This window comes from Trachurus trachurus (genome assembly GCF_905171665.1).
Source record: "Trachurus trachurus genome assembly, chromosome: 1".
NCBI lineage: Eukaryota > Metazoa > Chordata > Actinopteri > Carangiformes > Carangidae > Trachurus > Trachurus trachurus.
In genome coordinates, this window is record NC_139891.1 from 33,024,563 (window position 1) to 33,084,172 (window position 59,610).

The 59,610-nt window shown below is 41.4% G+C and overlaps 2 protein-coding genes across 2 annotated transcripts; one reads left to right on the forward strand and one right to left on the reverse strand.

Moving 5' to 3' along the window:
- Positions 1–7,500: 7,500 nt before the first annotated feature.
- LOC310988262 (uncharacterized protein) lies at positions 7,501–32,746 on the reverse strand (the record flags this gene model as incomplete). Its single annotated transcript, XM_083974793.1, has 15 exons — positions 32,446–32,746; positions 18,014–18,099; positions 17,186–17,266; positions 16,645–16,701; positions 15,341–15,568; positions 14,079–14,210; positions 13,937–13,982; positions 12,477–12,709; positions 11,708–11,812; positions 10,686–10,773; positions 9,953–9,986; positions 9,723–9,797; positions 8,635–8,737; positions 8,410–8,528; positions 7,501–7,639 (listed from the first exon to the last, which is right to left on the reverse strand). Exons 1-15 carry the CDS (start codon positions 32,489–32,491, stop codon positions 7,501–7,503), a joined length of 1,572 nt encoding a protein of 523 aa, XP_083830919.1. The 5' UTR covers positions 32,492–32,746.
- Positions 32,747–37,512: 4,766 nt separating this feature from the next.
- atpv0e2 (ATPase H+ transporting V0 subunit e2) lies at positions 37,513–45,304 on the forward strand. The gene is made up of 4 exons (XM_083972799.1): positions 37,513–37,685; positions 39,561–39,608; positions 42,785–42,883; positions 45,221–45,304. The coding sequence occupies exons 1-3, from the start codon at positions 37,582–37,584 to the stop codon at positions 42,876–42,878; spliced, it is 246 nt and encodes an 81-aa protein (XP_083828925.1). The 5' UTR covers positions 37,513–37,581; the 3' UTR covers positions 42,879–42,883; positions 45,221–45,304.
- The last annotated feature ends 14,306 nt before the right edge of the window (positions 45,305–59,610 follow it).

Genomic DNA, 59,610 nt, shown 5'->3' on the forward strand with positions numbered 1-59,610 from the left:
AAAAACATTACAAATGCTGTAAATAATAATTTTCGTTATGAAAAATGCAATTTCTGCTTTCTTTCTTTCTTTCTTTCTTTGTGACAATGGACCTGCTGCAGGATGTGCACTTCAACAACTCCTCAACTCCTCACCTTGGGCTACGCAGAGCAATATTTCGATAGCTAGTATGCTACGTCGCTAATAATTAGTGTTGGGCACGTTACTTTGAAAAAGTAATTGCGTAGTTATAGTTACTTGTTACTTTCCCAAAAAAATTACTGAGTTAAAAAAAAACACACACACATCAACTTCACATGTGATTTTTCACATTTTACACATGTGCTCTACATGGTAAGACATGTGTATGTTAACCATGTTACCACATGTGGAAAATGGGTTCACATGGGAATTCACATGTGATTCACATAAAATTGGGCCAAAACCACATGTTTTCCATGTGCAAATAACATGATTCGCATGTGCAAAATTTTACACATGTGAATCACATGTGAAGTTCATGTGTTTTTTCTGTAAGGGTTTTTTTTTTACGACCAGTTGATGAACTGAAGATTATGTGTATATAACTTCCTACACTCAAACGGGTGTATGATTTTCTGATGGGACTTCTTGAGTCAAGTAACGGCGCATTTTATTGTCATAATGGCGTTGTAACGGGGGAAACAGCAACTCTTTTTAAAGTGGCGCCGTTAGTAGCACTGTTATTTTAAACGTCATTATTCCCCATCACTGCTAAGGACGCATTTGTAGGAGCCTTCAAATTGGGACAGGCCTTGCTGTTGACGTAATCGGCCTTCGAATGCGTCCTCCGAAGGATGAAGCCACTGAACTGAGACACAGCTACAATGTTCATATAGATTTATTCCCAGAAAATTCAGTTCTTTAAGTTAGGCCTCCCACGCACAGGCGCTGGGTTGGGGATGTAATGGCGCATTTGAAACTTGAGAAATTGAAACACTCAATCAGGGGATCAACCCAGAGATTTTACAATGTCTGGCAGCCGTTTTTGAACTACTTTAATCTGGAGTTCCCAGCTAGGGACACTGAGACTACTACTTAATTGACTCACAATCTCTGTAACAGGTTTAAATCTGTATGCTTTATGTTTACTTTCTGTTATTGATGTCATTATATTTATTTATTTCATTTTCTATACATTTTTCATTTTATACGTGTACGTTTATGTTGTTACTGTTGTTGTCTATTTTTCATGTATATTGTGACTGCGGTTTGCAGCCTTTTTGACTGTGTTGTATGTATTTGCAGTATAAAAAAAGCCAATAAAAATATTTGAATAATAAGAAAATTCAGTTCTTGTGCCAAATCTGTAGAAATTTAAGAATTTAAAAGCCTCCCAAACCCCTGTTTCGGGAGGTGACACCGACCTTCTACCTTCGACCTAATAAACCTGTAGAGAGTGCGCTGCATTAAACTCACACGCTGCCGCAGAGGGGAAGTCCTCGCGTCCCCTCAGGGCGCAGGAAACGCTGTCTGCAGGGTCGAAGTAGTCTGCGTAAGAGTAAGACGTTTGGTCTGGAAGCTTCTGTCCGTTCTTGAACCAGACGTAGGACGGCCGTGGAGGCAGGACACAGCTGCTGCTGCAGAGCAGGTCGGCTGGCCGGGAAAACGAACGGCTCACCTGGACCTGGAGGTCTGGATCTGACCGGAGGAGACAGGAAGTGTGTGTTCAGGCTGAACTGGAGTTGGAAAATACCGGGAATTTTCAAAGTTTATATTAAAGACCCAAACAAAAACATTTTTGAACTTGGTATATTTTAGAAATAAAGTGCGGCACCAATTTCTTTTGGAAAAAAATCATCGCAACAAATCAAGATAAGGTGGAAATGCATAACAAAAAATGGGAAAAATGTACATTTATGTAGTTACTGTTAATTTCATTTTAGTAGTTTTACATCCCTTTTTTGTTGTTGTTTTGTTTTACTTTTCTGTCTTGTTTTGGTGCTGTTTTATTATGTCGTCAGGTTTGTTCTGTTTCTGTTGGTCTGTTTTGGTCAGTGTATTGTCAGTGTATTGTGTATTCTACTGCCTGCTTCCATTAAAAAAAAAAAAAAAAAAAGGGGGTTAGGTTAGGGTTATAAGGGTTAGGGTAAAAAAAATAATCCAAAATTTACAAAATTGAGGGTTGGCCCTAACAGGAGTAGTTGAGGGAAATATATTGTAGCATAATCTTGGCTATAACAACCAGATTTAATGCAAGTACACTTGAATATCTATGCTATTCCTTAATCACACACAGACTGCTTACTGCACACAACCCCTACATGTTGAATGGGACTTTTTTGGAGGGCGGGGGTATATTTTACTCAACATTCATGTTTTTGTTGTTAGGTAAAAGAATTGATTGTTCATACAAGAATTAAAACTTGATAAAGTTCTACTCACAAATAAATCTGTTTAAATGTCATGTTTTTTAATTGTATTATTATTTTGCATGGATCTCTGCTTATGACAAAACAAAATATTTACATTTATGTTTGGATATAGTGTGTTTAAATTACCCCCAATTTCCAGTTAATTCCCATAAATTTGCATAATTCCCATGGAGTTTCCAATTTGGAATATTTCCCAAATTCCCCAGCTTAACTTCCCATGGACAGTTTCTGGAAATTTACTGGAAATTTTCCACCCCTTTGCAACCCTATAGACTGAACTAACACACACTGACACATAAAGTTGGAAGACAGATTAAGACGAAGCCTTCTAACTTTATTTAGAAATAATTTGTGTTTTAAAACAGCCGACTTGCCTTTACTCAAGAATAACATTTGTTCAAAACAGACATGGTCATGAAACAAAACAGGTGAGAAAGGGTCAAGTTATGATTCCTAGACCAAGAACTAATGCTATGAAAAAAACAGTCTCTGAGTGTTTCTGAGTGGAATAAGTTGCCCTCCTAAGTTAAGTAAAGAATGTTTTAAAAAAAACAGCTAAAAAGTTTATTCTTGGGTAAAGGCCTGAAAACTCTGTGACCTGTTTTTGCTGGTTTGGATTTTCTTTTTATGAAATTTTACCTCAGTGTTTTTGGTAACTTGTTTTATAGGCAGGTGTTGTGTGTGTGCTTGTAGTATATGTGGGTGTGAGTGTGTGAGCGTGTGTAATTCGGAAGTTAGTGTTGAAACTGTATTCATGTATGTATTCATGTAAAATATTATTGTTACTTGAATTGCATGTTTTTAACAGGGACCCCAGGAAGAGTAGCTGTTGCAGTAGTAACAGCTAATGGGGATCCAAATAAACAAATAAATGACTTGTTACCTGAGACCGATAATGAGACTCCGGGTGACCTGATGAACTTCCTGTTTGGTTTGTGTTTGAACTTGAACTTGTACTCGGCCGAGTCGCTCCGCCTCAGGTCTGAGATCCTCAGCGTGCACGTCGTCCTGTCGCAGAAATACTTAACACGGCCGTCGTACTCCGGCTCCGTCCTCAGGTCCACCGGCACCGGCGCTCCGTCCTGCTGCTGCTGCAGTTCACTGAACCACAAGGTCTGATCCACCGGGACGGAGCGTCTTCTGGTGGAGGACGGTCGTCTGTAGGAGCAGCGGATGTCCACCGTCGAGCCGCTCACAGCGCACATCCGAGCAGAGATGTAGGTCAGCCGGGCGTCACTGCGGTTCTGTAGCGCTGCAGCACAGACAGGAAACTACAGTCAGAGGTAGAACAACAGGTTTTCTACTGGGAGAACTGTCTTTATAGCCTATCACTGATGAAACTTCTTCACACTCAAACTGATCTCACTGCAAAACCTCAAAATCTTACCAAGAATATTTGTCCTATTTTTTTTTATTTTTTATTTATTTATTTATTTAGCACGAACAATATCATATAAATAAACAACATGAACAATCAACATTACTGGGATGTGCAAAGGGGAGGTATGAAACCCAAGAGGGCTTATATGAAAACCTCACCCAACATATTCAAAGATCAAATTTGTTACGGTTTAAAAACAATAAGATAGGAAAATAGTCTAGTCCAAATGTCATTTCTAGTCAAAACAAATCTCATTATACCTAAAATAAGATTCAACACATAAAAAGTAGCTTGTTTTTAGACACTTTTTTAAAACTTTTTTCAAGCATATTTATACTTGAAATAAGTAGAAAAATCTGATAGTGGAGCAAGTTTTTCTTTCTTATTACAAGCACAAAAAACTTGCTTTCACTGGCAGATTTTTCTACTTATTTCAAGTGAAAATGTGTTTGAAACAAGTGAAAATGATCTAAAAACAACTTAATTTTTTTTAAGTGATGAGTCTTTTTTTAAGTGGAAAGAGGTTAGTTTTGACTAGAAATGAGACATTTTGACAAGAAAAAGGACAAATATTCTTGGAGTTAATCTAATCTAATCTAAGTATGGATCAATAATTCCTCCAACGTCAACACCTGAAACTCCCATGAGACACACAGTCATGATGACACCACTGCCGATCCATATGACCATCAGCTGCAGGGGCATCATGCAAAAGTTTGGACACCCCAGCTGGTCAAAATGTCTGTTAATGTGAACTGTTCATGAGGTGATCTCCAAAAGGCTTAAAGTTATTGTTTATTGTTTATTTTGGATCCCCATTAGTCTTGATTGAGATGAAAATATTCTTCCTGGGGTCCATATTAAATCAACCAAGACAATAATGAGTGTTTCCCTTTTCACTCTAAAACTGTAGAAAACTAAAATAATACACCGATATTAAAATATTGGAGAGTTTCATTATTAACTTTATTTCATTTATTTTACTTTGTTTCACTATTTACTTTCATTTAATCTTCCACCTGCTGCTTAACTGTTCACATTAACAGAAACTTTGAACAGGGGTGCCCAAACTTTTGCATGATGCAACCGTATGAGTTCCCTTGGTGTGTGTGTGGGCTCCACAAAACCAATGTCCACTACCCACCTTTTGAATACTTTTACTGACACAAACAGGACATGGTTCAATTCTCTTCATAGTAACAAGGACATGGTCAATAAAAAACTACTCACCTGCCTCTTTTGCACACACCTGATGCCCCTTAGTCTTACCTACCTGCTTTTCCACAACCTTAATGCCCCACCTAGTGGTTAAACCGAAAATTACATACTGGCTCCAACAATCAATATCCATAACTAAAAGTTACCAAGTGCTGTACAGATAAAATAATTAAAGAAACATAAAACAAGAGCAGAAAACTGACAAATAACAACTAATCCAGTGAAAAGTATAAAGATATATCCTGTGGCCCATCATGGTATTTGTGATCTAAAATACGTGCAGCTGGTTTTCTAGGAAGTTAAAATGCCGTTTTTGTAAAAGTTTAAAGCTTAAAAACAACCTCATCCATTAACCCCTTACAGCCTGGATATCTAGCCTACTTCTATCAGTGGCGACATAATTTATTGATGTTTGACAGTTTATGTGTCATAGCTGCACAGGAGGCGACATCACCACACTTTTAACCTCTGTTTGGACTGATTTTAAAATCCTATTACATATTAAAATCCTACATCAAGATCAGTTCACCTGCTCAGACCAGTTCTGCTGAATCATCTGTTTCATCGCAGTTTTGTTGTTTGCTCGTATCTTTTTTTGTGAAGCACTTTGTGACCTTGTTGCGAAACATGCTTCACAAATAAAGATTATTATCCTTATTGGTTCACTGCTGTGTTTGAAATCCTCCTGGAAGCTCTTTGCAACACTGTTAAGAGAAGTTCTGTATTTTATTATTATCATTATTATTATAACCTTTATTTAACCAGGTTTGTCCAATTGAGATCCAAGATCTCTTTTGCAAGAGAGACCTCGGCCAAGAACGGCAGCACATAAAGATTCAACGCATCGTCACATTAATCATAGACAAAAGACAAAAAACAAATAGAATGCAAATAACAATTGAATTTTCATTAGTTAAAAGAATCTACAAGATAAGTCAAAAAAACAAAACAGTTGGACTCCTGAAGCCTGGATTTAATGGATTCTATATAAATAAAGTGTATTATTGTTATTTGTATTATTATTATTACATATAATAAAACTGAGAGTCTGTGGTTTTGCACAGAAGCTCTGGGTGAGGTACAGTACTGTTGCAACAGGAAGAGATTTACTGCCGGTAGCAGGAGAGTTGGAGACGCCTCAGGTTTATTCATCACACACACACACACATAAACTGGATATTTGATATTCAACGCGCTGCATTTAAAGCTACAGAAGAGACTAAATGTCTGAAGTTAATAAAGTTGTCGTACCTGACAGAGTGAGGAGGAGGAGGGCGACGACTCCAGACGCTGGTGCTGCTGTGGAAGCCATGACAGCTCGGCTCCTCTCTGCTCCTCAGTCTGCACACAACAAACAACCTGCTGAGTTAAAAGTCTGAAGGTTCGAGCGTCAGCATCGAGATTGGTGGCGAGGATGTGGTTGGCTGAAGTGTGACAAACACCCCGAAGTGGCACCGACTTCCTGTGTCTGTACGTTACTGGAAAGAGAAACTTAACTCACAATCTGAGCATCCTGAAGGTGAAGAACAAATAACCTTCTAGCCAGTTGTTCAAAAGGTGTAAATCTGGATAACAATTATCCAGATTTTGAAATCTTTTTTTTTTGCTATCCAGGATCACGTAATCCGTTTTACTTTTTATCCCAGTTGTTCAAAGCAAAGTAGGATTGGATCAGTCTGGAAAAGCAGATGTACAGTACATTATACATTAGTGACATTGTGAATATTTCCCCATGCGTTTCAAATTCAAACTTCAAATTTCATTTAATTCAGTTTGGGGAAAAGTAGTTTAAACATTAGGTGCACAATATAAATCAATAAATGTTCATATAGCACTACATTATAAATATTGTTTATTTGACCAGTTTGAATTTAATTGAAATCACATTTAGTTCCTCAATCCACCCGACCGTTTTGGATCAAAGTTTTCCCGATCCTACTAAAAAGTTTTGAACAACACAAATTGAGGGTTTGATCCAGATTAAAACCAAAATTGGATTATGTGATCCAATCCGATCTCAGAATCCGTTTTTGGTTTTGAAAGAACCCAATTTCAACATTTGATCCAATCCATTATCCAAAATCAGATCAGAACAACTAAAAATCACAACAAGGGTCAAACGTCAGTGTTTATTCATTCATTTATTTATTGTTTTGTGCAAATATTTAAAAAAAGAAAGAAAGAAAAGACTTCATTTTGAAGCAGTTCAGGGAGGAGCGAGGACACAGAGTCTGGTCTTTGGTTTGTGTCCGGATGACGGAGTTAAGAGTTAATCCCGACTCCTCACGCCACCGGTTTAACCGTCACGTGGCTTCATCGTCTCCTCTCTGAGGTCGAGTCAGTCACGACCTCTGACCCCTGACCCCTCCTCCTCTTCCTCCTCCTCCTCCTCCTCCTCCTCCTCTTCCTCCACATTCAGCCGTCAGTGTCTCCGTCCTCAGTGTTTGCCTCGAGAGGGGGGGGGGGGGGGGGGGGGGGGGGTCACAACAAGTGTCAACACAGTCAGGGTCAGGGTTGCCACGGTTTCCTGTTGCGACCTTGCTGGTCCGGTATGTGTTTGAAGCGGCACCTGTCGCCGTGGATACAGCCCGTGGTCCGCCAGTAGATGCACTCGTCTCCGTTCAGAGGCGTCCGCCGTCTGTTTGACCTGTGTGGCACAGAGAGGGGAGGAGCTCAGCTGAGTTTAACGTTAAGCCTGAGTAATTTAAAGGGATAGTTCAACATTTTTGGCAAATTCTCCTATTGCCATAATCCCTACAGTTTATCTAGGAGTAGGTTTGTTACCTTTTATTATCGGTGCATGTTGTTTTGAGATCGGCGGAGCAGAGCCGTGAGCTGCTCAGAGCTACGCTACGGAGGCTCATGGGATTTCTTGGTTTCCCTCATCAAACTCATCAAATACACAATCCAACAACCCCACAACACTCTGGTGGACAAGTTGTGACCTGCACATTCACCAGGCTATGATATAATCATGTATAATTATGTAACATTACGACACACTAAGCAAATATTCAGGACAACTTGCGCTTTTGAAATCACTCCGCCCAGCAGCCGTGTCTGGAAAGTAGTTTTGGCTGTATTTACCTCTAAAACAACTCTGTCTGGTAACGTTGTGTTATTATCTCATAGCGTGGTGAATGTGCAGGTCACAACTTGTCCACCAGAGCGTTGTGGAGTTGTTGGATTGTGTATTTGATGAGTTTGATGAGGGAAACCAAGAAATCCCATGAGCCTCCGTAGCGTAGCTCTGAGCAGCTCGCGGCTCTGCTCCACCCATCTCAAAACAACATGCACCGATAATTAAAAGTAATGAACCTACTGCTATGACTATAGGGATTACAGTGATGGGAGAATTTGCCAAAAATGTTGAACTATCCCTTTTTAAACCAGATTTAATCTTCAGTCCTCCGTTACCCTGTGGAGGCGGAGCTCTGCTGTGGTCCTGCGGCGCCGGGGCCGAGGCTGCTGTTGGTCCTGTGGATCCACTTGTCGGGATACCGCATCACCAGCCGGCTGCTGCCCAGCTCCGCCCCCTGCAGCAGCACAACGTCAGTACACACACACACACACACACACACACACACACACACACACACACACACACACACACACACCTGTCCAAATATCTGTCACTCTCACCTGCAGCTTCTCCAGGGCTTTGGCGGCCATGTTGGCGTTCTTGAAGTTTACAAAGGCACAGAAGCGCTCGTGAAGAACTCGGATGCTCTCTATCTCGCCAAACCTGTAACCATGGAAACGCATCAACAGCATGGTACAGACTTTTATAACTACTACTGGTGTGGTATATACAGTGTATATACTATATATATATATATATATATATATATATATATATACACACACATGCTGTATAGAATATAAATACAGCTCTAGGAAAAATTAAGAGACCACTCCCAAAATGATCAGTTTCTCTGGTTTTACTATTCATAGTTATGTGTTTGAGTAAAATTCAATTAAAACATTTTGGTTTTATTCTATCAACTACCGCCAACTTCTCCCAAAATTGAAAAAAAATATTGTCATTTAGAGCTTTTATTGGCTGAGAATAGTCTAAATAACAAAAAATATCAAGTCTTTTCAGACCTTGAATAATAATAATAATAATGCAAAGAAAACATGTTCATATTTATTCCTAAACAACACAGCAATAATATTTTAACTCAGGAAGAGTTTATAAATCAGTTTTTGTGGGATAATGTCAATGTTTAATTAAGGAGAATGAGTTTGTGTTTGGGTTGGTGTTTAAAAAAGAAAAGAAAAGAATGACTGTCATACATGTAGAGATGCTTTTAACAAACATTTGTGAAAGTGGTCTGGTTATTTTTTTCCAGAGCTGTATATATACTTTTTTTTTTTTTTTTTTTTTTTTTTTTACTTTATTCTATTTTATTTGTATTAATATTATTATTGCTGTTATTATAACTACTGCGCTCCCTGCATGTGCTGTCTTGTTCTGTGTAACAAATAGACGCCTAAAAAAACAGTGCTGCTGCTGCAATGACATCATCTACTGCAACCGCTAACACTTTCTCTCACTTCTCTATTGAGGTAGATGTGGTTTTATTGACTGAGCTTCACTGAGCCGTGACGCTGGATGAAGATACCGATCGGAAACTGATCAGATTTATGGTTTCAATCAATCAGGATCAATGATCACCAGAGTCTGACACATCATGAAACATTTAAATGACACACAGTGTTTTTACATCTTGAAGAGCTCCCACAGGTCACTCTCTGTAACCTCCACTGTGATGTTCCCGACCCACAGAGAGCGACAACTCCTGGAGACAGAGGAGGAGGAGGAAGGAGGAAGGAGAGGAGTGTTAATGTTTATTATTTTATATGTTGTTTCATATTAATGTTTTATACTTTTTACGCCCCCAAATAAAATGAACCATGTTGTGTGTTCTGAGGTGTTTGTGTGATTCTCACTCACCCACTCTGGTCCTGAAGGTCGATGTGTTTCAGTGCTGGAAGAGGAGACAGAGTCAGTGAGGGTTATAAATGTCTCATTACTTCATAACAGTGAGGTTTATTGTTATAACAGGGTATATACAGGAATCTTGAAGTTAATTTCAATACCTTTTTAAGACTTTTTCAAGACCTTCTCAACATTTTTTAATACCTCACCGCCGCTTCAAGCTGTAACCATTTACATCAGTGACACTTTTAACTGCACAGTTTTAGTTTTTGTGATAAAGACTATAGACCACTATCATACAACAGAATTAAAAAAAGGCTGGGATAATAAATCAAAGGCAAAGTTTATCAAAAAAAACATTGCTCAACTCTCAAAAAAACAAAAACAACAATCTTCTTTTCTTTTTCATGAACCGGTTCATCTTTGTTTTTTAATAAAACAAATAAATTCACACACTTCCGCAATGTTTTTTACAACTCAAACTCTTGGACAGCTAATTCAGAAAAAATACCTTCAATATTTAAGACTTTATAAAGTCATGAAAAGACTTTTTAATACTTTTTAAGGGTCTTAATTTTCCCCAAATTTATTTATCACCTTTTAATACTTTTCAAGGCCCGGCGGATACCCTGTATTATTAGCTTCTGATCTATTGTACATAGTGTTGATCTTGTGAGTGTGAGTGTGAGATTTGCGTCTCGGTGCTGCCTCCGTGTGGACGCCGACGGCGCTGCAGCTGCATCTTTACCTTTGGCCTCAGTGGAGGCGAGGACCGCCGGGACAGTGTTGAACCTCTGCAGCAGCACTTTGCTCTGCTCCTCTTCAAAGCCCAGCTCCTGCAGGCAGAACAAAGGAGACAGAGAAAGGTCAAAGGGAACAAGTTCCTCATGTGTTTCTACAGTAAATCAACGTCAGGACAGATACAAACTTCTGTAACTCCTCTAACTCTTCATAGTCCAGTCATTTTATGAAAAAAGGTTGAACAAATTGCAACAGAAGCAAACTCAACTGATTTTGTATCCTCAACTTGCCCTGAGTGAGGGAAAAAAGCCCCGAAGAATCCCATTAGGGGAAAAAGACCAAAATATAGCGCATTCATACGCCTATTAATTATTTTTCTCATCTCAATAGGGTAAAATTTTTAACTTATAGATATCACCATGAAAATTACTGAGTTGATTACTTACATTAAGACAAACAAAAAATGTATTACAAGTTTTTTGAAATTCTTTGTTAACATGGCGGTCATCTTGAAAAATTGCAGCCATCTTGAAATTTCAAGTGGTTTCTTGTTGAGTGACCGATGGATTCAACTCATCCCAATTTCCATGCTCGTACCACCACAGCACATTTATATATTATACAGTATATATAATGCAGTCAAAACTGTGGGATTTATGCAAATTTATGCACATTTGCTCATATTAACAAACAATTAAAAAAAAACTTGTAATACATTCTTTGTGTGTCTTAATGTAAGTAATCAACTGGGTAATTTTCATGGAGATATCTAAAGGTTAAAAATTTGACCCTATTCACATGAGAAAAATAGTTAATAGGTGTATGAATGGGATATATTTGGGTCTTTTTCGAAACTTTCCCCTAATGGGATTTTTCATTTCTTTTTTCATAAAATGGCTCAGTAACTCAGTAAAAACTCAGTAAAAAGCAAAGATAAGATGAGGACCAGTAGGAACGTGAGGTGATTTCAGCTGCTGACATGAATCATGTGTTTTTATTTCCTCGCCGTGGAGAGCGGCGGCTCCTCACCATGAGCTGCAGTGTCCGGCAGATGACCAGTTTGCTGGACGCCTCGGTGATGTCCTGGTCCAGGTTCAGCACCTGCTCCAGCTCCTTCTCTGCCTCGCTGTACCTCTGTCATGGGACACGGTTCACTTCAGTCATGATGACTTGTTGTTGTTGATATGTTTAAAAGGATAGTTCAACATTTTGGCGAATTCGCATATTGCCATAATCCCTATAGTCCCTATAGGGCAGAGATGCGAGCTGCTCACGAAACAGTACCTTCGCCTTTCCCTCAAAACTCATCAAATACACCATCCAACAATGCCCAAAATGCTCTTGTGAAGAAGTTATGACCTGCACTTTCGACACGCTATGAAATAATAATGTATATGAAGCAAATACGCGGAACTACTTGCATTTTTGAAATCCCTCCGCCCAGCAGCCGTGTCTGGGATGTAGTTCCGGCTGCATTTACCTCTAAAACAACTTGTCTCGTAATGCTACATGATTATTTCATAGCGTGGTGAATGTGCAGGTCACAACTTGTCCACCAGAGCGTTGTGGAGTTGTTGGATTGGATTGTGTATTTGATGAGTTTGATAAGGGACAGGGGACCTGTACCGTTCACTGAGCAGCTCACGTCTCTGCCCCACTGATCTCAAAACAACATGCACCGATAATTAAAGCTAATGAACCTACTGCTATGAATATAGGGGTTATGGTGAGAGGAGAACTTGCCAAAAGTGTTGAACTATCCCTTTAAGTGTGTCGCGTGTGGCCACTGGTTGCTGACCTTTAACCCCATCAGGGCGCAGCCCTTTCGGAAGTATCCCTTCGGCCAATCAGGAGCCAGCTCGATGGACCGCTGAGCGTCGGCCAGGGCGGAGGAGTAGCGCTCCAGACACCAGTAGCAGTACGAGCGGTTCCCGTAGAAACGGTGGTCCTTGGGGTCACAGTAAATGGCCTCTGTAAACATGTGCACTGCCTGGCTGTACTGGCCCTGCTGGAACATCTGGATGCCCTGCTCTGCACGGTGGACACACACACACACACACACACACACACACACACACTGTCATACTAAAGAACAGAAATGTACCAGTGGATGTGAAATTAACCTGGAGACTGTGACTCCTGAAACTGACGTGATCTGAGCTACAGAGTGAGAGATCTTCCCTCGTAGATGATCTTTGATGATCCCAGAGCAGAGCTCTGTCATGATTATTTCTGTTGTATACAAACACCTGCACTCACATCACATCTGAACACGTCTTCCTCTTCTTCTCTGGCTATCCTTAAAGGGATAGTTCAACATTTAGTCAAATTGGCCCATTGCCAAAATCCCTATAGTCATAGCAGTAGGTTCGTTACCTTTAATTGTCGGTGCAAGCTATTTTTAGAGCGGCGGAGCAGAGCTGTGAGCTGCTCAGAGCTATGCTATGGAGGCTCATGGGATTTCACAGAGTTGTTTTAGAGGTAAATTCATGCAAAACCGCTGATGCGCGTTCCTGTCGGGGGCAGTTTTTTTTTTGTAAAGGTACTTTATTTGTCACATATACAGCTAGTACAGTGAAATTCTTTCTCTGCATTTAACCCATCCCTGAGGAGCAGTGGGCAGCCACGGTGCAGCGCCCGGGGACCAACTCCAGATTATGAGCCAGTGCCTTTGGTCAGGGGCGCTGACTGGAGAATCAGGCTAGCTGGCATGTTTTTAGTGGTGGGGGAAACCGGAGGAAACCCACGCAGACACGGGGAGAACATGCAAACTCCACACAGAAAGGACCTGGGCGGCCGGGGGATTCGAACCCAGGACCTTCTTGCTGTGAGGCAACAGTGCTAACCACTGTGCCACCGTGCCGCCCTGCTTTTTCATCAAGCAGTCTCTGTATTTCCCTCTAAAACAACTCTGTCTGGTGACGTTGTGTTATTATCTCATAGCGTGGTGAATGTGCAGGTCACAACTTGTCCACCAGAGCGTTGTGGAGTTGTTGGATTGTGTATTTGATGAGTTCGATGAGGGAAACCAAGAAATCCCATGAGCCTCCGTAGCGTAGCTCTGAGCAGCTCGCGGCTCTGCTCCGCCGTTCTAAAAATAGCTTGCACCGACAATTAAAGGTAACAAACCTACTGCTATGACTATAGGGATTATGGCAATGGGCCAATTCGCCAAAATGTTGAACTATCCCTTTAAAATGTCTAGATAGGAACTCTGGGATCTGACTCTGATCATTTACATTAATAAAATGAGTTCACCTGTCAGCGTCTCCCCCCTCCTCTTCATCTCTTTGCTGCTCTCCCCCTGTAAACACATCAGAGCTGCTCAGACCTCCGGATCACAGACGACACATCATCACCGTTTCCTCCTCACACAGAATCTGTCGCTTTGTGTCGCTACCTGGCTGCTGCTCTTGGCCTCGTTGTCCTTGTTGATCCTGTTGATCTGCGACGCTCGGCTCTTCGGCCCTTTGAGTTTGATGTGACTGGCCGCGTTCGCCACAAACGCACTGCTGATGTCCCACTCTGGCTCCTGAAACACAGACCAGAGACACAGGACGTGAAACTACTGCCTGGACCTGGACCTGGGGTGTGTCTCAAATCGCACACTTCAAAGTACTGTAAGGCTCGACAGGCTAGTACCGTCTCAAATCAAACACTGCCGCTGTGCGCTTACCGGAAATGACTCGACAGCTTCTTCTTCTATTTTATAAATTCTGATTGCAGCCGGCACTGTCGCCGACACTTGACAGCGTTTTCTGCCGATCAAAACGAGCTATTAAGTTGTGCTTTATTGTGTTAGTGTTGTTGTTGTGCTGTTATGAGTGTTTTTTAAAGCTGTACAGAAAAGAAAATTGAATTTGATTCCACTCTGGTTCATAAAATTAGTGTAATAACTCATCTATCAGACGTTGTAGGCCAAACTTTGTGCAAAATTCTATTTTTGAGTAAATCCGGGATGAAAGTGTGTATTTTTTTTTCCGCATTGGATAATGCAGGCGCACGGATTATACGTCAGTCTGTACACGACTCACCAGCCACTGATATTGGATCCGTCATCCGTCATTCAAACATCTGAGACACACACACGCACACGGAGCTCTGTCTCGCCCCAAGCTTTGAATATCCCGCCCGCTCGATAACGACCAATCAAATTCGTTTTCCTCACTCGGGTAAACTCGTGTTGCAGCTCGTGGTAGCGCGACAAACAGGACAAACGGGCATTTCTGTACACCTTTAAAGACATTTATGCCGGTGTCAGCTCCGTCGCTGCTCAAAGCAACCGCTGCCGTTTGAAAAGTAGTGACGTGCTTCCGCTACGTCACTAAGATGGCGGCCTTGAGTGCGGAAAGTGTCCATCGATCCACACTCAATTTTCTGCCCGTTTGAGTGCGCTAATTGAGTGCACATATAGCGCACTACATTTTCGCACACTGCTCAGTGTGAACGCACTTATGTACTCAAAATATTAAGTGTAAGTGCAGAAGTGCGCGATTTGGGACACACCACTGGACCTGGACCTGGACCTGGACCTGGACCTGGACCTGGACCTGGACCTGGACCTGGACCTGGACCTGGACCTGGACCTGGACCTGGACCTGGACCTGGACCTGGACCTGGACCTGGACCTGGACCTGGACCTGGACCTGGACCTGGACCCACCTCCTCTGAGCTCCTGTGAAGGATCTGGTGGTTGCTCTTGCTCTCCGCGGTCTCCAGGGCAGGAAGAGACTCAGGGCTGCATCTGTTTCTGGGACGAACCTCCGTCCACTCCTGCTCCGCTCTGAACTCCTCCTCGCTGTTGCTCTCCGTCGCCGCTCCAGCTGCTTCCTCTTCTTCTTCATCCTCGTCTTCTTCTTCCTCCTCCTCCTCCTCTTCTTCTTCTTCTCCCTGTTTGCCATTACAAAATGATCCCAGAAGAAGAGAGAGTCAGATATTCTTACTGGGTCGTGTAAAGCCACTAGACATTACTCAGTATAGTAACTCCTGCTCTGTAACTCCGGTTCCTGTTTGCAGCTTAAACTTATTTGACTGTGATAGATAGATAGATAGATAGATAGATAGATAGATAGATAGATAGATAGATAGATAGATAGATAGATAGATAGATAGATAGATAGATAGATAGATAGATAGATAGATAGATAGATAGATAGATAGATAGATAGATAGATAGATAGATAGATAGATAGATAGATAGATAGATAGATAAGTTTATTGGTCACACGCAAAACCAAGGTTAAAAAACAGTGCAGCGAAGTGCAAAAAACCAAGCTTTCTTAAAAGTAACCTTGTGCCCAACAATGGTGAGAACACACTGGACTCTGGTTATAACAACTCATCGGGTATTCAGCACAGTTCTTGCATTATGGCACCATTATTTGTATTTATTTATTTATGGATATTTTAGATTCTTATTATAGATTTGTGGATTTATATTTTTATTCCTGAATACCTGGTGCTGTAGCACAATCATTTCCTATCCTGAGATGGATAAAGTATCTCTTACCTCATCTAACTTACCCTATGCTACCCTATGTTACCTGACCTTACCATAACCTGCCCTTTCTATCTCACCTTACCTTATCCTGCACTTCCTACCTTACCTTGCCTCCCTACCTCATCCTTTCCTTCCTACGTTACCCTACCTTATCTTACCTTATCTTATCCTGCCCTTCCTACCTTACCCTACCTTACCTTATCCTGCCCTTTCTACCTTACCTTATCCTGTCCTTGCCTACCCTACCTTACCTTATCCTACCCTACATTACCTTTTCCTACCTCGCCTTACCTTATCCTACCCTTCCTACTGTACCTTACCTTATCCTGCCCTTACCCTACCCTAACCTACCTTACCCTACCTTACCTTATCTTAGTGAAATTAGTGGAAATAAGCAGGACAAACATAAACACATAACCTCCTCCAGACTTCATGAAGACATAAGAGCAGGTGTTGTTCTTCTCACCTGCTCTACGTCTTCAATCCTCTCCCCTCGCTCCAGTTTCCTTCGTTCTTTCTGCCTCTGAAAGGAGAGCGTGGACACTGTGGTGGCTGTGGGATGGTGCACACACACATATGGGGGTACACAGGTGTGTGTGTGTGTGTGTGTGTGTGTGTGTGTGTGTGTGTGTGTGTGTGTGTGTGTGTGTGGACAGGTATGAGTGGGGTGTGGTGTAATGATGGAGGAAGGGAGGTGTGTGTGAGTGTATTTCAGTCGACACATGAACCATGGACAATAAAAACACATGAGATGGACGACAGAGACACACCCACACCTGTTACTCAGCACACCTGGGCCATGTTTCTTTACCTCAGCGTTTGACAGTGTCATGTCATCGTCATGTTTCTGTGAGGCTGCTAAGCAACAACACAATGACTACAGCTGGTCTTCATCAGAGACGACACGACACACTGTCCTGTGTTTAATGTATTATAAAACACTAATAATAAACACACTGTTACACTTAAACAGCTCAGATCAGAGAAAGGTTTTTTACTTTACTCACTTTTTTCTTGGCTCTCTTCTTCTCAGCTTTCCTCCGAGCTTTCTCCTCATCACCATGGCCTTCCTCATTGGTCAGCACGGCCTATTTAGGGCACACACACACACACACTGACTGATGCTGCGTTCAAAACAACTCGGAGGTCGGAATTCCCAACTTGGACACTTCCGACATCATTGCGTTCACGCTGCAGAAACTCGGAAGAGAAAAAACATGGATACCCGAAGGAAGTTTGGCATATTGTGGCTCATAGCTTAATACGAAAAATATATGCAGCAGTAAATTATGTTTGTTTTGGAGGCAAATGAAGAGGAGAGGAGACGCCGCAGATGAGCGCACATATAACGTTACAGCCGTGATAACAGTTAAACGTTATTTCCGTTACATACGAAGACCACAATTTCACACAATAGGCTACAACAATCACAGCTTAATATAAATGTATTGCATATACTGCAATAGTACAAAAAATATGCATTAAAACCTCAACAAATAACTTAAATTTTTTAAATTCTAACCGTTTAAGACAAGAGCCGCCATGTTTTGATGTTGCCATGACGTCAAGTCGGAAAGTCGGAGCTCTGAGATGATACCCGAGTTTCCGGCCTGTGATTTCCGAGTTCGACACCGTTCAATTCATTTTTTACAACTCGGAGCTTGTTTTTTTCCGACTTCCGAGTTGCTGCATTAAGCTCAATGGCATTAATTGTATCGTTTATTTGCCTGTAGATTCAGTCTGTGTGTTATTTGTTTGTTTTTCTCTTAAACACAAGTCAAAGTGTCGTATTCTGTCACTAAATCCAGTTCATATATGAATCTTTCAGTTTTTACCTTTGATGATGAGTCTTGGTTTTTTCTTTTGTCTCTTGGCTCAGGTGCACCGTCCTGAGGCCTGATCTCCTCCTCACCTGGCCCATCTACACACACACACACACACACACACACACACACACACACACACACACACACACACACACACACACACACACACACACACACACACACACACACACACACACACACACACACACACACACACATTAAGAATGAAAACATCTGCCAGATAAGGGCAGTACAACAACCCTTTGATGTTGTGTAATGACTCACAGGGGTAAACTCAGTATAATCAGCGCTCTGATAGATGCAGCAGGCGTTCGTGCGGTCGTGATGTTCATCAAATCAATTTAAAATCAAATCAAACTTTATTTGTATAGCACTTTGCTTCACAATCAAAGAAGAAAATAAATAAAGAAAAGGCTCTATCTACCCACACACAGAACCTCAGAAAATCAGTGCTCATGTTACATCATGACAAACGAGATACTGAGGAAACATTATCTTGAATTTAAAAAAATGAGGAAACATAGGAGATAGATTTAAATATTAAAACAATAAGAACAAAAAAAACTGACTGAATTAGGTAATGTAAAATAAAATGAAAAGAGAAAGAAAATAACATAAAAGCTAGGATTTAAAAACAAACTAAAGTCAATAAGTAAGTAGATAATCTCATCTCACTCTGTAGCATCAACAGCGAATCATGACAAATGTCCAAAAACACTAAAATCTTATTGGCCACTAAAATGACAACATCTGGTTGTGTTTAATCTGCAGTTTGTTTGGGAGTAACCATGACACAACCATCTCACAGTGTTTCTTCAACATGCTAACTCTGTGTTTAGCTGCTAGCTTCCCTTCCACCAGCCTGTGCCTGCCATCACTTGGCAGTAAACTACGCACTGACCTGACGTTTCATTATTCTGTTGTCCAATCTGTGCTAATTGTGCGTGGGCAGCTCCAGCAACACAATGAACACAAACCATTTTTTATAGCTAACGCACACAGTTTTTTTTATTTTTGGAAGCACACACCGGCTGTTTCTTCTTCTCTGTCAGATTCTTGGACACATTTCATCTCGTTTCTTTTTATGACAAATAAAACAAAGCAACATTTTTCCTGCTAAAATTAGAAAACGTTGCAGCTTGAACAGCACAGGATTTCTCTAATGTTTCCTGAATATTTGAAAGTTGTGAATAAAAGAATCACAACCTGACACCTGCTGCTTTATTAAAGGGATAGTTCACCCAAAATTGAAATTGCACTCATTATCTACTCACCCTCATGTCGACTAAGGGCTGGGAGAAGTTTCAGAGTCCTCCGTGGCTTCTCTGAGTTACAGGGGGTCTTGGCGTAGCAGTGCATGTCCATATAACGGTTGCAAATGGATACCAACTGTCTTCGTAACAAAAAGACACACCAAAAAACATCCAAATACCTCCATGCTGCTCGTATGTAATGTCCGTCTTGTATTGAAGCCCCAAAAAGTCTATTTTTCAAGCTTGTTTGTAGCAGAAGCTCCTCTTCCCAGTTCGTCCAAATTTGACGAACCAGGAAGAGGAGCTTTGAGAAGCTTCCGCTACAAAACTAGCTTGAAATATAGACTCATTTTATTTTTTTCAGGACAATTTCGCATTTCGGGGCTTCAATACAAGACATACAGACATACATACGAGCAGCATGGAGGTATTTGGATGTTTTTTGGTGTGTCTTTTTGTTACGAAGACAGTTGGTATCCATTTGCAACCGTTATATGGACATGCACTGCTACGCCGAGACCCCCTGTAACTCAGAGAAGCCACGGAGGACTCTGAAACTTGAAAATTTCAATTTTGGGTGAACTATCCCTTTAACTAATCAGTCGTTGAAGTTGTAAAGTTATAAACTTGAGTGTGTTAACAGGCACTGAGTGGTATCAGTGTGGTTGAACAGGACTCTCTTACAGTGTTGAAGTGTTTAAGTTGGAAACAGGAATCCATGCCTCCCTCATACCACACTGAGACGCTGCCATGCCAGAAATATCCGAGGGCCTCGGATCAGAAATAGAGCTCGGCTCAGAATGAGAAACATTTCACTGTGACTCATGTTGAAGTTTCAGACGAACCACGGTTTCCCACAGAGATTAAAAGAGGTAAAAGTTACAACCAGCTACGGTGGGAAACTCTCAGCTGATGAAGCAGATCGATTTCCTGGCGGACATGTTGCATTTCAAGACAACGAGAGGACAAAGAGCAGAGCAGCAGCTACTCCTAAACACTTGGACTCTGAGTCTGATCAATACATTGGCTGAGCCCAATGCATCAATCAATAATCCTCATTGATCATCACAAATGTAAATTGTGTTTTAGGTGTTTTAGAAACAGTGTCTTACACAGTGTGACCAGCAGAGGACACCAACATGTTTACTGTCACTCAGTACAAAACCTGTTTGAATGTTTGTTTATGAAATAAAATTGGTTATTTTCAATAGTCAAATATCAATTTCAGGATCAAACAGCCATGTTATCCTTAGAATGAGTCTTTTAATTTGTTTCACCACAAACTGTAGATGTAGAAATATGTATTATTTTCTGCATATATTATATTTGAGTGATTTTGTGATAAATCATCACAACAATAATGATTTCTTCCTAAACTACAGAATAAGAACTAAAGCAGGGAACAGGAACAGGCCTGAGGAATAATACAAGTTGCAGCACCACTGAAGTTCTGGTGCAAAATCTCATTTAAACGATGGATAAATCAGGGTGACGGCAGCAGCGGCGGCGGCGGCGGTTCGGCTACAGTATCCGTGCCAACAGGCTGGAGGGAAGCCAGGTAATTAAAACCTGCACAAGTATCAGCGAGTTGTCAACGTTTTATAGGAAGGGCGACAATACGGGGGAGATAAGTGAAACCTTTACCAGATTGACGAGTGTTTCTCGATTATCTCCCAATGACAATAAAGCATCCTGAAGTGAAACTAAACATGATCGAAACTTAAATTTATGAGGATTGACTATTATCAAAAAGAAATAAAATGTTCATTAGGCAGGAATTTAGGGTGTAAACGTCTCTCTGACGCACTGATCTTCAGTTTTGGTCATTTCCTGCTGAGTGTGAACAAACTAATCACACATTTCTGCTGTGGAGGAAGGAGGAAGCTCTAATTCAATGAGAATCACATTTTTAGTTAATTAAGTGAAACTGGATTTCTGCCACCGAGGCTGCGCTCAGCCACGTCCACAACCGTCTGAAAACAAACATGCTTTCTTCTGCCCTCTCTGCAGCAGGGAGAGGACGGGTGAGGAAACAATGTCTCAGATGTGAAGGCAGGTCAAGGAGGACACCGGACAGCCCGTCTCTTATCTTATCGGCCAGCTGCAAAAAAAACCTCGATGAAACTCACTGATCTCATGAGGTGGAAGTTATTTGGCCTCGAGGCCACGAATGCCTCCGCCAGCCAAGACATCCCTGACACGGAGCCATGTCTTTGCTTTAACTGTTTCACTCTGCTGTCACAGAAACCTTCAGCTCTCTCAGCTGACTGAAGCCGTTTTCCCACTAAAATTAGCGGGTCGACGCGGGTTTTTTAAACGCGGGTCGACCCGCTAGCAATCGGCATTTGGCCCCTTTCCCATTGACCAAAATGAGCCGAGTCTGACCCCCCGCTGAGGGATCAGACAGAGCATAAACCAGTCGCCCCGCTCTCATCCGCGGTGCAAGAGACACACACAGTCATGCCACAGCCGCCCGCCGCGGAGTGTCCGTCCGCCGAGGCAGACTCTCTGGCTGGCTGACCTGGAGCACCAGGACCGCGGAGGACAGCGAGTCTGCTGCGGCCGGACGACGGACGTCCGCGGCACAACACGTCAGTTAAACAGACTGTCACTTCTTTTCTTTTCTTTTTTCTATCGTTTTTGGTCAGTGTTCTCTGATGTTTTGATCCCAGTCTCGGATGAGAGCAGAGCGGAGCAGAGCTTTGTTTTGGTACGTGATATGAGACGCGACCGGCGCGATGACGTAGCGTCACGTAACGTTCAGTGTAATCACGTAAATTAGCGGGTTGACGCGGGTCTGGCGTTCCCACTGCAAGCCGTTCGGAGCCGAGCCGATTAAAGGCGATTTTAACCCGCGTCGCTTGCCGAGTCGTTTGACCCGCGTCGACGCGGGTTGACGCGGCTCGGTGCGCCTTTCCCACTGCCACCAAAAGCCGATTGTTAGCGGGTTTAAACGGGTTTTTTGGCCAGTGGGAAAGGGGTATAATCTGTCTCGTTCTTCCTCACATGGTTTCATTTCAATCTTTTGTCCCAAGTTTTGTTGTTTTGTTTTTTTATTGGTTTTACTTTCATTTACCTTGAATCTGTGCAAATCCTGCAAAACAAAACCTTTGGTGGGAACAACAGCAAAAACCATAAGAAAGCTGATTCTGGTTCTGGCTCGCAACAACAATGGCAAATAAAAACTGTGGGTAAACAGTGACGTGGTTATAATCTAGGCGGTTATACAACATGATCTGCTCTGAAGGAAGACTGTTTATCCAGAGTCATATCAAACATCAAGCATGTATCTGATATATTTGTCATAATTATTGTGTGAAGTCTTGAGAAATGGCTTTAAAGTGTTTTGACCTTTGACCAATTGATATAATCCATTTGTCCTCGAGTACAAGTGAACGTTTGTACCAATTTTGAAGAAATTCCCTTGAGGAGCTCATGTTTTTGAAGTCACTTGACTTAAAACATTAAAAGACTAAAACATAATCACTTTGTCTTTGAGTCCAAGTGAAAGTTTTTAACCAGTTTTGAAGAAGTTACCCCAGGGTGTTAAAGAGGTATTGCTTTCATGAGGTGAGAAGTAAATAAATCTTAATAAATCCTCTTTGTTTCCTGACACGAGAAGAATAATAATCATAGTCATATTGTTTGTATGTGGCACGGTGCCATGCTTGCACGCTGCAGCTAATGTAAAAAGTGTCTTCTGCTAGCTATAAGTTTCATTTCCTTTGTGAAACTGCTGATACGGAGAAACAGGCTGCGTCTTCAGGATAAATGTAACGTAAAAAAAAAAAAAAGAGGAGGGAAGATTTCCTGCACGTCTCAGGCCAGCAGCTTTCCTCCCATCAAACACCAGACGTTGACAGAAGACGAAAGGCGAGGGGAGGAAACTGTCCAGGAATAGAGCGTCTTGTTCAGGAGCTTGTGGGACGAGCAGAAACTGAATCTGCTCGGCGCCGTCAGCTGACTCACAGCGAGGGTAGAGGCAGGTGAACCAGAGAGGGGAGGATGTTTGTGATGGTGCAACTCAGCAGGCACTTTCAGCCAAAGACGAATGACAGGTTTTGTCACTGAAATGCCACCACAACATGAAGTCACTGACATGAGATCAGCAGACAGTCCTCAACCCAACCAGTAAAGACCAGTGGGCGCCTGGTACTGTACTGACGGAGGTGTCTTCCTGTTCAAAGGAAGTTGTTCCTCTATAATGAAGTTAAAGGTCTTGACCTCAACCTGTAGAGCCTGGAGACTCCTTATCATGAGTTGGCGCTGGACAAATAAGACTGAATTGAATATAGGCCGCTCCACAAACTGATTTACAGACAGTCATCTTGAACAGATGAAGGAAGCCTGGAAGTTGAATTGGCTGTAGCTTCATCAGAGAGGAACTGTGGTCCAAAAGATACAAGACAGGTATTGTCGATAAAGGACAAGGAATGGATGGTTTGAACTGGAACAACCATCAATAATCAGAGGAGGTGGTCCATGACGTTGTGACACTTGACAGTCACAACTATATCATAAGGACTCAGATACTGGGCCGTTGACCACAAGAAGTTAGATGTCCATGACTCATAATGAGCCAGCTGGAAGTGAAGAGACCTTTTGGACAAGAGGAGTATATCTTCGAGAAACTTAAAGCAGAAGTAAGCGGAATATTTGTGTTAATATACTCTTAAATAGCTTCCGACGGCAATCACTTACATAGAGTTGGTCCGAAACACGGGTCTGTCAGTCACTCTGCTCTGCTGTAAGCCGAGGAGAAAACATTTATTCTATTTCCTTGTATCCTACAACCTTTATCCAATGAGGAGAGAGAACGGCATGAAGGGCTGTGTGTGCAGCCAAGGGATGCACGTGAATGTGGTGACGTAGGGACGAGGACCAATAGATCCATGACGAGGGCGGGGGCTGCTAACTCCATCGGCTGACAAGAAGTCCGAAAAACGGCCGGATCGCTTACTTCTGCTTTAAGTAAGGCTATGTTTACACGGAAACGATCTGAACAGAAAACGCAAAAGTGGCGTTGCGTTCTCACGGACGCGTTTAGACGAGCGTTTTTTGGGGGAAAATCTGCGTGCATACAGTTGACGCAAAAGTTGGTGGAATCTGACATGTTTGTTGTCATTTTCCTGTACTGTCGCTTGGCCTGTGACGTGAACACGTACGCGTGGTGAACTTTTGTGTTTTTACCCTTCAGACGGGAACGTGGCGGTGGAGCATTTTTAAGATTTTCACTCTGCGGGGTGGTTTCGCTTTTTTGCATTTTTAAGCCCCAAAAACAGCGTCGCCGTCTAAACGAAAGGCGCATCCGATAAAATATTTTGACATTTTCACCCATGAGCGTTGTCGTGCAAACAGGGCCTAAGTCCAGCTCTAAGGAAAAACAAGGCTCTAAGCAGAAAGAGAAAACATTTCATCAAATGTCCCTTTCCCACTGGCCAAAAAAACTGTTTTAACCCGATAACAATCGGCTTGTGATGGCAATAGGAATGGGTCACTGACCTGTGGCCACCGGTGTCAAACGTCTCTGCAATCAACCTCGCCTCTGATCATCTTGCAATGGGAACGTTACACCTGGGTCAACCCGCTAAGTCATGTAATGACATATAGCGACTCTTTTCTATCTCGGCCACAAATTCCGTTAACCTATGTTCCATCAGCGCTCAAAAATTGTTCTGGGTGCAAAAGTGCAAAACAGGAAACGACACTGACCACCGACTTAATGCTGCTTTCCATTGTTTACTTTCCATACATCTTCCTGTCTTAACGTTATTACTCAAGAAGAAACGTGGGAGTGCCTGATGATCTTCAGGCTAATTATCACATCTTATGGGATTATTATGACTGGAATTAGTCACCATCTATTCCTGCTGGTCAATTATATGTCGTTTAGAAACGGGTGCATTGTTGTTGTAGGTTAAGTTGCAAGGTCAGGGTCATCGAATCACTCAACGTCCACACTTACTCTAAAAATATTTGGTTGCCATTTTAGCACGAAAAATGATTGACATCTGCCACATCTTCATCAAGCTGAAACGACACCTAGCAGTAGTTTTAATGAGGTGAACTCTCAGCTGTTGGACGATCACAGGTCGCTGCAGGTATTGTTGTAGAAAACAGAAGCAGATTTTGTAGAGACTTCCCCAGAAATACCTCCTAATAACGTGTGTGTGTGACTCCTCTTGGATGTGTGTGTGGATTAATCTCCATCAATTTAGGTCGTGCAGCACTGAGACCAATTTACCCACTGCTGCCTTGATGTGAAAACAGACTCATGTGACATCAGGGTGTCAGTGGCTCTGTGAGTTTTAAATACCTGGGACTCCCCAGCAGTCAGCAGAACCAAAGAGGCCTCTGGTACAGGTTTACAGTTTCACCCATGTGGACTGGCAATTTTGTCTCGACAAGTTCTTTCTATTATTTTACTCCAGACACTCTCAGTTCCTGTCTCCGTACCTTCATAAATTGGTAGCTATAGACTTAATTTTGTGCATATCATATCATTCTGTGCAATATGTTATTTTAATTGATCTTATTTATTCATATACAATTATACTTTAAAACAGAAATTAGGTTTGTTTTTGGGCCATGCTTCCCCTTGGGGATAATAAAGTCCATCTGATCTGATCTAGGAATGCACCGATCCGATATTAAGATCGGATATCGGCCCAGATATTGACTAAATAGCTAGATCGGGTATCGGATAATGGGGCCGATCCATTACGCCGATCTATTCACTTCAATCCTATGTTTGTGACTCAACATTTTACAAAGTTGGCAAAGTAATGTTTAAGTCAAACCTGATGCTTCCACTGTCTTCCACAATGGCAAGGTACAGTATACAGTTCATTAGTTCAACAGTGGTATTGGATCGGTATTGGGTATGGGCCAATACACTAAGCCCAGGTATTGGTATCGGCATTGGGACAGAAAAAGCCTAATCGGTGCATTCCTAATCTGACCTGAGATCATAAAGTGTAAATGAAGTCTCGGCCTCAGTTGTAGAAAATTCATCTATAAGCAGATGAAGTTTAAGATCGACTCTAAACAAAAACATCTCCTGCAACTTTCCTGCAGGAAAGAACAAATGTGGAAAAAGTCCCAACTTTTTGCTTCCCAACATTTAGACACGCAACCACCAAAACAATCCACCACCACAGAATACCAGCAGTATTTCTGATCACAATTACTGTCACATATTGTTTTGATTTGAACACAACCCGCCCCACGGCCATCGACAGAACTACAGGGAGGAAAACAACGATGGAGTGCCCGCCGTCGTACCACGACTTCTCTTGGAGACGCTCCTCTGGTGGGTACACACTGTGACGTGATTGGCCGAGGCCTCGCTGCTTTTCATTCATCTCACATCTGTAATATTTACTCAGCAGATTAAACACCATGGAAACTTTCAAATCGACTATGACGGACAACACGCCAGGTTTCCACATGCACAGGAACATTATGTGCATGTGAGCTCATGTCATAATCACACAAACTGCACTTTCCCAGCGTCTTGCCACAGCGTCCTGCCACACACACACACACACACACACACACACACACACACACACACACACACACACACACACACACACACACACACACACACACTGTCGGAGCGTTAAGAAGGTTACAGTGCAGAGCTGTGTGTAACAAACCATGTGTTACTGTTTGATATGAAAACCACCTGTGGTGAACGGCAGCGGCTGTGAACGCTGCCAGACAGGACGGCCTTGACAGTTTCCTCCCCTCATTCAAACACACACCCATACCTCTCGCCCTTTACCAATAGTGTTGCCTGTTGTTGTTTTTCTGTTACAGAATAAAGGTAAAGGTAAAGTAAAGGTAAAGTGCTGTAAATTTCAAAGCGTTAACACTGAGCTCTGTCTCTTTCTTCAGCTTCATCATCATGTCCTCAGATAAACACTTACCCAAACGTCCCAAACTTTATCTGACTTTATCTCTCCAGCAGAAGTGCCGTTCTCACAAACTGTTTTACTGTCAACACTGAGATTTAGCACTTCCTGTGGCTGCTTCATAATAAGAGTCTTCCAGGAAAGACGACGGTGTTTGGCTGCATGAACGGCTTCGAAGAGTTTTAACATGAAACAACAGCGAGGGAGTAAATAAACTGAGGTGTTGACACACCCATATCCTCACACAGTTTATCTTGTGATTAATTGTGATGACAGATAATGGGGCTATAATAGATTAATTAAATCCAGTACAAGTATTCTATGATTATACAGCACATCAGCTATTTTTCTTATTATTATGACATTTGATCATTTTCATGTTGGTGAACGAGGTCACGCCTCACTTACAATAAACAGATACAGGCCTGGTCTCACTTCATTTGAGATTAGTTAAGGTCAGTGAGAACTCATGACGTATTAGAAAATGTTCAAACATCTGCAGGGTCATATTTTAAACTCTCCGATGTCATTCAAAGCTAATTTTCCCACATTATCCGAGGCTGCGTTCACATCAGTAATGAGTCTGAACAGAGCAGCTCCAATTCTTTCAGTATGACTCAACAGTATAAACTTTAATTCAAAACTCAGGGGTGGACAAGAAAATATTCCCAGAGAATATTTATAAAAACATAGATTTAATGTCGTTAATGCTGACTATTACTGCTTGTCTGGATTATTGACTAATTCCTCAGTTGATTTTACTGAAAAATAACATCATAATAAGCATTATTTTAAGAGATTTAAACTCACAACACACACAGTGATGTAGGATTTAATCCAACAGGTTACATAAGAGTGAATCCACCTGTAATCCATATGGTGAGTATTCACGGACACCCTTCAACAGGAACCAGAAATAACCACAATAATGAAATGACTGTCAGTTAAATTACAACAACTGCATTAACAATCACAATGGCCTCTCTCTCTCGCTCTGTCTCTCTCCCTCTCATTAGCCAAATCATTGAAAGGAAAAGGAAGCTGGAGGCTAATGAGTGTCCGTGGTGAATCTGCCCCTCCTTCGGCCTGTTCATCTACAGATGAGACACACACACAGGCACACCCAAGACATGGTAACAAAAGAAAACAAAGCCAACAACACACATGAAAGTATTAGGACCAAAGTGAAGCTCTCTCGCTCTGACTCATCAGCAGATTGTTCCTCTGAGCAGTTAAAATGCCCTGAATGGACAAAAAGATTTCACTCAAGGTCCTCTTACTGTATTTTTCTAGAGATTTCGGCCATTGGTCACAGTCTCAAGTCGCTCTTCTGGTAAGCTGCATCTTCCATTAGCTCGAAAGGTTTTCACAACTTTACAACACCATGGGAAGTAATGTTGAAGACCACAACACGTGGTTGAAACGGTCTGCTGGTAAGCTAGTAAGCAGGCCTTGAGTCACCGTTATCCCCTCAGCGTTTCTCAAGCAGAGTCAAAGTCTAGATGAAAACCACAAGATACAGCTGAAATCTCCCCACAAAAAATCCAGAAAGTACCACAATGAGTCGTTGAGATGTTTAGCAACACAACCTTCAAAACTGTCGTACCCATGTGACACAATGATGAAGACCATTACTGTACACGTAAACCTTGATCAAAGTTTTTGAAAACTCTACAGTTCATGGGAAGTAATGATGAAGACCAGGAGGGCTGGTTCAAAGACAGTAAGAAGACATTGAGTCAAGATTATTTTGTCAGTTTCCAACAATAAACTGTCAAGCTTCATGGAATAAACTGTACCAGGATCAGACTACACAATGCTTTTGTCTTTCCTGATATTGGTCACCATGTCAGATTAAATAATGGCATCAATGTCTCGGTCAGGACACTGGCAACAGGACAAGTACGACTTCGACCAATCATCGATAGAGATGTTCAGATTCTATTTTTTCCCTCCTGATACCAGTTCCAATACTTGTGCTGTGGGTATCAATACACAAGTTATTTTCAGCGCGGTCATTTTGCTCTATAAACGGAGAGCTCCTGAGTTCGACTGTAGCCACGCTAGGGTTAGGGTTACCCAGTAAGCTAACAGATGAACAGATTCCCGTTTCGAAGACACATGGGCCCTGTCCCATTTTCCACTGGATTTAGGCGCTAGCATTCGGTTTTGTGCATTCTCGTGTAGGGGTAGGGTGTCCCAATTCTTTTAAGAGCAAGGGGAAGTGCTTTTCAATCATTTAAACTACCCCTTCAATTGGACAGAGGTCGGAGGCAGACCTCGAACCCACGATACTTAACAATACCATCTTCACAAGTAAGTCATCTTATGTTGTTGACAGCTACAATAGGTCTGTCGGGCTAAGGTGAATTCACCACCAACTGACTTGAACACAATGTCCTAATGAATCGACATACCGTACCTGAAATAATCAGGGTAAGAACACGGCGAAAGCATCTTCTGTTTCCTGCATTTCTTCGTCGTTGATTTGTCAAACGAAGGAAGATCATTGAAGCCCACGCGACAGGTAATACAACAGCCGTGGAAACCCACCACAGGTTGTGGCTTCTACGTCGTCGCAACGTAGGGTACGATCGCTACTTCTAACACTTTTTGCTTTATTGTCAAGGGGTATCTCCCTCAGGAGGCCACTCCAAACCCAGTGCTAGTGTTAAGGGAAGAGAAATGGGATTGGGTTGTGGTATCAGATCGGTGCCTGGAGTCGAGTACTCGCAGATGCCGGCATTTTTGGCAATATCAGAGGCATTTCCGATACTGGTATCAAGTCCATGACCCTGTGCAAGTTCTTAGGTCACATTGGAGGCAAGAAACTGTCAATCATGGCTACCGAAATGCTGTCTCTGTCTGAAGAGGATGGTATGGACTGTGTGTCCTTCAGAGAGACCGTGAGGTATGTTAACAGATGTGTTCAACTCAAAATCATTAACTGACACTGTGTACATGAAGCGAGCTCACGTACCTTCACTGTGTGTAAACAATGCGCCAGAGGGCTCTGTCATCCTATTCAGTCAACGTCAAGGTTCATGTTGTGGAAGATGCCAAGAAAAATCCAACATGCTAGACTTCTTGATCCTTCAATTACATCTTTACTGCTCTGCACTATCTTTATTTTTCATGATCCATGGTTGATATTGTTATTTTGGGACTTTACGTTTGTATCATGGGACCAGGTTGAGTGATGTAACTTTTCAAGTCCAGGGATTCCCCCTGGGAAAATGTTGTAGTCTTTGAAGTGCCAGAGATAAAATCTTTCCCCTTGATAATTAGTGATTCATTCAAGTCTACTATATATTTATGACTGGCCCACATCCGCAGTGAAACGACTTGTCAATTCAAGTTATTTACAGTAACAATCTTATCATGCTGAGTGTTATTTCTCAGACAGAGGTGATGATTATTTCTGAAACAGTTTCCCTAATCCTCAAAGTCAAATTGCAGCCTGCCTTATAGGCATAAATAGTTGCACAGCTGATTCAGACACCATATAAACTGTTTGTTCAGTTGATATATCAAACAACCGTTGCTACATGAATGCCAGAGTTATTTTTAAGATCAGGATTTACTAAGGTGCAATTGTAGTCAAACAGGTTTCAGTGCATTCTTACTGCACAGCTCATTTGTGTCAGTCAAATATTTGAGTTGAGTTAATGACATGCCATCGGATGAATCTAAGCATAAATAATCTAAAACAAACTCACATAATCTACTGTAGGGAAAACACACAAAGGAACAATAACAACAAAATCCAGAAGTTAAACTGTGCTGCAGAATGGGCGGATAAATAATGACTGAATGCAGTGTGTTGTGAGAAAGGCAGATCTCCACACACACACACACAAACACACACACCCTTCTTGATTTTGGATGACTAAACTTAAAAAGCGTCCAGTGAAACAAGCAGACAGTTGCCAGTGCCTCTCAATAACCACAGGCTCTTTATTCACGTCTGTTTCCACTTAAAGTGATCAACAATTCCATGTTTGGTGTTTGGGCTTAAGTTTGGTGAACGTCCTGTTATTATTACGAGGCATCAAAGGGATGACTGGTTGGTTTTGGGTAAAACTAAGTTTAAGGTAAGCATGGAAAAAGATGGTTGGATGGCGTCAGTGGTGATGCCATTCACATCTCATGGGACAGGAGATAGAGACTAAGGATGTGTACTGTATAAAAAATCAATGGATTTAATTATTAATGAATTCAATTTTATGTAATGTGTCACTACAAACTGTGTTGACAATCCAGTGCAACTCCAACACCAAGTCTTACTTACAATGGTACTGACAAAGAGGCTGAAGTTAATATGAATTCCTTAAATGCTAATAACAGACATAATAAATTAATGGTCAGGGAAACTATAAAACAACCTGTTTTCTTCTCCAAATATACTGACCTCAAAGCTGTAGTTTATCAACATTACACTCACACAGCCTGCACAAGCAAAATTACTGTTAAATACAGTACTATACATTACAGCTAGTTTTTTTATGTGATTTAAACACAAAAAACATTAGGCCTACATTTACTTTCACTTCATAAACACTAGCCAAAACAAATTTAGTGAGAGATTTCTTTCTCTACCCGATAAATAAAGTTCAACATTTAAAATAAAAGGTTAATGAAGCAATATTCAAAACTAAAAAAGCCACAAAATGTCACTGGGAGTTCATTCATATTGCCAAAGCAGACAGGTTATCAGCCTACTAGTCTGTAGCTACTGTAACTATGGACGGTGCCATACTGTTAATACAGTACTATACATTACAGCTAGTTTTTTTATGTGATTTAAACACAAAAACATTAGGCCTACATTCACTTTCACTTCATAAACACTTTTTTAAATGGTTAATGAAGCAATATTCAAAACTAAAAAAGCCACAAAATGTCACTGGGAGTTCATTCATATCAACAAAGCAGACAGGTTATCTAGCCCACTTGTTGTACTTAGCTGTTAGCAAAAGACAAGTTATTAGTAGTGTCCACAAAGCTGAACATTTTTCATTTTAATTAAGTCTGTAAGTTAGCTACTGTAACTATGGACGGTGCCATTTTTAAATACCGTTAGTGTTGAAATATGAATGTTTCAACGTGGTTTGTTGCTGCTAAGGTAAGATAAAACCACAAATCACAGTTAACTAAAGTGTGTCACCAACTTATCTGAGTGAAAAAAGAAAAAGAAAGGAAAAAGAAAACCCAACGGTTGGCTCTCTCTCTCCCTCCCGGGACTCACCGCCGCCTAAGCCCAGCAGCCGGCAGATATCTCTGGTGAACTTCATCAGGTTGCACCGCGGCACCACACCGGCATTATCAGGTCTCTCTCCCGGGGAAAAAACTTCAACTGTGTCGCCGTCCGAGGCGGCACGTCGCCGGGTCTTCTCCTTCACTTAGCGCCGCTGACACTTCTCCGGTCGCACCGGTTCATGGGAAATACTATCGCTGGTGGTGTTGGTGTTTAGTGGTGGTGGTGTTGGTGTTGATCCTCCTCCTCCTCTGCTCCTCCACTCTCCGCCTGTCCAGTCATAGCAGCTCGGTCGGTGAGCGTGTGTGTGTGTGTGTGAAGTTAACCGTTAACCGCCGCGAGCGCTACTTCCGGTTTCAGCTCGCAACAATAAAACAATGACGGGCAGAATTCGAAGGCGACTTCCGGTCGCGATCGTTAAAAAAATAAAAGCTCAAAAGGACTGAAACCTTTTAGTTGGACAAGAGTCCTATGATCCAACAGCTTTTAAAGGTGTACAGAAAAGAAAAATGAATTTGATTCCACTCTGGTTCATACATTTTTTAGTGTAATAACTCATCTATCAGACGATGTAGCCCAAACTTTGTGCAAAATTCTGGGATGAAAGTGGGGTAGTTTTTTTCCGCATTGGATAATGCAGGCACACGAATTATGCGTCACGTTGCCAAAATACATCCTTCTTCGAAATGAATGACTTCAGGGCAGTTTCTTGCTCAACTTTTAAAGAAAATGACAAGTTTAATTCTTTCAAAGTTGATGCCAACGCCGATTCAAACGATTCCTTTGCCAAAGCCATCTCATCTTGTCATGTTTTTCACCATCGCAAGTATGTCGTCATCGCGTTAAGCCCGCCCAACAACGACTCTCTAAACAGATAGAGTGCTGTGATTGGTGAACACAAACGTGTTCAAGACTCAAAATGTTCCTATGGCTCTTTTCTAGACGGACCTACGGAGCAAATACAGTATATTTGCTGCCGCTAGGGTGCGTCTAGATTTCTAGGCTAATTGACCCTTTGTTGGCCTTCTGATTGGTCTGCTGTTCCACCAATCAAAGCGCTCCAGCGTCTCGCCCCAAACATTGAATATATACTGCCCGCTCGATAACGACCAGTCAAATTAGTTTTCCTTACTCGGGTAAACTCGTGCGGCAACTCGTGGAAACTCGTAGAAGGAGGCGCGACAAACAGGACAAACGGCCATTTCCACCTTTCCACCTTTAACCTGGTTTGTTAAAGGGATACTTCACCCAAAATCGACAATTCACCAATTTTCTACTCACCGTCATGCCAAGAAAGGGTTTGGAGAACTTTCGGTGTCATCAAAACGCTTTTGTAGTTCCAGGGGGGGTCTGGCTGGCAACGGATTTTCATATAATGGTGAGCTCTTTCCGCCGCCATTATATGAAAATCCGTTGCCAGGAACTCCAAAAGTGTTTTGATGACTCTGAAAGTTCTCCAAACTCTTCGTTGGCATGACGGTGAGTAGAAAATTGGTGAATTATTGATTTTGGGTGAAGTATCCCTTTAAGACTTAATTTATTCAATTTACATATTTATCCTTTAACATAATTCTTAAGCTTTTGTATACAATTTTGCACAATATTTATTTATGTTTTCAATGCAGTAAAGCTGAAGATGTAGAAAAAAAACACAATCATGAACCTGTGTCTTTAGGTGTGGATACTAGTTTAAACAACTTACTGTAATCACACATTGAATAAGTGGTTTCTGTGAAAGTCACCGCATGGCACTGGATAGGAGATAATCTTTTGATCTGCGAGCCAGAGTTGGACAGGTTTGCCAGGTGTAACCAGGCAGGTAGGCCTAAGAGTACCGTCACTATGGCAACCAGTGACATTGATTTATTAGATCAGCTAATTTTACTGGCACAACTTTCCTGCCTTTAGGCCTGTGTGGCTATTTTTAAACCCGAAAAGGTGGAACCCATTTCTTGTTGATAGTCCTCAGGTGCTCGGAGGAAATTTTAAAAGTTTATAGTTTGACACGAAAGTGCAAAAAAAAAAAAAATGAAACATCCAAAAAATCATAGCTACACTAATTGCCATGTAAAATTAAGGCAAATTTCAGTTTTCAACTTAAAGGGATAGTTCAACATTTTGGCAAATTGGCCCATTGCCATAATCCCTATAGTCATAGCAGTAGGTTTGTTCCCTTTAATTGTCGGTGCAAGCTGTTTTTAGAACGGCGGAGCAGAGCCGTGAGCTGCTCAGAGCTACGCTACGGAGGCTCATGGGATTTCTTGGTTTCCCTCATCAAACTCACCAAATACACAATCCAACAACTCCAAAACGCTCTGGTGGACAAGTTGTGACCTGCACATTCACCACACTATGAGATAATAACACAACGTTACCAGACAGAGTTGTTTTAGAGGGAAATTCATGCAAAACCACTGATGTGCGTTGCCTTCAGGGGCAGTTTTTCATCAAGCAGTCTCTGCATTTACCTCTAAAACAACTCTGTCTGGTAACGTTGTGTTATTATCTCATAGCATGGTGAATGTGCAGGTCACAACTTGTCCACCAGAGTGTTTTGGAGTTGTTGGATTGTGTATTTGATGAGTTTGATGAGGGAAACCAAGAAATCCCATTAGCTGTCCACTATATAAGTTGGTAAGGTGTCCATATATATGCCAAATAAGGCTGCCACATCTCTGAGATAGTGTTTTCTGATATTATTCATTTCTGAAACCCATCTATAAAGAGTTGAGAGTTACACTTCCATGTGATGACTAGCCTATATGCATTTAACGCACAAGGCCAGTGTGAAAAACTTCTTTTGGGCTTTTCTTACTGTAATTGTGCATCAATATTTGTAGTGTCTCCCAACAAAGATGTTTTGTTATGACTAATCCTACAGTCTGGCCTTGGACCTGTTTTTTGGGCACTTTTGTGTCAAACTATAAACTTTATGTATTTTGCTTTGATCTCAAATCCAGGCCATTAATAAATGCATGATGTAATGCAGCCCAGGCTTTCTCTCTCTCTCTGCATGTGCTTCAACTCACTTAATGACACATGACACACTTTCAAACTTGCTTCACCAGCTACTCACACACTGAAGTTTACATTCTTCGCCTCTTTTCCTTCCCACACCATCTCTTGATATTGCTTAATACAACAAGTGTTTCTTGGTGCAAATTCAAGCCAGCAGTGCAGTTTAGCTTCAGGTGGTGCAGCAGAAAAACAGCAACAGTTTGTTAGTCAGCGCAGAAAAATGCTGAATATGCCCACATGGAAGCATAAAAAGTATTAACTGTCCAATAGTTTTATTTTCCAAGGAAATTCTTTTGAAAATCCAAAAATGCTTGTAACGTCAGTAGCTACAGCAGTTTCAGGACTCTGTGTCTATTTTCCCATGAGAGACAAAACTGACCAGTTCTGCCAAGAAATGAGAAATATCCTGAGAATAACACACTGTAAGCCAGCTGGCATTTCCTGGCATGTTAACCCACTTAAAACTGGAAAGCATTTGTCTGGTATGGATGGAATGAAAATTTGTGTGAATCAAGAGAGAGAAAAAACTGTCAGGAGGTTAAACAGTGCATGTGAGGCTGAGTGAGTAGTTTTTTGTTTTTTGTTTTGTCTTGATTTGCATGTTTCCAGACAAAGAACATGATTTACTTTGATGAAATATAAATACCCACTGTATTTTAAAGTAATTTATGTCTTGTGTTAAACATGCTAAATTAAAAACAAACTATATTTAGTCCAACATACAGCACCAAGCCTTTTACAGTCAGAAGAGCCCATATTTTATTTAGTAGCCTACTCAAATCTTTATGTTGCTATTGGGGTGATTTTCATGTCCTAATAATGCAGCATCCTCAAAACCTCAATTTATAAATGTCTTGAATGCAACTAGCTATTATTACTATGATGCTGGCAAAAAAAAAATCAAATTGCATATGTAAAGTAGCCTAATTTATGAAATAATAATGCCTGTAACAACAAAGCAAATGCAATCTAAACATATTTATATTACTGAAAACAGACAATTAAAGTCATGATAAACATTTAAAGTGGTGTCTTTTCTTTAATTTTGCATTTGCTGTAGGCTACACCAGTATGTAGCCTATATTCCTATTGAATGACAATAAAGGCCTATCTAGCTAGTTATTTCTTGTTTGTGTTTTAAATTGTTTCATTCTCTTGTTGTTTCTATTTTTTATTTCTCATCTAAGGTATTAAAGTCAAACTTGATCAGAAAATACTGGATCGATTAAAAACGTGTTGTTTTTTTCTTTTTCTTTTCTACAGCTTTATTTAAAAGGAGTTGACATCAATACAAATAGTACAGGGAACAGTATACAAGGAAAATACAGAGAACATGTGCCAGGAGTGATGTTCATTATACAACAAGGTTATACATATTACAAAAGTCTATGGCTTTAATAGCTTTTTCATTTGCTGATTTTGGTGATTAGCTTAAAGTAAAGTTCCATTTCTTTTTGAAAAACATAAAAGCAAGGGGTTTTCTTAGAAAATTTACTTTTATGAATAGGCCTATGAAATTTTGCAAGGAATAAAAACAGATTCATTAAAAAAGTAACATTTTCCTTCTTTCTTTGGGTAATTATGGAAACCAAAAACAACATTTTCCCAAAGTAAAATACATTATAACCTAGTGAGAGAGTCAATAATAAATTTGCTAAGGTCTGCTCATAGTTTTTTTTTCGTGTAAGAGCAAAGCCAGAACAAATGAACAACTGTTTCTGGATGTAAATTTCAGAAAGAGCAGTTAATATTAATGTCCTTTTTACATTTTTTGCATATATACTGTATAAAAAACGTGTTGACATCATGTATATTTTTCCTGCAGTCTGCTGGCACGGACAAGACAACCGTCCTCCTATCCTATCCCCTCCTCCCCTGCTGCTGTAATCCTCCTGACCGACAGCTGCCTCCGCCCAATCAGAGCGCACTATCTCCCAGCGCTGGACCAATCACAGAGCACGTCGGCTTAGAGTGGGCGGGTTCTTCTCTTCACGCAGCGGAAGTAACTCCTCCCAGTCTCTCGTAGCTCAGCTCAGCTCAGCGGCCATTGATGCTGTGTGTGTCTGCTGTTATCTCGTGAAGAAGGACGAAGCAGATTAAATCCCCATCATGGTGTCTCACTCTCTCGCCCTGCCGATGATCTGCTTCACCACGCTGTGGGGGCTGGTGGGGGTCGTGGCGCCGTTCCTCGTGCCCAAAGGACCCAACCGGGGGTAGGTGGCGCCGTTAATTGGCTGCAATCAGCGGCTCACGGTTATTATTATTTATTTTTTTAGGGTTTTCTTTTGGTAAACAGACGAGGATTTGGGCTTTTTAGACGTGTTTGTGTTGTTTCTATCGGTATAAATCAGCGTTAGTTTCATATTTATCTCTGCACTGTGTTTATATACATAGCCTATACGCGCGTGCTCATGTGATGGAGGCCCGGTGCGTCACCCTGCGTCCATCCCTCCGTCTCCTCCATCTCTCCATCCCAACGTCTCCTGCATCCCTCTATCCCATCATTCCTCTATCTCTCCATCCCAACGTCTCCTCCATCTCTCCATCCCATCATTCCTCTATCCCTCCATCCCAACGTCTCCTCCATCCCAAAGTCTCCTCTATCCCTCTGTCTCCTCCATCTCTCCATCCCATCATTTCCTCTATTCCTCCACCTCAACGTCTCCTCCATCTCTCCATCCCATCATTCCTCTATCCCTCCATCCCAACGTCTCATCTATCCCTCCATCCCATCATTCCTCTATCCCTCCATCCCAACGTCTCCTCCATCTCTCCATCCCATCATTCCTCTATCCCTCCATCTCCTCCATCTCTCCATCCCATCATTTCCTCTATTCCTCCGTCCCAACGTCTCTTCCATCCCTCCATCGCAAAACATCTCCCCCTATCCCTCCATTCCAACATCTCCTCCATCCCTCTATCCCAACTTCTCTCCCATCCCTCCATCCCAACATCTCCTTCATCCCTTCATCCCAACATCTTCTACATCCCCTCTATCCCTCCTTCCCAACATCTCCTCTATCCCTGTATCCCAATGTATCTTCCCTCCCAACATCTCTTCTATCCCTCTATCCCTCCATCCCAACATCTCTTCTATCCCTCTATCCCTCCATCCCAACATCTCCTCTATCCCTGTATCCCTCCATCCCAAAATCTCTTCCATTCCTCCATCCTGCAGCGTCTACTCATCCATCCATCCATCTACCATGTATCGTTAAAGTAACAGGAGGAAAGCATGAAAAATAACTTGTAAAACGTCTTGAATGTGAATATCAGTGACGCTGAGACTCAATCCAATATAGCACCTTTCAAAACACAGTTACAAGGTGCTTCACAATAAAACAACCAATGAACAATCAATGAAGCAAGTAAAAGATCCATCATCAATATAAACATAGTTAAATAATAGAGGGAAATAAAAATAAAACCTGAACCGGTTTAACTTGAACTACTGAAACCAGGGCTTCAGTCTGCTAAATGTTGAGTTTTCATCTACTTAAACATGTTCAACCTGTAAATTTGCTTCTCTTTTTTTTGAACACCGGTGAAGCACTGTAGGGGCGACTGTCAGGTCAATGTGTGTGAGGACCATGAATGAAAAGGAAATGTGAATATTTTCTTTGCAAGCTGATTTACAGTGTGTCTGCACCTCTACATTTTCTGCTTGCGCTCCTAAAACGTTAAGTTATAGAGGCCACTGTGCTCTTAGTAAAATAAGTCAGTCTGGAGCCAGTATATACAATATAAAAACAGATTTTATAGCTGTAATATATTGTATAAGTATGATAGATAACTATCTGGAGTTCATCACATTGATGCCACAGTGTTTAAGTGATCTGTTAGTTTGCACAGCATCAATGATTTGACAGCTGATACATTTATATAATCTCTTTCAGAGTGTCGTCATGTTGCCAAACTCTGCTGTAAGATTAGAACATGTGATGTATTTCCTCTTTAAGTTATAACTCTGGGACATTTATACTAAAATTATACCTATAAATAATAATGATACAGTATTTATCACTCCAAATACATGATAAACTATGCGTTTGTCAGGTGTGTGACTGACTGACTCTTCTCTCCGACAGTGTGATCGTCACCAGTCTCATCCTCACAGCCGTCTGCTGCTACCTGTTGTAAGTACAAACCTTCGTCCTCCTCCTCTTCGTCCTCCTGTGTGTCATTTTCCACATTAAAAGCAACTTTACTGAATCATCAGTGGGTGTAGTTTTACAATTCCTCAGGTAAAAAGAAAAGATGATTTGATACACTGCAAAAACTCAAAATCTTACCAAGAATATTTGTCCTATTTCTAGTCAAAATGTCATTTCTAGTCAGAACAAATCTAATTATACCTAAAATAAGACTCATCACATAAAAAAGTAGCTTGTTTTAGACACTTTTTACTTCTTTCAAGCAGATTTTCACCTTAAATAAGTAGAAAAATCTGATAGTGGAGCAAGTTATTCTTTCTTATTACAAGCACAAGAAACTTGCTTTCACTGGCAGATTTTTCTACTTATTTCAATTGAAAATTTGTTGGAAACAAGTGAAAATTATCTAAAACCAAGTTTATTTGTCTTATTTTAAGTGGAAAGAGATTAGTTTTGACTAGAAATTAGATATTTTGATAAGAAATGAGACAAATATTCTTGGAAAGATTTTGAGTTTTTGCAGTGTATCAAATCCAAACCATGTTTAATGTAAACAAAGTTTGGATTGAACAGAAGAACACAGAGACAGAACCTGCTGAAGTCTAATTTCAGATGGTTACACGAGCAGATACTTTAGTAGAACCGTTTGAATTATCTTAAAATTATTGAATTACATCACATAAACCAAAGTGAGAGAATGACAGAGACATTTGTGGTTAAAGAAAAAGAAAAAAGATGTCACTGCCGCTATGGTGTCGACTGGTCTGGAGAAAAAAATCCAGTTTGACTGAGACTGAGACAAAGGATTTAACATAACCCAATAAATTAACATTTATCCTAACAGCTGATGTGGAGATCTCAGAGAGACAGTTATAAGAGAGTTTTTAACATCAGATCATGAAGTGAAACATCTGTTACAAAGCTTGACAAAGACGAAACAGATCTTTTATTAGAGACACGAGAAAGGATCAAACAATATCATAAATAAACCAAAAACCAAGCGAGAGAATAATGTGACACATCTGGACAATAGATTTGTTTTTTTATTAAATTATAAACCTCCTGAACACTGAGTTGAGATAATCTCTAAATCCGTCGGGCTCAGTCGACCCCGTCATAAAAAAACCAGGTCATATCTCAGAGATGAGTGCAGGATGAGCAGCTCCATGAGACGACCAGCAGGGGGCGCTGCAGCATGTGTAATGTTAAAATCTGGACGGTTACTCATCATCCATCACTATATTTATCACTTATTATACAGTCAACACCACATCTGTCTGTAAACAACTATTATGATTATTTGAATTGATGGATAATTTGTAATTTTTCTACTTTATACGGTTTTTTTCTTGTATTTACGCTTCTTCTGTGGTTCTTACACTTAGAAACTTAGAGACTTAGATACTTTATTGATCCCAAAGGATATTCAAGTATCCAGTAGCGCAGTCATACATATAATATAAGGGCATAGAAGAGCAATATATATACACATAACTCAGAAAAATAGGACAAAATATACACTAAAAACATCCTTATGGAACTATGCATATGAATAAAATACACAAATAGAATAAATAGAGAGAAAAAATTATCCGTAAGGTATAAAACTGGTCAAATGAAGTTGTTTGTTGTTATTATACGCTGCAGTAACAAGTGAATTTCCAGTTCAGTTTTATCTTATATTAACAAATCTTCAACAGGAACATAGATTATCAGTAGTGTCTGTCTTTTAAATACTAACAGAATAAATTAAAATAGTCCTGTGTCATGATGGATGCATACGGCAATAATACAAATGCTGCTGTCACTGTTAATACAATGTGTTGTTGTGCTTTTTTGTGCTATATTCAAAGTTCATTAAAACACAAATATTTAATAATTTACAAACTTATATTGTACTTGCAGGCAGGTTAGTAAGAGAAAAAATAAACCAAAAGAAAAATTATTAAATTAATTTTAATTAGCCTTTATTTATAAGAACAAACTCTTATTTTGCAATTGTGACCATGCAAAAGGCAAAAAAACCTTTAAAGGGAGAGTGAGAAGGGGTTTAAAAGGAATACAATGACAAATAATAAGAATAAAATAATAAATAAATATTGACAATAACTATGTGAGTTATAAAAGTCAAATTAAATGTACAATAATACACAAAAACGTAAAGTAAACGAACAAAATGTGGTTAATTCAGTTCGAGAAATGACCATTTTAGCCTGTTAGCTTCCACAAAGTAGCTTCTTCTAAATCAGATTTACATCCAAAACTATAAATAAACAGTACAGTGATTTAAATGTCACACCGTGTTTATTAAAAGCATCAATAAACACTGATGCAGCATCATAGTAAAAGAAACACAGAGGAGAAGAAGCACAGTTTGTCTGGTGGTAAACATCCCTCTGTGCTAATTAAAACACATACAAATCATCCTCGAGTCCGGTCCACAGAGAAGTACAGAGATTAAAGCAGATCCATTCACACCGACCTCCATGATCACGTCTCTGTGTGTGTGTGTGTGTGTGTGTGTGTGTGTGTGTGTGTGTGTGTGTGTGTGTGTGTGTGTGTGTGTGTGTGTGTGTGTGTGTGTGTGTGTGTGTGTGTGTGTGTGTGTGTGTGTGTGTGTGTGTGTGTGTGTGTGTGTGTGTGTGTGTGTGTGTGTGTGTGTGTGTGTGTGTGAGCTCACCGAGATGGTTGCCAGGTCATTAAGAAAACATGGCTGCTGCTGCTGCTGCTGCTGCTGCTGCTGCTGCCGGCGTCCAGGTTGAGCCTCATTAGCTTCACAAGGCGACGGACGGACGGACAATCACGTCGTCTGATTAAAAGGATGATGATTAAAAAAAAAGAAAAGAAAAGACAGAAAATAGATGAAAGAGAGAGACACACTACTGCACATTCATTCATTCATTCATTCATTCGTTCGTTCAGACTGCCAAATACCAGCTCTACCAGAGAGTTGGACCTGTTTTAAAAGTTGTGTCCTCGTCCTTGTGGGAGTTGAACGTGAAGCTTTTTTTTTCTTGTGAAGCTTCTGCTGTTGTGTGTGTTTCTCTCTCTCTGTGTTTGTACGTTACAAAATAAAGCAGCTTTGATGAGAAGATGAACATCATAGACTGTGATTCTGTTCTGACCTAACCTCCTCCTCCTCCTCTCCCTCCACCCAGCTGGTTGATAGCCATCCTGGCCCAGGCCAACCCTCTGTTTGGGCCTCAGCTCAAGAACGAAACTATATGGTACCTGCGCTACTTCTGGGAGTAAATGAGGTGAGATTGATGTTTGTGTTAAAAGCTCCTTCAAAATAAAGGTAGATGTTTGTGTTAAAGCTCCTTCAAAATAAAGGTAGATGTTTGTGTTAAAACTCCTTCAAAATAAAGGTAGATGTTTGTGTTAAAGCTCCATACAGTATAAAGGTAGATGTTTGTGTTAAAGCTTCATACAGTATAAAGGTAGATGTTTGTGTTAAAGCTCCATACAGTATAAAGGTAGATGTTTGTGTTAAAGCTTCATACAGTATAAAGGTAGATGTTTGTGTTAAAGCTCCTTCAAAATAAAGGTAGATGTTTGTGTTAAAGCTTCATACAGTATAAAGGTAGATGTTTGTGTTAAAGCTCCTTCAAAATAAAGGTAGATGTTTGTATTAAAGCTCCTTCAAAATAAAGGTAGATGTTTGTGTTAAAGCTTCATACAGTATAAAGGTAGATGTTTGTATTAAAGCTCCATACAGTATAAAGGTAGATGTTTGTGTTAAAGCTCCATACAGTATAAAGGTAGATGTCCATGTGTAGTGTGATTATAAAGCAGCTCTAGGTTCTATATTAATACTGTGAAAGTATCAAAGCCTCAGTCCACAGAGAAATTCACACAGCCTGTATTCAGAAACTGAGCCTTAAAACCAGCCGTCAGGACTTCCTGTCACTTTGTGATGTCACAACTAAGCCCCGCCCCCTCACCACCTGGACCCACCATCCAAAAATTTGCAGGATTTGGTTTCTCTGAGTGTTTTATTCTGAAATATGCTCTGTTTTTATTGGATTTGTCAGAAAACAGTCAGCCAATCAGAAGAGAGGCTCAGAGCCCCCCTCCTCTCTTCTGATTGGCTGACACCGACCTGTTGTTACGAGATATCCAGAGAGAAGCTGAGAGCGGAGATAGAGGAAAACTAGACTAAGACGGTTTTGTAGATCAACCCTTCAAAATAAAAGACAGAAGAAGAGGAAAAAATGGAGTTTACTGTAAAGCTGGTGTAAAAACAGGAAGTAGCACTTTATTTTGAAATTAGATGTGATTAATTAAAGCACTGCTGCCAGTTTATCATACTGTATATGAATTAAATATTTCAGACAGTTATGTATCTGTAGAGACCTTTCGGCTCATTACACTCATTCAAATTAATGTTTATTGCTGTTTTACTGTTGTTTCGTTCGTGTTAATAAAGTTTCAATTTAAATCCATAAAACAACAGGCATCAGGTTTAAAACAGCGAGGTCACTGGGCCGTTGTCTGCAGCTCCGCTCCCTCACTGTTGTCGCCTGTTGGCAAATTAAAAAAAAAAAAAAATTAAAAAAAGAAACTGCTCCTCCTCCATTTTTCTTCTCCTTCTCCGTCTGAAAACTCTCCTCCTCCTCCTCCATGAGCAGCCTGCGGTGACAGAAGTGGCGTTCAGGCGTGAATATTTATCGACTCCACAACAAAAATGAGCTCAGTGAAATGTAAAAAAAAAAGAAAAAGGAATAGAAAAAGAAGAGAGGAGTAAAAGAGGAGGAAAAGAGGAGGAGGTTTGAACAGTTTTATGTGTTTTCAGATGCGTGTTTGTTCGTCTGAACTCGGCTGTTTGTCGTCGCTGTCAAACATCACTGATTGTAACGAATGTTCACAACGAATGCTGCCATGACTCACTGTCTCTCTCTCTCTCTCTCTCTCTCTCTCTCTCTCTCTCTCTCCTCCCTCTTTCTTTCTCTCTCTTTCTCACCCTTTCTTTCTCTCCCCTCTCTCTCTCTTTCGCCACCCCCCTTTTCTCTTTCTCTCTCTCTCTTTCTCCCCCTTTCTTTCTCTCTCTCCTCCTTTTCTCTTTCTCTCCCCCCTCTTTTTCTCTCTCTCTTTCTCTCCCCCTCTCTTTCTCTCTCTTTTTCTCTTTCTCTCCCCCTCTCCTTCTCTTTCTCTCCCCCCTCTTTTTCTCTCTCTCTTTCTCTCCCCCTCTCTTTCTCTCTCTTTTTCTCTTTCTCTCTCCCCTCTTTCTGTCTCCCCTCTCTTTCTCATTCTCCCCCCTCTCTTTCTTTCCCCCCTCTTTTTCTCTTTCTCTCCCCCTCTCCTTCTCTTTCTTTCTCCCTTCTTTTTCTCTTTCTCTCTCTCCCCCTCTCTTTCTTTCTTTCTCTTTCTCTCTCCCCTCTTTTTCTCTTTCTCTCTCTCTCCCCTCCTTCTCTTTCACTTTCTCCCCACTTTTTCTCTTTCTCTCTCTCCCCCTCTTTCTCTTTCTCTCCCCCCTCTGTTTTACACTCCCCCCCCCTTTACTTTTTCTTTCTCTCCCCTTTCTCTCTCTCTCTTTCTCCCCCCTCTCACTCCCTCCTCTTTATCTCTCTCTCTCTCTCTCTCTCTCTCTCCAGGACTCGGCCATGTGACGCCTCCTCCTCCTCCTCTTCCTCCCATCATCCCTCTCTCCCTCGGTTTTGCTGGACTCAGTTTCAACGTAACTTGTAACCACACAAAACACACACACACACACACACACACACACACACACACACACACACACACACACACACACACACTGACGGACGTCTCTTCTGTTGCAGCTTTTTGTAACTTGAAAAAGTCCAGCTCTTGTTTGTTAGTTTTTGTTGTTTTGTTGCTCTTTTTTTATTTATTATTTACTTGAATTTCAACCTGGTGGAACATGAATAATAATAATAATGTACAGTGTGTGTGTGTGTAATTTAAGATGTAGAGTTTATGAGAACCCGTCGTGTGTGTGTGTGTGTGTGTGTGTGTGTGTGTGTGTGTGTGTGTGTTTAATGTGACTGTTTTAGCAACTCCACTCGACTAATCTGAAATGTGCAATCCTGAATACTTTAGTGTTTGTTTACATCATCTTTATTATTATTATTATTATTATTTTGTTATGGTTGTATGTTGGTTTATTTTTTAGGGAACATGATGAATATTCTGGGATGTTTGTATTTATTATTTTGGCCGGTGGACACTGATGTAAGACCCTGTAATTACCTCTGTGTCCGCGCAGCCTTGTTATATAACTGTTATTATCTGTGATGTAATGGTGTGTGTGCATGTGTGCATGTGTGTATGTGTGTGTGTGTGTGTGTGTGTGTGTGTGTGTGTGCTAGAGAGAGTGTGTGTGAGTGTGTGTGTGTGTGTCTGGACCGCCGCCATGAGAATCTCCCAAAACTGTCCGAGTGAAGAGCGACTCTCCCTCTCTCTTCTCTTCTCTTCTCCCACCACCACATTCCCCTCGTTGCTCCTCCACACCACCACCACCACCACCACGGAGGTCCTCGTTGCCATGGTGATCTCATCGCCCAATTCAAGACCCGCTCCACTCGACCCCTCTTGATTTGAAAAAAAAAAAAAAAAAAAAAAATCCAACCCACCAACCTGTTTCTGTGTCAACGTGGCTGCACCTTCGCCGTTGTGACGCTGTGTCGTCGTTGTCGGAGATTTAACGTCGATAATGTCCCTAGATTTAAAAAGAAAAGAAAAAAAGAAGATAAGATGAATAGAAAAAAAGATAAATAATAGTAATAATCTCACCCCCCAGCCCCCCCCTCCACTCCTCCACTCCTCCTTCCTGTTAATGTCGGCCATTCACTTTCTCCAAATTCCTCATTTAAAGTTCCACTAATGAATTCTTTTCTTTTTTTTTCCTTTTTTTTTTTTTTGCAGCTCTTCAGGCTCACAGTGACCCAATCCCTCCCCATACACACACACATGCACACACACTCCCACACCCACCTCCTCCTCCTCACATCTTTTCAGCAGCAGAGAAAGAGAAGCTTTTAAACGCGTTCCATTTATCAAAAGACAAAGCAAAGAAAGAGAAAAAAACACATTTAACCATTTAAATTGGAAAAAAAAAAAAATGCACAGAATTTTTTGAAAAGAGGTTTTCTCAGTCGGCCCAGTGACGGAGCGATGGCGGCCTCCGAGTGGTCGGTGATGGATGTTTAAATCCATAAAGGCCAACGTACAGTAGTGACGCTGCAGTGAAACTATAGAGCCTAAATAAATGTCCACAGGAAAACGGAGCTTCACCCAAAACGATCTTTTTCTTGTTTGTTTTGCAAAAAAAAAAAACATCAGTGGAAGACACACAAGCAAAAACAACAATAAAACAATAATACAACTCTTATCCTATTTGCACAGTCCTCTAGCCTAGAAATCTAGACGCCCCCTAGTGGCAGCAAATATATTTGCTCCGTAGGTAGGTCTAGAAACGAGCCATAGGAACTTTTTGAGTCTCGAACACCGATTGCGTTCACCAATCACAGCGCTCTATCTAATCTGTTTAGAGAGACGTTGGGCGGCTTAACGCAATGACGACATACTAGTTGCGACGGTGAAAAACATGACAAGATGGCTTTGGCAAAGGAATCGTTTGAATCGGCGTTGGCATCAACTTTGAAAGAATTAAACTTGTCATTTTCTTTAAAAGTTGAGCGAGAAACTGCACTGAAGTCATTCATTTCGAAGAAGGATGTATTTGGTATCCGACGGGATATGGGAAAAGTTTAATCTACCGACGTCATCCTGCTCTTTGCTCTGATTGGTCATAGCGCTACCCTATTGCGTGCAGAGCATAGACTGTAAAAAATATGGACGTAGCATCCGTGACGTCACCCATTGGTTTTGTGGAGTCGTTTTTGTGACTCAAATATGGCGGCCTGAACAGCGCCATGTTGGATTGGCCGGCCGAGAACCGCCGAGAACCCGCCCACTGGCCTCGAAGCAGCTGTCCACGGAGCTGCTCGGACCTGTCACTCAACGTTTCCGCGCCCTAATTGGCCAGAGTTTTAACCTAATAACAGTAAAACGGTAGAGTTAAAAAAAAATTCACCCCCCTCAGAGTGTGTGCGGGGGTAGAAACTATCGATTGAGACAAAAAAACGTTCTGACACCAGGCTTTTAACATGTTTACTGAGGATGTAAAGTCGGTGATTTTAACATGGGGGTCTATGGGGAATGCTCCCTTCTGACACCAGCCCCCAGAGGAAGCCGGGGGGATTGCAGTTTTTTGAACGCGGAAGTGAAGAAGCTTCACTTCTCAGACCGACAACTAACTGCCCCCTTGGTGCAGAGGCAGTTTGAAAGACAGCCTTCATCCCGCCCCCTGGATTGAGCCGAGGTCTGACTACCGGTCGTTTCCAGACTATACATGTTAATGATATAGTCTGGTTTGTCAGGCTAACAGTCCTCTGAAGTGCAGCAGTCAGTTGTAAAGTTCAGTCAGTGTCAGTGTGGGAGGCGTGTGGCAGCGTGTGGCGATCTGTGTGTGAGAGTTCAGTTGCCTGATGGCGCCCGGGTAGAAGCGAGACGATGACGATGATGATCCACTCTGCTGGTCAACAGAAGGGTTTCCACAGATTTTTTTGATTTTTTTTTAATCGTTTGCCTTTAAATACGACGCCGGTGTGTGTCTGTGTGAGTGTGTGTGTGTGTGTGTGTGTGTGTGTGTGTGTGTGTGTGTGTGTGTGTGTGTGTGTGTGTGTGAGTGTGTGTGTGTGACGCCGGCTTCCTCCTGATGCTTTAAGAAGAGTCTGAGTTGCTGCTGCCACCACAACAACTACACCTCCTCCTCCTCCTCCTGCTCCCTCTATCTCCAACCATGACAACCCCCTGTACTCCTCCTCCTCTTCCTCTCCTCCTCCTCCTCCTCCCTCCTCTTCCTCCCTCTTCCTCTCCTTCTCCTTCTTCTTCTTCTTAAACCACTTTGCTTCAGCCAAAAAGAAAAGAATTTAAATCAATATACAGCTACTTTTTAGAAAGACCAAATTGCGTTGTATCTCCTCCTCCTCCTCCTCCTCCTCCTCCTCCTCCTCTTCCTCTTCCTCCTCTTCCTCCTCCTCCTCCTCCTCCTCCTCCTCCTCCTCCTCCTCCTCCTCCTCCTCCTCCTCCTCCTCAGTGGTTGTTGTTGTTGTGGCGGCGGCGGCGTTGGACCCGCATCAGACAGGGTGGGTGGGATCACATCGGATCACTCGGAGTCTCGGAGACTAGGGACGTCACGATTATAAATTTTCTTGGTACAATTATTGTCAGAGAAATAATCACGGTATTATACGATGATAACGATTATTACACAAAATATTGATATAAGTATCTATTAATATATGACCAATTCTTAATCCCCCAGGGGAAGTGTTTGAAATATTCATGTCATAAATTGTTATCTATATCAAATTTTTGCGTTTATTTTAATCGTTTTTTGTTTTGTTTTGCTTTTTTTCTTTATTAAAAATGACACGCTAACATTTAAATTCCTACCAATTCAATGTTACGTTAGATAAATGGACCAGTATCTGTGCAAATAAGGTTCCAACATCACATTTTTGTGAACTTTACGATCAATTAATTGTGGCGTTTAATACCACGATTAATTGTGAAAACAAGTAATCGTGACATCCTCCCTATGAGAGACTCTCTGTTGCATGCTGGGATGTCGAGAAGCTCGGTCATTGGACATATAGGAGGTTTTTTTTGTGTGTAAGAGGCGTCTTCGTTGTCGTGTTCGCTGCTGCAGCTCCAGACTGCGGTTCATCTGCTCCCGTCAGGCTTTTCCAACCATTAAACTCCTGGCCCATCGCTCCGAGTCCTACCCACAACCCTACCCTCATGTTTCTGGGGTTTTGTTTCCTGTCGCTGGTTTTAAACACATTCCCCAAACCCCAAAAAACAAAAACAGGACAGAGTCAGATTTTGTATTTATTTTCTATATCTCTGTTCGGTCCCGTTTGACAAACTGGCTGCTGTTTGTCTCCTTTTAAATATTCCTGGCAACACCGTTTTGTGTGATAAGACTCACCATGGTAACAAAAAATCTACTAAATCACAGATCTGATTGTTTGGTTGTGCGATGAGTTCCTGTATGTGACCTTGTAACAGTGTGAAGTAGTAAATGCTCCTGTGTGAGTGGCATTGTACGTATAAACACCCAATAAAAAAGAAGCTGTGTGTCTCAGACTCCTTGTGTTGATGCTGTTTATGTTGCACACACACATTTACACACACTTTTACAGTGTGAAAAGCCTTAATACTGATATTTAAACAGATTATTCCTCTTCCTCGTTCATGTCTGACGCGTTCACAGGGATTTTTATTCTTATTTGAGGTGAATTAAATCGCCCAGAGTCGAATTTGTCGTTTGTGCAAAAGGAGAATTTGATGTATGAAGTGACGACACCTCTGTTGTGTTTCTTTGTGAAGGACCGTGGCAGTTTTTTAAACAAGTTACCTTGGCGATCACAAGGACAAGGTTGACTCCGCTCTCACGAAAACCGCCAGTCAGTCAGTCTTTTGCACGGCTCGACTCGACTCGTCGTCACATCATCTGCTGCCGTGTGAGGAGGAGAAGCAGGAGATTTAACAGAGGGGAAGAAGCTGGAGAGAAGCTGCTAAATTTTTTTACTCCAGCGTTGATGGAAGAAGCCGCAGGAGCTGCAGAGTGAGAAACCTGAGGTGAGTCCAAAAAAAGATGATTTTTAAACAGCTTTTACACCTCAACTAGAAGCTCTGAGAAGCCGTGCACGGGGGTTTTTGGTGAGACAGCCTACAGCAGGTGAATAGGCAAAAAAAAAATTTAAATAGATATCACTATGACACTTTCCCAGTTTGTTATGTGCATAATAACTAAGAAAAAATGTATTGCAACTTTTCTGAATTTTATGTTTATATATGCAAATGAGGCACTAACTCATTAAATATGCACTAAATTGCATACCGTATATCGCCAAGACAGAATCGCCAACATTGGATGATGCCAGATTCAAAAGCTTGGTTTCATTTTGTTGATACATTCCACAAGAAACTTTTTACAGAAGGGATTGTGATCAGGAAATACCGTCTACAGTCATTAAAAAAAACAATTTTCGCCATGTTTTTGGTATGGCTATGGCTATGAATGATATATCAACAAACCCTTTCTGTAAAAATAAGCAGGGTGGAAGAAATGTGGAAAGTTTGGTGAGTGTAGGTACTAGAGAAATGGTTATTTCATATCTTGGTGTGTAAGAAAAACTCCTTTATGAGAAAACGGTGTTGTGGAAATTTCCTTTAACTTGTGAGAGAGAAAATCATAATTCCAGCAAAATGAGGTTTCACTTTTAAGTACTTTTATTTTTATCTTGCAAGAGGTGGACTGTCACACATACAAAAGTCTGTATGAGAGTGTGCACTGAGATTTGGTTACATCAGGTTACATAGGCACAAGAGCGAGAAGGAGGCTGCATCAAACATTGTCCAATAACATTATTGCATTCTTGCAGAATAAGTTTGCATAGCACAAGTTTGCACTTAAGCGCTCATGACATGTCATTGGGCTATTATAAGATCAGCTCATATGTAAAGGCAGGAAGAGATGACTGGTTTTTCACACCTCAGCATGTTGACATCTTGTTGACATCTCACTGTGGTTTTGGATATGGAGACAACTGCTTTCTAAGGCGTAATCATCACAAAATAACGGGAAACCAGTCGGACACCTTCATATCACCCTGTACACAGCAGAAAAGTGCAACTTCCGCTTTCTTGGAAGTTCACCTAAAGTTCATGAGCATACATCTTCAAAGTTCAATCAAGGGTCATAAACATAAAAAATTCCATTACAATGGCCTGAAAGTTATACATTTTTATTTGAAACGCCAAATCAAATCATTAGTAATAGACATCCTAAACACATGACTGGTAACTGAACAACAGCATAAAGATGTTCATATGAAATGAGAAATGCGAAAAGTAGGACTAACTTTTGGCGAACTAACGAGGAATTTACGGACGCAACCAGGCAAAATGAAGTAAAATAAACAACTAATTGTGTGTTACTGACGTTTTATTGCCACTAGTTTGAAAGAAGACATGTTTAGGAAGCAAAATATCACAAAATCCACCAAAAGAAGGGGAAATGGCATTCATGAGCAGGGCCGTAACATAGGGGGGAAAGGTGGGGGCCCACAACAACCCTCCATGTAGACTAATCTGTCTATGACTAAATTATTCTCCATACTGTATTAGGGATGGGAAATCGGCCCTATATTCAGATCATTCGATCGTGGACACTGTCGATCGCCGATAGGCGATCCAATCGCGGGGGGGGGGGGGGGGGGGGGGGGTAGGGTGCAATTACGTCAGCTTTAAAAAAAAATAAAAAAAAACTTGCTATATAGTTCCGTTCATTCATCTCCGCATAGCGCTCACTCTCCGTTATTGTCGTCCACACACACAGACAAGCCGCATGCATGACGCGTGGGTCCGTTTTTTTTTTCCAACCCGCCGGTCCCGCATCTATGAAGTATTTTGACCCGCCCCGCACCACCGCATCTATTTTCACAACCCATCCCGCCGCAATTAAACGTCAGACAGCGGCTTTTTTACTTTGAAAGGGCAGACAGAGGCGCTGTGTTGCCGGTAGCTTGTCAGTGTGGAGCTCGTGAGGAGGAGAGTCACAGTGCAGCAGCCGCCGCCGCCTTCACTGTCCCCGCTCTGCTCTCTGCTTCAACCCCGCTCTGCTGATGCGCCCAGCCGCCGTCTCACCCGGTTCCCTCACACCTCCGCCGGCTTTCCCGTCAACATCAGCGCACCCCTGATAACACACTCTGGACTTCATCATCAGTGTTTTTAATGACCCGCCCCCCGCACAGCCTTTGTCCGCGGCATGCACCTCCGAAAAAAAGTGAGAAGAAAAAAAAAAGATGCAACAGTGTGTGTGTGTTTAATATTCACTCCTCTGTTGCACAGATCCAAGGGCTCTGTATGCAGACATGTTGCTGCACGAAACATTTTTCAAATACACAGTAGAGCGCAGGTTCTAGAGATTATTTCTTTAACATCTTATGGCAGTAAATTAATTAAAGATCACCTTAAAGATCGCCATTTGAAAAAAAAATCACGATCGTCCCCTTCGATCGCTGATAGACGATCCGATCGAAAATCACTCCATCCCTATACTGTATAACCCTGTATACACTGTAATACGGCATTAATGCTGCATCAGCATCCAAACAAAGCACCAAATCATGCAATATTTGTGAAATACGTTTTACTTTCCAAGCAATAACCCCCTGCCTTCTCTTAAAAAATGGTTTAGTCCATACTGGAGCAAACTCTTTATATACAAACATAAATCTGGTGACCAGGAACGAGTGGAGAGAGAGAGACCAGGAGCAGAGCAGCAGAATAATAGACTAAGTTACATTTTCTATAACATCTATTTTTCTCTTCTGTCTTGTTGTTGTTCGTGTTTCTACAGTACTTTATGAGTATTTCCTCATAGCATCAACCTGCTAATCTGGCAGATTTACATTCAAATGTTCATATATATGCATTGTCCCTTCTTTCTTGAGTAAATACATTGAAATTGAACTATAAGAGCTCTAGATAAGAGCAACATAAAGATAGCTAGTTAGTTGTAGAAGGCCGGGCTTTCCACCATTTTTTTTTTTTTCATCTGAAATTGCTGCATGTTTAAAAATAAATTTGACCGAAATTGGTCATCTTCTTAAAAGGAGCCTGAATAAACCATGATTGTTCTGTTCTACGTAAATACTGTATGTTTTTAGAAACACATCAACTATTGTCATTGCTTTAAAGGGACATTGTGTAACTTCTCCTGTTATCTATTCACGAAAATCGATTATTTGGTTCAAAAGTCTGTTTTTCATTAACCAGTAATCCCCCCCATCAACAAACTGAAGTGTTCCTTTCAGCTCTGAATGAGCCGTTCATATCATTCATATCTACATGGAGCGGGTAAGCTCGGTGCAGTGAGGAGGAATGGAGCGTTACACTGATGCTGCATTCACCTGCAGTCAGGCAGACGGCCGTCGCTAACAAACCAGATGTCATTTTAGTCACAGAAGTCCAGAGAAAGCCGGTAAAACGTGGTAACGAGGTAAACAATACGACATCGCCATGACAACATATTGTCACGTGTATTGTTTTGCCTCGTGCTGACGGACCACTTGTTTACATAGAGGCTTGTTTATGCCGTTACGTGCAGCGGCTGTCGTCCGTCTGCTGTCTGCCTAATTTCACATGAATGCAGCATGAAAAATACGATTGAGTTGCTTGCGATATACAACCGCAACGCTAGATGGGAGGAATTCCTACACAATGTACCTTTAAAAATCCACATTGTTTAGTAGATATGTTTTACCTACGGAGGCAGCTGTTGGAAAGGTGAAATCCGGAGATCTGATTGGTTGTTAACCGTGGTATAATGAGCATATACCACGGCTACTATTCTAAAGCCTTATCACAGCGTAAGCTATCACTCCGCGTCAGGCACGTATGACTGGTATGAATGGAAGTTGTTGTCATGTATCCATGACAACGGACTGTTGCAGTCTGTAGCCAAAAACAGCCAATGTTTTTACGATGTTAAAAAACGGACTAAAGTAGTTGGATTCACATGCTTAAGGTGAACTTTCACCTCCGGGGAGGGTTAACAACGGTAGAGGGGACTGAGCAGTGACTTTCACCTGAAAAAAAGCGGAGGAAAAGACGAGATGCAGAGCTACTTGGAGCTAACGTCCGGAGAGGTGGGACTGTTTTTTCACAGTGAGGCTATTTTATTGGATAATATGTATTTATGGTTGAATAAAACTACATGAAATTGATTGCGTATCCCTCTTTCATATTGCCTTTATTGGTAACCGTTTTATAAAAGCAATATATCACTCCAGTCCATGGTATATGCTCATTATACCACGGCTAAGGGGCGTTCTTCGGCCCGACGCGAACCCTGCAGGATATACATAGACTATGAAAAAACTGTCGATCTAAAGTCGAGGGGGGTGGGGGACACTTAAGTATTTTATCAGGGGGCCCAGAATTTGTAGCAACGGCCCTGCTCATGAGCTGCTACGGCTGTGACGCTTTCTCCACCTGCAGATGATTCATTTATATTTTCATTTATGTATTAATCCCCAGGGATCAGTGAGGTTTCATTCATTCTTAATGAAACAGAGCTGAGATCATCATCCTGAGTGAGTTGGTGATGTGCAGGAACTAAAAAAAAAGGCAGATTTTCAGAATAAAATCATAAGACGGTGCCAGATGTTGCACAGGCTGGTGAACGTTTCTCATTATGGTCGAAGGACTTCAGATAAAAATGACACAAAGCAAAAACAATTATCCAACAGCCACCAGGCCAGCTGTGTGGAGGTGAGGAGGTAGAGGAGGTCTGAACTTCTCTTTGTGGCGCTCTCATTTTTCATTCTGTCATTTTGTTATGTAAACGACCTCGTGCAAAGACGCCTGCAGATGTGGACGGTTGTAAATATACTTAGAGGTTATTGATGGTATTATACCGTATGGAGCTTTAATACAAACGTCTACCTTTATACTGAAGGAGCTTTAACACAAACATCTACCTTTATTCTGAAGGAGCTTTAACACAAACATCTACCTTTATTTTGAAAGAGCTTTAACACAAACATCTACCTTTATTTTGAAGGAGATTTAACACAAACATCTACCTTTATTTTGAAGGAGCTTTAACACAAACATCTACCTTTATACTGTATGGAGCTTTAACACAAACATCTACCTTTATAACATAAATGTGACACAGATTGTGACTTTAATTTGGTCTAAACCTTCACTGTTTCATTATGAAACACAGCCACCGACCCCTGAGTGAAGTTTAGGAACTAAAAAAAGAACCATGAATGAATAATGAATATTTATTTTGTATGATTTAGTAACGCATGCAGCCTATACCGGTCATGCAATGTGCTCAGCATCAGTGGTGTAGTGTAGTGTAGTGTATAGTGCTGCTGGATCATGACTGTGTCCCTCCCCTCCACTGTCCTCTCAGATTTCCATATAGGAGGACAAACACTCATCTATAATTCACAGCTGCACATGAAGGAGTGGCGGGCGGCGTACGAGGCGACGCTGCGGTCTGTCTATCTGTCTGTCTGTCTGTCCATCTGATTAATGAGTTAAAGGCTCATTAAGTCTGGGTGACATTTAGGGGAAAAAAAAAAAGAAAAAGAAAAAGGAAAAGCTGCAGTGCTCCTGTGACTGATTGACTGACCAGCGGTGATTTATAATATACGATCGTTCTTCTGGTCTGGTCACGACTGGGCGTGAAAGACAAAGTGGCGATGAGTCAGTGAGCAGATCGAGCTGCTGCTCCACATCTGCACACAGCTGCACCAGATCACACTGTGTGGCGTCGTCCTTTAACACCATGTAAGCGGTGGCCTATATATTTCCCTTTGAACAGACGAATGCCAAATTAATACACATTATTTAAGGCCACACAGACACACACAGACTCACACAGACACACACAAAGAGCCTACAGGCCTACACACATATGGGCTGTGAGTGACAGTCACAGATAAACAGCACAAACACCCCGCGGCTTATCCTCTGTAATATTCATAAAAAATGTGGCTCATGCGCCGGCGTGACGACCCGCTTTCATCTGAAAGTACATTAAGATTTAACAATCTTTATGCAAACAGCTATAGGAGCTGGCCTAAATAACACCGGCTGTGTGTGTGTGTGTGTGTGTGTGTGTGTGTGTGTGTGTGTGTGTGTGTGTGTGTGTGTGTGTGTGTGTGTGTGTGTGTGTGTGTGTGTGTGTGTGTGTGTGTGTGTGTTCATCACAGGGGAGCAGCTGTGAGCCTGTTGATGCATAATTTAATCTGTCTTTATACTGACAGCAACTATTTAGAGAGCAGGGTTTTATAGTTTAATACCTGATGATGTGTCACTATTTTCTTTACATTTTCCTGTGTTTTTTCATGATTAACCAGCCTGTGTATCATCGACAGAGGATTAAACATCACATGTGTATAGAAAAACAACAATATGTAACAATTATTTTACACAAAAGTCAGAAATGGGTGTTTAAAATTAGAAAACAACGACTCTTTTGTACTTGAAGTTCAACTCTGTGGTGTCACGGTTGTTACTGTTGTGTCACCACCTGTTACTGATGACACCCCGAGGATAAGTAGCTACGGTGGCCCTGAGAGCTCAATTCATTCCATGAATTTTTAGCATGTTTTCGTCAGCAGTGGTTTGAGCCCTCAAGGCCACCATAGCCTCCTACTGTGTGACTAGTTTATAGGATAAATAAAAGACAATTTACACATAGAAACATGCAACAACAACTCTCAACTTTACTAAACTATAATAGTAAATGAAGTAGAGAGTAGTTTAATTCATTTCTAAATTGTTCTTCTTACTTAGACTATAGGTTACTATCTTTAACACTAAGATAAAATGAACTCCCAATGATGTATCAGTTAAAACACTTTATGATAAACATGTTTTAATAGTTTATTTTAAAGCAATACTTACCTTTCTGGAACTTTTGCACATTTCTTTGTCTAAGTTAAAATGCTATTAATAATCTGATGATACATTAAAATGTAAGAGAAACCCAACAGGGTTAAAAACTCATCATTTTTTCATTCTCATATAATTCTGAGAAAAGTCTGACCAATAATATTATTCGGTCCGATTAATAAGATTTGAAGAGCGACCGAACCTACTTAATATGTAATCACTTTGTGCACCCCTCTCCTCCTCTCCCCCCTCCCGACCAGGAAGAACGCTTATTGACAGAGCAGTAGCAGGACACAGAGAGCAGAGGAGACTAGAGTCACAACACACAAGAAAGAAGGTTTTTGGAAATAAATAGTTTTTTAAAAGACCAATAACTGCAGCCGCAGCTGGTCGCGGAGTTTCATGTTTGATATTGTAACGTTGATAGTGATCAGCCCCGAGTGATACGTAAACACAGGAAGTCACATGTGTCTATAAAGCATCCAGTGCTAACGGCTAGGCTACTGTTAGCTCTGTGCTAACGGCTAGGCTACTGTTAGCTCTGTGAGTTCTCAGCGGTCCAGACCCGGTTGAACTCCGGACCGGCGCGGCTCGACTCGGCTCGGTCTGGATTTATTTTGGCCCTGAACCAGCGCATCAGGTGGCGCTGGTCCGGCCGCCAGCCCGGCTCGTTGAGAACTGTAATCTGTAACAATCACTTCCCCTGCGTCTCCAGTAGCAGTAGGCTAACAACAGTTTATTATAAAACTCATCAGTCATCATCACTGAGTCCGTTTATACGGTTTAAAACTCCGGTGTTGTGTTTGTTTGTGTTGTTCCCGTTTCACTCGCGTTCCTGTTCTGTTTACCGTTGCCATGCCAACGCATGCAGCAGGGAGGGAGGGGGCTCGTGGAGATGCGGCAGGAGCGAGAGGTGGGTGGGACTTGTGAGGGAGGTGGAGCTGTTGATTTTCAAATGTTTGTGCTGTGCTGAGTGAAATGCCAGATCGGTAAGTATTGCTTTAATATAGCTGCCCTGCAATGACTCTAATAAGTTATAAGTTATGATGTTAAGTCATTAGTTTAACTTTAAGGTCACTTTAGCCTATATTAAGTGTAGTATCGGTTAAAGGGATAGTTCACCCAAAATTGAAATTGCACTCATTATCTACTCACCCTCATGTGGACTAAGGACTGGGAGAAGTTTCAGAGTCCTCCGTGCCTTCTGAGTTACAGGGGGTCTCGGCGTAGCAGTGCATGTCCATATAACGGTTGCAAATGGATACCAACTGTCTTTGTAACAAAAAGACACACCAAAAAACAAGACAGACATTACATACGAGCAGCATGGAGGTATTTGGATGTTTTTTGGTGTGTCTTTTTGTTACGAAGACAGTTGGTATCCATTTGCAACCGTTATATGGACGTGCACTGCTACGCCGAGACCCCCCGTAACTCAGAGAAGCCACGGATAACTCTGAAACTTCTCCCAGCCCTTAGTCCACATGAGGGTGAGTAGATAATGAGTGCAATTTCAATTTTGGGTGAACTATCCCTTTAAAGTATTGGTTAAAAAGACTTTATGATAAACATGTTTTAATAGTTTATTTTAATATAGCAGCCCTGCAATGACTCTACAAGTTATAAGTTATGATGTTAAGTCATCAGTTTAACTTTAAGGTCACTTTATTAAGCCTATATTAAGTGCAGTATCATGAACACCTGGTTCTTGTGTTTGTTTCACTCCATTGTTTTCATCACTTTTACTAAAAGCTAAACCCGCTAAAAGCACCGGGTTGTGTACCGGCTCTAGAGCTGTAGTGAGCCCGCTGAGGAGGCCTCTCTCCGGGGTCCCAGCAGCTCCTCCGCTCGGCCTGCTGGTCTGGAGGTCTGGAGGTCCGGAGGGGGCCTCGGCTGCGGCTCCAGCCCGGATTCGAGCCGAGGTCAGCGGGTTCACGGACTCAGTCCTCCCGGTGTCCTTAAAGACGGGTCGCGTGACCCCGCCCCTCTGACGACCGCCGTGTCGTAGAAACAAACCATATCCGTTTTCACTGCGCTTCGACCCCGGTCAATTTATCCACCGTGAACCACCGACCAACCGGAAATATGGTAGTTTGATTTTCACAATAAAAGCTGGCTAATATATATATTTTTTTGGTTGGAGAGAAAACATCTGTTGACCATGTATTTTGTACCAGGGAACATCTATGTATGGGACAACGGATGGAAATTTGCCTGTGGCTACAATCTGGCTTGTTTACGATTTTATGTTTCGTTCATGAACTTGCACTGTCCCACCTCAAATGAATTGAATTGAATTGAATTGAATTGAATTGAATTGAATTGAATTGAATTGAATGAATTTTATTTTTTATTTTCCTTCAATCTGTGTAGCCTACCTACCAATCAAAAACTTATCTGCATGCCCATGCTCAAATTATGTTTAAAGCAGAAGTAAGGTGAATGTTTGTGTTAATATGAGTCT

Coding starts and splice junctions, on each gene's coding strand:
- atpv0e2 (XM_083972799.1), top strand. CDS start 37,582: ATGGTGTCTCACTCTCTCGCCCTGCCGATGATCTGCTTCACCACGCTG. Junction 37,686..39,560: donor CCCAAAGGACCCAACCGGGG/GTAGGTGGCGCC, acceptor TCTCTCCGACAG/TGTGATCGTCACCAGTCTCA. Junction 39,609..42,784: donor GCCGTCTGCTGCTACCTGTT/GTAAGTACAAAC, acceptor CCCTCCACCCAG/CTGGTTGATAGCCATCCTGG.